At 39.0% G+C, this 72,089-nt stretch overlaps 2 protein-coding genes across 2 annotated transcripts; both read right to left on the minus strand.

Annotated features, from left to right (window-relative positions):
- Positions 1–3,586: 3,586 nt before the first annotated feature.
- Positions 3,587–5,201, minus strand: LOC138879971 (uncharacterized). Its single transcript, XM_070159620.1, has 3 exons — positions 5,040–5,201; positions 4,747–4,908; positions 3,587–4,453 (listed from the first exon to the last, which is right to left on the minus strand). Exons 1-3 carry the CDS (start codon positions 5,199–5,201, stop codon positions 3,587–3,589), a joined length of 1,191 nt encoding a protein of 396 aa, XP_070015721.1.
- A 17,261-nt stretch (positions 5,202–22,462) lies between these two features.
- LOC104237689 (uncharacterized) lies at positions 22,463–23,668 on the minus strand. The gene has a single exon (XM_009791878.2). The coding sequence runs from the start codon at positions 23,666–23,668 to the stop codon at positions 22,463–22,465; it is 1,206 nt and encodes a 401-aa protein (XP_009790180.2).
- Positions 23,669–72,089: the final 48,421 nt, after the last annotated feature.

Raw genomic sequence — 72,089 nt, forward strand, 5'->3', positions numbered from 1 at the left:
ATTTATGGTTAAAAATATATAGTCTAAAAAGGATATCAAAGAAAGCCTAATTTTATTCTAAAAATAGTGTTGTCTAGAATTTCGCCTTGATAGACATTTGGAGCAAGTTCTAGCAGAATTTTATTGATTCTACCTATTGAGATCATAATGCTTCTCAATTCCAACACTTTCTCAAATTTGGAGATACTCGTTCTTGCCTTCACAAAAATAAAATCACAAACTTGGAAGTTATATGGCATAAATGAAAAAAATTATGTTTGAAAATATGTAAACTTTTACTTTAAACTTAATATTGTACAAGAACAACAACTAAGAATAAAATAAAAGATGGATATATATATATATATATATATATATATATATATATATATATATATATATATATATATATATATATATATAGAGAGAGAGAGAGAGAGAGAGAGAGAGAGAGGGAGGGAGAGAGAACAAAAAACTCAAAAGAGTGTGTGACAACACATGTTTTTATATGTAATAGCCTGACTAATTTAAGACCTTATCAGTCATTTGGTCCTGGTTTAAATATAAACCAACAAATTTACATGTGCCAACATTTTGAATTGATTCATTAAATGATTAATCAACCAGTTACTTAGGCATACCGATCACCATAGAGTTACTCCTGCACAAGTGACTCTGTTTTTGTAGAGGCCTTCATGAGATGTTCTGGTTGTACAATAACCTGGATATTGACCAGATCAATTGATTAAGCATTTAATTATCCAAATCTATGTTGGGCTTATGAGGCTCCACTACTTCTCCCTCAATGGCTACGGGTTTTGTATCGTAGTTCTGAGTTTAACGTCGCCAGCTCGACATATTAATTGCAGAATTCATCAGTCTATCAAAGTAACCGATGGATGTTGTTCAAAATGTCTTCCATAGTACAATTTTAGTCTGTGACCATTTACCTTAAACTTGTATACTCCATTTTTCTGAATTTCAATTGCCCCGTACGGAGTAACACCTATAATATTGTAAGGACCCGTCCACCTGGATTTTAATTTTCCTGGGAATAACCTGAGTCGGCTATTGTAAATAAGTACCTGGTCTCCAATTTTGAAACTCTTTGGTCGGATCAACTTGTCATGCCATATTTTTGTTGTTTCTTTAAAAATTTTAGCATTTTCATAGGTTCCCAATCTCAGTTCTTCCAATTCATTAACCTGAATAAATCGCTCTTTACCAGCGGAGGTTAAATCAAAGTTCAGTGTTTTCAATGCCTAAAAAGCTTTATGTTCTAATTCTACGGGCAAATGACAAGTTTTTCCAAAGACTAATCTATATGGAGATGTTTTAATTGGCGTTTTGAAAGCCGTTCGGTACGCCCATAATGCATCATCTAATTTCAAAGCCCAGTCTTTTCTTGAGACTCCAACCGTTTTTTCAAGAATTCTTATTAACTCGCAGTTGGAAACCTCAAATTTCCCTTGAGTTTGAGAATGATATGGTATTCCTACTTTGTGAATCACATTATATTTTGACAGTAAAGTAGAAAATTGCCTATTGATGAAATGAGTTCCTTGGTCACTAATGATGACTCACAATGTGCCAAATCTGGTAAAAATATTTTTTCTAAGAAAATTACACACTGTACGAGCATCATTCTTTTTTGTAGGGATGGCTTCAACCCATCTTGACACGTAATCCACAACCACAAGGATATATTCAAAAGAGTGAGAAGAAGGAATAGGACCCATAAAATCTATTCCCCAAACATCAAATATTTCACATATTTGTATTGATTGCAGTGGCATCTCATCTCTCTTGGTGATATTACATGTTCTCTGACACCTGTCACATTGTGCTACATATGCTTGGGCATCTTTAAAGAGTGTGGTCCAGAAGAATCCGGCTTCTAGAACTTTAAAAGTTGTTCGATTTGCTGCATAATGTCCTCCAATTGCTCTATCATGACAATGATATAGAATTTTATTCATCTCTTCTTCAGGTACACACCTTCTAATGATATTATCTGCACAATTTTTGAATAAGTAAAGTTCATCCCACAGATAATACTTTGCATCAAATATAAGCTTTTTTCTTTGCTGGTAAGAGTAATCTTGTGGTATCCACTTTCCAACCAAGTAATTCGTGATATCTGCAAACCAGGGTGGTTGAGTCACAATTGTGTCAACTGAAAAATATGTTCATCAGAAAATTCTTCTTTTATCTCATTAAACTCAAGGGGAGGATTTTCTAATCTAGACAAATAGTCAGCTACTTGGTTCTCTGTCCCTTTTTTGTCCTTTATCTCAAGGTCAAATTCTTGCATAAGTAGAATCCATCTTAATAATCTAGGTTGAGCATCTTTCTTAGCTAAGAGGTATTTTAAAGCTGCATGATCAGTAAAAACAGTGACTTTGGTCCCTATCAAATAGGAGTGAAGCTTATCAAAAGCAAACACTACTGCTATAACTCTTTTTCTGTCGTGACATAATTCACTTGTGTCTCACTCAATGTCCTACTAGCATAGTATATGGGACGAAAAATCTTATCCCTTCTTTGGCCTAAAACAGCTCCAACTGTTGTATCACTAGCATCACACATTACCTCAAAAGGTTGGTTCCAATCAGGGGACACAACTACAATGCAGTTGATAAATTTTCCTTAAGGGTTTCAAATGCTTTCACACAGTCACCTGAAAAATCAAACTTAGTATCTTTCATCAAGAGGTTAGTCAGCGGTTGTGAAATCTTTGAGAAGTCTTTTATGAATCGTCTGTAAAAACCTGCATGACCTAGAAAACTTCTAATTCCTTTCACAATTGTGGGAGGGGGGTAATTCTTCTATAAGATTAAATTTTGCCTTATCAACTTCTATCCCTTTAGCAGTGATTTTATGTCCTAAAATAATTCCTTCTGTAACCATAAAATGTCATTTTCCCAATTAAGAACTATGTTTGTTTCTTCACATCTTTTAAGAACTAAGGTCAAATGGTTAAGACAATCCTTATATGTTTTGCCAAATAGTATAAAATCAGCCATAAAAATTTCAAGAAATTTGTCAGTCATGTCAGCAAAAATTGCTGACATGCAATACTGAAATGTAGCAGGGGCATTGCACAGACCAAATGACATTCTCCTATAGACATATGTTCCATGAGGGAATGTGAAGGTTGTCTTATCTTGATCTTCTGGTGCAATTGGTATCTGATTATATCCTGAATAGCCATCAAGAAAATAGTAAAAACCATATCCGGCAATTCTTTCCAACATTTGATCAATAAATGGCAAAGGAAAAGGATCTTTTCTAGTGACATCATTGAGACGTCTGTAATCAATACAGACTCTCCATCCTGTAATAGTCCTGGTAGGTATGAGCTCATTATTTTCATTTTTTATAACTATCATTCCTCCTTTCTTTGGTAATACCTGAATGGGACTTACCCACGGGCTGCCAGAAATGGGGTATATAATACCTGCTGCCAACAGTTTTACGATCTCTTTTTTTACTACTTCCTGCATTGTTGGATTCAATCTTCTTTGCGACTGGACTATTAGCTTGTAGGTATCCTCCATGAGGATTCTGTGTGTAAAAATAGCCGGACTAATCCCTTTAATATCTTCTACAGTCCACCCCATTTGTGTGCTTTCAATACTTTAATCAAACTATTTTCTTGTTCTGCAGTAAGAGAAGATGAAATAATTATTGGAAATAATTCTTGCTCAAGATAAACATATTTCAAATAAGAAGGGAGAGTTTTGAGTTCAATTTTTGATTGAACTTGTTCAGATTTCATCTCTTCTTCTTCTGAATCTTTGTCCAATATTTCAGCTTCTCTTCTGATGGTGGGATCATCATCATGTGTGGTGCCTAATTTGATCAAGCATATTTCCATCGAATCTGGAATTAATTGATCATCTTTGAATTCATCTGTAAGATAACTAAACATGTCAATTGAAAAACATGAAGATGATGTTTCATCGCCTGAATATCTTAGTATTTTTTTCATATCAAATATGACTCTTTCTTCATCAAATCTTAAAATTAATTGTCCTTGATGAACATCTATAGTTGCTCTTCTTGTAGCAAGAAATGGTCTACCTAAAATTATTGGTTCATTAGGACATTCTTTCATTTTAAGTACTATAAAATCTACAGGGAAAACAAACTTATCTACTCTTACGAGTACATTTTCAATTATTCCCTTAGGTTTCTTAGTACTTTGATCTACAAACTGAAGAGAAACACTTGTGTCTTTTATTTCACCAAGATCTAATTTTTTAAAGATAGAAAATGGCATTAAATTTATTGAAGCTCCAGAATCACAAAGTGTCTTTTCAAAATATACTCCTCCCAAGGTGCATGGAATTGTAAAACCGCCTGGATTACCAAGTTTTTGTGGTAGCTTATTTTGAAGTATAGCACTGCATTTTTCCGTAAGTATTACCCCGGAAACTTCTTCTAATTTTCTTTTACTTGACAAAATTTCCTTTAAAAATTTGGCATATGAAGGCATTTATAACAAAGCATCAGTAAAAGGAATATTGATGTGAATTTATTTTAAAATCTCCAAAAATTTTGCAAATTGGTTGTCAAGCTTTTCTTTTTTCATTTTTTGTGGAAAGGGAATAGTCACAGGGAGAGGAGTCAATTTTTCAATATTGTTTTCTTCTTTTTTCGTGACTTCTTTCTCTTATGATGGTTCAGAGTGTGTTTCAACATTCTTACCATTGTTTACCTGTTGTTCTGACTGGTCTGCATAGGGTTCATCAAGGTCCTTACCTGACCATAAGGTGATGGACTTAAGGTGCTCTTTGGGTTTTTCTCTGTATTTCTTGGTAAGGGACCTTGAATCTTTTCAAAAACAAGAGCTGCCAATTGGCTCAACTGTATTTCCAGATTTTTGAGGGATGAATTTTGGCTCTCCATATTTTCATCAGTGACCTTAATATATTTATACAGAAGATCATCAAGACTTGAATGAGCTTGTTGAGGCCTTTGCTGATAGGGCCCTGCTTGTTGATAAGGTCTAAAGTTTGATTGACCATGGTTTGGATTCTGGTATCCAGGTGTACCCTGTATTTGTTGCTTCTGGAAGCTTTGAGAGTTCTCTGCACCATTTGGATTGTTCTATTGAAATCCTGGATGTTTCTGTGCCATTGGACTTCCAAAAGGATATTTCTTGTAACCGATGACATTGACATGTTCATCATTGTGATTGGTTGCTTGACATTCATGGCTCTGATGATTTCCTCCACACATGTCACAAGCCGCAGATTGGCTTGGTTGTTGTGTATTCACCTAAAAAGTTTCAAACTTTTGTGCAAAAGAAACAATTTGTTGTGTTAGTGTATTTAAAGCATCAACCTGATTTATTGTAGCGGCCTTGTTGATAATTATACGCTCAGATGGTCATTGGATGGCATTCTCAGAAATTTCATTAAACAATTGCAATGCTTTCTCTGTTGTTTTTCCCATTACTAAACCTGTTGCAGCTGCATCTATCACATTTCTAGAAGAGGGTTTTAGCCCGTGATAAAAAATATACAATTGCATATGTTCAGGAATATCGTGGTGTGAACATTTTCTTAACATTGCTTTTAACCTTTCCCAAGCTTGATAAACTGACTCTGTGTCAGTCTGCAAGAAATTAGATATGTCTTGTCTTAACTTTATGGTTTTAGCAGGGGAAAAATATTTGTTTAAAAATTTCTGAGTCATTTGATCCCATGTGGTAATGGAACCTTGTGGCAAACTTCGCAACCAAGTCTTGGCATCTCCTTTTAAAGAGAAAGGAAATAGCCTTAAATTGATAGCTTCAGGAGGTACTCCATTATACTTAGTTGTTTCAACAAGTTCCAAAAAGTCAATTAAATGACTGTGTGGATCTTCACTTGTATCTCCAGTGAAGATGCAAGACTGTTGAATTGTTTGAATCAGGTCAGTCCTGATTTCAAAGTTGTTGGCTGCCACTGGAAGTTTTCTGACACTTGATTCATAGTTGAAGCGGTCAGGTCTAGCATAATCTCTTAGGATTCTATTTGTTGGCCTTGGCGCCACTTCATCAAATTGATCCTCTATTTGGACTGGTGGTGGTACCTCGCGTGGGTTGATATTTTCTACTTCCTGATTCTCCATACCTTCACAAGCTATGCTTTGGGAAGATAATGCTTGTCCTTTCCTGCGCAATCGAAGAGATCTTTCAATTTCAGGATCGTAATTGACCAACTCTTTTATAAAAGAGCAGGTCATAAACTACTCAAAATTCTAAAAAAAAACTGAACTTAACTCCTAAAGTGGTAGTAGTAGTAGTACTTAGAAGAAAATAATTAAAATATAGTGATGAATAACAAGGACAACAAAGATTACAAAGATGACAAAAATAATAAGCGATCAAATAAAAATAATAGTATGATAATGTTGTTGTTGTTGTTGTTGTTGTTGTTGTTGTAGTAGTAGTAGTAGTAGTAGTAGTAGTAGTAGTAGAAAATAATAATATAATACTAATATAGAATATAGTTACAAGTAGTACTAGTATTAATAATAGTAACTGCTATGCTATAATGATGATAAGAAGGATAAATGATAATAACACTTGTATAAGATTTTAGTACTTGTAATAGTAAAGTAATAGTAGTAATATTTAGTAAATATTGATAGCAAAGATAACAATACTAATAGTAAGTTCCCAAATTAGTAACAGAATATTTAGTCTGAAGTAGACTTGTGCCAATCCCCAGCAACGACGCCAAAAATTTGACGAGGCCAATACGTATAAGATTTTGCTACTCGTATTTTGTCAAATTCTAGTATAGTTTATGATATCGTCCCACAGAGATTGGAGAATCTAGGTACAAACTTATAATATTCTTACTACTATTTGAGAGAATCAGATTGATGAAGTTTTGTTTGTTGAAAATTTAAATTGCTTAAGTTGAAACAAAATAACTTTCGGAAGATTTATATTTAAAAAGAGTTGGGAATCATTGAATTCAGTCGATAGCGTGATAATAATAAAATCTTAGCTTCTACATGTACTTCTCTTAGGAATAATTGTTTATTGCTAATTCAATTATATTTTGCTCACTAAGAAATAATCAATTAATAATACTCCGCGAGGTTATGTAAATCAATTGATATATGACTCGTGACGATTAAACTGAAATAATTTTCTTGCCTGAATTATGCTAAAAGATAGCAAAAACCTCTTGCAATTAATTTTTACTAAAAATCAATATTCTTCCCAAGTAAAACTCCTCCGTGAGAATTAGAATGGAAGTAAGCAAGATTACAGACTTTGAATGATAGCTTAAAAAGAATTACTCTCACTCTATTATTTTACCCAATAGTTATCGTATATTAATTTTGCTTCGTAAGAATTACAAAATTGACATACAAGTAACTTTGGAGAATAAATAGATAGAAGTGATAATAATTAATTAAAACTAATATTCCAGCACAATATCGAAATATAATTAGAACGTTTTAGGTCAAGCATGTAGTAAAATTGAGATTAATATTATAACGATCTCGAGCTTCATCAACTATCCCAACAAAAGAGATTACTCCATTATGGAGTCTTTAAATCTCACAAAGAAAGATATTCTTAAAATATTATCAACACTCTTTAGAAAATTCAATAACTACAAGAGGAAAGTGCAAGAGATTAAGAAAGAAGTAAATACAAAAGCTAGAGAAAAGTTGCTAATTAGGCATGTATGATCTTCATCCTTTCAACACAAATATCCTATTTATAGAAATCAAATCTCATCGATGACTCGTGGTTCTTTTGCCATGATGTGTCGTGTTTCTATTGCCATGATGCGTCGTGCTTCTATTGCCACGATGCCTCGTGGTTCTTTTGCCATGATGCCTCGTGCTTCTCTTTTTATTCCTTTATTTGCTTTATCATGATATTTTTATTTCCTGCAAAATACTATTAGAAAATACAGATAATTGACATATTATATATATATTATTTAAAATAATTTATTTCTAAGTATATAATATATGAATATTTTATAGTCATCACACTTTGCTTCTTTTAAACCACATAGCCCTTTTTGACATCTAATTACCCACATAGAACCACCTTTACGTACTTCTATAATTTTCTCAAGACTCTGTATTTATAAATATAAACATATTTATTTTTTTTATATAGCTTTTTTCTTTTGGAGCTTGAGTAATTTCATAAGAACACATTGAGGTATATGTTTCTACACTCAATGTACATCCTTACCAATTTTCAACTTGACACTAACACCCCCAACTTAGGCTTTTAGACTCATTCTTAATATTCAAGGAGGGACGGGTTCAAAAAAGGGAATTATTTTACAAAAGGGATAAAGGTTTGTGATGAGGCAGCCAAAGAAAAGGTTAAAGGCTCAAATGGGGGAACTAGTGATTATATTTGTGCAATGGTAGGCTTGAAAGGCTAAAGATGCTTTTACAAAGATCACAAAGAATGCCTAAGGTCATCCCTCCAACCAAACATAATCAACATTAGCATTGAAAGACCAACCAAGCAAGTTATAGAGTACAAATAATCCAAAAGAACTTCACAATAAGTATCACCACACATGACACATGAAAACTCAAGTGTAATGCAAATCCAAAATCCAATTCAAACCGATGAATCTCAAGGAATTTATGTATAGCCTAAGAAGTTATTTAGTGAATCAAAGAGCCAAAAATTGAGTCTAAACGTCATGATAATGATCTATACTTCAATCATTTTTCTTTTTCAAGGATCAAAAATTCATATGTCGAGGTTTAAATCGTGTTGGTACCAATCAAGCCACAATTTGGCCAAAGGGCCCATACCTCACTCAAACCACTTATTCTTCCTAAATTAACAAAATATATATATCTAAGTTACAAGACTAATTCCCTTAAAAAGTCGCCTAGCTATCGCGCCCTCTTTTTTCCTTCGTGGAGAGAGGTCTAGGTTTCGACATTCATGGGGGGTAATAACTTATATCCTTTTAGGAATTGAGTATTTGAAGAGTCGCCACCTAATGGATTATGGTGCATTAGGGCACCTAGAGCAATTAACTCTTAGACTAGTTTGCATTACTAGAGATTAGGGTAAGGGCTCAAAATGACCTCGAGGAAAAGGTGTTAGGCATCCCTCTTGGTCCACAACTGTGGGTCCCGGATGAACTTATATTCACAAATTAGTCCATTACAAATAAACAGTTGAATCAAATATATTGCAAGTAAAGCACCTTGGATAACTCAAATAATAAGATAAAGATTTTGAACAAGTTGTGTAAAACAAAGTTTTAAACAAAAAGGAAGTTTTGGGAAAGGGGGAAGTCCTAGGTTGGTTAGCCTATAGGATCACCCCACACAATGTCCGGTAAACACTCCTCAACGAGGGGCTACATGTGACATTAGTGCGTAGTCATCATATCTCATATCTACCCTTCACATCCCCTTAGGGGTCATTTAAGGCGAGTGTTGGTCAGCGATCTCTATTGCGTGCTGTTACCCGTCCTTTCTTAATGGTCCTGAAGGGATTGAGGACCTCTACCTATAGGTGGTTCTAGACAGACCCCCTAAGGTTTTAAAGGTAACACTACTAAGGCGACAGGCAAAAACAATTAGGACTTTATCACATAAGATAAAAGAGAGCAACTAGAGGCTCAAGTTTACCTCCTCAAACAATACACATAAGCAGCACGACTCAAGCACAAATAAGGGCCTTTTGTTAAACAGTATCCTAAGGCATGATGTCTAAGTGAATATACAGAAGACATAAAGTTTATTTTATAAACTCAGTAGTAATGACCCTAACAGTTGCCTACTAATTTTTAAAAGCCGGTTAAACCAGAACAACACTAAGTCACAGAAACAGCTTCAGAGTTGCAAGATTTGAAAAACGTCATATAGGCTTGCCTATACACGGAATACTGATGACTACATTTGATATGGTGAAATAAGGCAGGTTTTGAAAACGGACTCTTTAATCCCTATAGGCATGCTGTCTAATGATAGATTAAGGTAGCTTTGAAAGAACTCATTTCAGGGAAAATAAACCATTAATTAACCAGTTTCGAAGTGAGCTAATCATTAACAGGATTGATTTATCTAAAACTAAACCAGTGTAGATCTATAGGCAGAATTTCTAATGTTGTTCCCTATAGGCATGATATCTAGTTGTTTAATACTGATTTTAGAGACTTGCATACATGATGACAAATGAAAACACATATAAACACTTGTTATAACAGAAGCTAGATTTGGATTACATCCTGTAGGCATGGCATCTACTTGTTAAATTGATTTTAAGACCAATAACATGATTTCTATTATGGAATCACTTGAGACCTATAGGCATGATGTCTAACATGATAAGGCAAACATAGCAAAAAATGTAAAGTCCTATAGGCATGATTTCTACCTGTATTACCCCACAAATATGTAACTACCCACCCTTTTCACTAGTTGCCCCAATATTCGTTTACAAATTATTACAGACCATGTAAATGAATTACATAAGTAGATAAGAAAATAAGAAGTTATTCTATAGGGAGCCTACAGATAGGCCCAGATTTCCAAAGTCTCCAATAGCCTCAAATGCTTAAATTCCAAACAATGTCATAGTCTAGGTACATCAAAGTTCTCTATGGATCTCAAGGATCCCGGGTAGTGCTTACACCTAGACTTGGTAACTAAATTGAGTAAGTGCAGTGTGGAAGGGCCAACCTCAGTATGCCAGAGTTCAGAGGGTTCTCAAGGGGATCCTAAGGCAGTACACATACTGGAGGGGCAGAACCTATTGACTTAGGAGTAGAGTGAGAGTGCTTGACACAATTTGGAAGGTTTTGGTGGGAAAACTGTATTAAAAGAGACTTGCTGGAAATAGTTTGTGGAATAAAAGAGGGAGTCATGCAGTAAAACAACTTTGAAAAGAGAGAGAGTTACATGATTAGAAAATAGTAAATGAAACATGGACTCCAAAACCACATCAACAATACTAACAGGACCAAAACAGAAGGAACAAACCTACATACATGGGTGATGGGGATTGGGGATACATAGAGTACATGATTGCAAACACATAACAAGAAAAGGTCTTAGGAATTGGTACAAACATGCTCAAACACAATTGATCAGACATAGTCACAAAATCAGCAATGCTTAAGGGGGTTTAGTATAGGATCCACATGGTTTAAGATCAATCCCAGAACCATACAAGTTTAGGAGTGCGGACTGCATAGAGGGGGCGGGGTAACATGTTTATACTTATCCTAAGGAAGAGGAGTACATAACATGCTAATCATGTAATCATATTAACTACAAGTTCCACAGCAAAACCATAAGTAAAAGCAAACTAGAAACAGGATAAACTGAAGCAATAAAAGAACCATATTGTTGTTGGAACTTGAATTGAAATTAGAACATACCAGTAAAGAAGACAGTAAACAAAAGTGAAGGAGCAGGAGAACACAATAGTTAGCCTTGGCTTGCAGCCGACTAACTCAAAATAATAGCAAGTAGCACAAAAGAGAGAGCATAAAGTTTAAGTGTGTGTGTGTGTGTGAGAGAGAGAGAGAGAGAGCTTTTGAACCAAAATGTTCGTGTCTTTGTGTTAATGAGAGAGTGTGTATATATAGTAGTTCAAAATTAGGTAAAATTATATGGCAAGAATCATAGTAGCATAGTAATTATGGAACCAAATACTAATCAAAATCAAATCAATGCGAGTACCCCTTTAATTAAGGGGGTAATCAACCAATGGTAATAGGCAGAAATGATAAAGGAAAGAAATCAAGTAGAGTATAAGGTATAAAATAGATAATTAGGGGTAAGTACATAGGGGTTTAATTAAGGAAACAGCTAATGAAGAATCAGTAAAGTACTCGATTAACCAAATAAGGTAGTAAAACAAAATAAAATTGCAAAATATGGAAATAATCAAAAATCAACACATAGTAAATCGGGGAATCAGGGATTCAAAATCACTGATTTAAGGAGAGTAACAAGTAAACAAGTTAACAGGAGAATCGAGAGTTTACAGGGAAGTTTTCAAATCAGGCCAAGAAACAAGAAGTTTAGAGTCAATCAAAGAGATAGTTTTAGCATATAAAAGGAGTGGAATAGGAGTAACCAAACATATCAAGCAAAGAGGCAAGTATTGACCAGTCAAGATGAACACAAACATACAGAGGCGATATAATTTAGGCATAAGAAAACTCAGTAGAATTTATTCGAGGCAAGATAATCATAGAAACTTAAACAAGAATCGAGTAGTCATGCTAACACACAGAACCAAACAAAGAAATCTTAGAAATTTAGGGCTTTCAACATAGGCGAGTCAAAAAGGTAGTAAAATCATAGAATCAGTCAAAATATGCAAGAGATAGAAGTTTAAACATAAAGAATCATTTTAAACAAGGTTTTAGAAGATGTTCCGAAAACCCTAATTTTAGAAGAAGGTGAAAACACTTTGAAATCGATGATTCTTGTAAAAGAGTTCCAATAACAATGTAAAATACTAAAGAAACTAACTCGAATCGTCCTAGATCTATACATATCTAAGAGATGTAGGCAGAAATTAGGGTTTCAGAAGAAACCCAAGTAGAGATGAAAGAACCTGTCCAGAATCCCAAGGATCGTAACAAGTACAACGTGATTTTGCTCGAAATCACATTGATGTAGCCAAGAACAGTCAAATGACAAACCTTAGATGCAATTCGGCATGGCCCAGGGTCGTTGAAGGCCTTAGAGAAGGCAAGCATAGCATTAGAGAAGCCATTTGAGGCTTAGGAGTTAAAGGGAGATCACCGGAGAAGACCGGAGAAAGGGAGGTCGGCGGTTAAAGGAGCTAGGGTTAGGTTGAGTGGTTGATAGAGGAGAGGAGATGAGAGAATATAGAGTCAGTGGTCTCTGAATAATGAGCTAGGGTTAGGGGTCGTTTGGAATTAAAATGGTAAGGGCTAATATGGGTCGTTGATCTAAGAGATCAACGGCCATGATTCAATTGACTTTGGGTTGGGTAGGCGGGTTTAGGGTTTGGGTCGGGTAGCTTAGCCTTAAATTGGACTGGGTATTGGATTTAATTTAGGCTATGATTGAAATGCAAATCTGGCTATATTTTTAATAGCCAATTTTCCTATATAATTTATAATAAATGATAAACAATTTCTAAAAAAATAATAATTTTAGGTACTAAAATGATTTAAAATAGATTTTTAACATTTAAAAAATATAGAAGGTCGATTTTATGCATATAAATGTAATTATACATTAATGGGGCTAATATTGCATTATATGCAATTTAGTTTTAAAAATACAAAATGCAATTGAAAAAATGTACAAAAACATAACCATATTTTGGCATAAATATAGAAATTAAATAACTAAATCATTACAACAATAATTTGAGGAATAATTATTGGGGATTTTATGAGTAAAAAAGAAAGAAATAAATCAATTTAAACTCTTTAAATTATGAAAAAATTATAAAAACCTTGTGAGTGCTTATATATGCATGTATATATGTTATTTTGGAAGTATTTATGCATATTAAAAATATATAGGGAAATATTGAGTATCAACAGCTGCCCCTCTTTACCCGGGAAGGATGAAAGAGTTTTTGGGTAAAGAAATGATGACCAATTTTGACCGGGCGGGATGTTTTGAAAGACAGAGGCCAGACTCTGGCCTTCGAGTTGCCTACATATTCCTGGTCTTACAGGAATCATGCCATGTGTAGTTCTGAATTCATCTGCGGAGTATGGCGATGAAATTACTACAAGAACGGACACGCGATGCAGAAGCGGCTATGGTGAGCGGTTAAAGCTTGGGATGGTCGGAGGGAACTGGAGCGAGATTGCTCCTGCTAGGATAGAGGTTTCTTATAAAGGATGCTACAAACGTGTATTTGTGAAAAAATTAAACATGATGCAAATTCCCTTTGGACCATGAATGTTGTCTTCAGACGGTAAAAGATGACGTCCTGGGCCATGAATTATTTAGTGAGGGATTTGTAGGCCATGAAATGATGTTCTCGGGATATAAAGATGGTGCCTCCGAACCATGCTGCCTTTGAATAATGATATGCATGTTTGAGAGATCCTCAGGCCATGGCATAGTGTCTTCAGGCTATGAGGATGATGCTTTCAGACTATGACGCCTCCGGATAGATTGGCGATATTTTAGCCCATGATAAGCAACAATATGATGTTAACAAGACAAAACTTAGTCTTGTGAAATGGAGGGCAGATCTTAGCCCGATTGAAAACAAATAGATAGTAAAATAGAGAAATATTTATGCAAAAAGGGACAGTTCCTAGTCCCCATGCGGATATAGAGGCAAGGATTAGCCTCATGCAGGTATGGAGGTAAGGATTAGCCTCATGCGAATTGGGAGGCAGGGATTAGCCTCATGCAGGTATGGAGGAAAGGATTAGCCTCATGCAAACTGTGAGGCGGGGATTAGCCTCATGCAGGTATGGAGGCGAAGATTAGCCTCATGCGAATTGGCAGGGAAGGATTAAACTCATGCAAATGGGGAGGCAAGGATTAGCCTCATGCAAGTATAGAGGCAAGCATTTGCCTCATGCAAATATAGGGAGTCAAGGATTAGACTCATGCAAACATGGAGTCAGGGATTAGACTCCTTGAACACTACTCACAATTTTCCATTTTTTTTTACTTTGCTTCTTTTCAAACCCTCATAGCCTCATTTGCGTCTAGTTTCCAATATAGAACCACCATACATACCTCTTTTAATTTTATTCAAGGCTCCATACTTTATATACATACACATATTTTCTTTTCTTTTTTTGTACACAAATTTTTCTCTTGTTTTTTTTCTCTCTTTTGGAGCTTGAATAATCTAAAACAAACACTTTTGAGGCATGTGGTCCTAACTCAACGTACGACCTTACCAACCTCCACTGCGACACCACCCCCAACTTAGGCTTTTAGCCTCGTTCTCAATGTTCAAGTAGGGACGGGTTCAAGATAGGGGAATATTTTACAAAAAAAGGGAGAGGTTTGTAATGAGTTGGCCAAAGAAAAGGCTTAAAGGCTCAAATTGGGTACTAGTGATATTATTTATGTATAGGTCGGCTTGAAAGGCTACAGAGGTCTAGCAAATAAGACAAAGAATGCCTAAGATCATCCCTCCAACCAAACATACTATCATTAGCATTGAAAGACCAACCTGGCAAGTTCTAGATGATAGAAGTAAACACGAGAGTTATATACACACAGAGAACTCACACACACATGGTACACGAACTATTTCATTCACATAATTTGACATTTTCGAGTCAACACTTGGCAACTCAAGGCTTTCATCATAGACACATGTATAACTCTAGGTCGCCATAGAGTCACAGAGCGAGCCTCAAGTTCACAAAGTTGATCACAAAGACTAATTCCCTTAAGAAAGTTGTCAATCTATCCATCATCGAGAAAAGTCGACAAAAAACAATATTTTTTTTATATGTGGAAGGGTATATGCTATGTACAAACATACATGTTTGATACTAGGCAATTACACCAAACCGGTAAAAATGATTCATTCTATGATACTGGTTGTACTATTACACTCTTGGAAAAGAACCGGGAGAAGAAAAACCAAGAGGAATTGATTCCTAATCACTATCTACTTGTTTTTGTTGTTTTTCTTTTATATGGACAACGGTATCATATTTACACAACGCTATTATGAACACAAAACAAACACTAATATTAACATCATCACGAATTTCATAACACAACTCATGTACCGAAGTCATACTAATATATACAGAACACAAAATACACATAAGTACAAGAGTCTGATTGTAACATAAAGATATGCATATGTACAACAGTTTCCAATATCACAAAAATATCTACAATGCTACCCTCCACCCCCAACTAAAAGCATGCATTGTCCCCAATGCATAAAAACAGAGAGATGAGTTTGAGGGGGGCTCCCTGAGGCACACTAAGTGCTATGGGAGTCAGTAGCTGGCTGAGTACTGGAGGGGTCACCCTCGGATGTGGAAGCTGAGACCGATGAGAGCTCGGTCTGAGTAGTGACCTCTCCTGATGGAGTAATGCTCTCAGGCTGGTCCAAAGCAGGAGTTGTAGTTGGAGCTGGAGCTGGTGCTGGAGCCTGTGAGTTGCTACTCTCGCCCACTGATGGTGGGGTGACTGATGGAGCTATAGGGCTGGCCATGTCTACTAGAGACCGCTAGATCGTTGTCTGCATATCTACTTGTTCCACTTCTGCAATAGCAGCCTCCTCAATAATAGCATCCTCGACAGAGGCATCCGCAATCTGCTTTCCTTTATCCTGAGGGCCATCATCGCTTGAATATCCAGAACTTCCCTCATCCTCACTCCCATCTTCCTCCTCATCTTCTGATTTACCAGAACCTCGGTACTCCTCCCCAGAATGGATCATAATATGGGTTGGGCAGGCTTTAGGCTGGGAAGCTCCGGCAGTAGAAGGGGCAGTATCAGTCATCAATGCAGTAAAGTCAAGACTTAAGTCCGAAGCTGCTGTGCCTGTCACCTGATCACTATCTGTGGGAAGGAGGGATGATAGATCGAACTCCAAGTTCTGCATCTTTTGGAGCTCGGTCTTCATAGAAGCAACCTCCTTCTTGAGTCTAGTCAACCCACTAACTTCACCTCGCTCTATCTTCTCCACCCTCAACTCAAGTTGCTGTAGACGATCCTCGTATTTTGGTTGTTGTTGTTGGAGGGCCGTCACTGAGGATTGCATGGGCGTCAGGGCTTGTTTGATTAGATTTGGCAATGTCTTCAAAAGCTGATCTACTTTGGCATTGGCATGCTGAGCCAGTAGACCAAGCTTCGAGACGGCAGGAATGGTGATGGCAGGCTGGACAGTGGTGGACTGAGAAGCAGGCTCGGAAGTGGAAGTGGGGGCCACTGTAACCTGAGGAGTCACTGGTGTCTCGGAGTCACTGTGCTCTAGATCAATCGGATCTTGGACCTGAACCTGTGATGGGGCAGCAGCAATAGTGATACGAGAGATATCCATGATACGTGTGATATCAATATCCCTCGTTTCCTTTCCAGTTTTATCAGTTGGCAGGATGGGAACTTTCACAGCTTTACACAGAACTGTGATCAGGCAAGGGAAAGGAAGTGAAGTTGCATGCTGCATTGCTCGGATCCCTATTTCTTGGAAGATCAATGCTCCCACATCTATCTTGATACCAGTCATGATGCAAGCAATCAGAAGGGCCTTCTCAATGGCTATTTCAGTTTCATTTTGAGTCGCTTACTGGTGGAAGCCCGCTTTGATGAGCGTCTCTTTTGACCCATATCTGCACAATGGTGAAGAGTGAGTGACATCATTAACAATACGGAGAAGATACAAACGAATCAAAAGCAAGAAAGAAAATGCGATCTGGTTTGCGATCGCAAAACCATAATGCGGACCGCAGACTTGTCGCAGATCTTGTAGTCTCAACTGGTGGTCTCATTTTACGGTGAGTTATGCGGTCGCATAACAACTATGCGGACTGCATAACCATCACAGAATTGACATGGCTATATGGTTCAAAACTGAAATCTCTATATCACTCTGCGGTGAATTTGCGGTCCGCATGTCAAATATGTGATTGCAAAGACACCGCATTTCATCGTCTTCTTCAGAAGCTTTAGGGTTTAGTTGTGCGGCCAAAATGCAGACCGCATTTTCACAATGGGGACCGCATTTTCACAATGCGGGCCGCAGATTCCTTCTTCTACACAGGTCACCCAAGCTTTCAACAATGGCGGTCCTATTTCATTCTACCCCGTACCCCAAATTATTTTCAACCCAAAAGCATTTACACTACAGAGAAACAACTACACAAGCATCTAAACACATTTTTGCAGAGGATTAAACAAAAAATCTCTAAACCTACAGTGGAAATCAAAGATAAAACGAGGGAGAAACGGGTACATACCAGCAGAGTTCGATGATTGGGACAATGAGTGTGACAAATTGAGTCCTTTGGTTGCACACAATTTGAGCTTGATTTGGTTCGAAGTCCGTTCGTGTTCTTCCCCCCTTTTTTCGTTTTTTTGTTTTGTTTTAAGTGAGTGAGAGATGAGAGGGTTATGCGGACTTACCTTGTTGATTCTGCGATGGATAGGACACCGCATAACACACAGTGCGACCGCATATGTGTTATGCGATGAGGTTAAGGACCAAGCTGAAGGGAGGCAAATGCGGTGCAAAATGCGGTCGCATAAATTAAATGCGAACCGCATAATGCACCACCTCACAGCATTTTCAACCACAATTTTAACCCAAATCTCTGCTTAGGTTTCCGGTCAGAGTGTGGTCCACATAGCTAAAATGCAACCGCATTTGTGCAGCAGAATTCACCTAGTGGTTTTTCTTCCACTTTTTATGCATTCGTACCAATTGTTGTGATCTTTTGAACCCCCTGCACTCTGACACACACTTTAAATCGCTCAAATAAATCTATCTATCAAAAACTAAAAATTTATAGAACAAAAGAGTGTTACCACACATGGGTTGCCTCCCATAAAGCGCTTGATTTAACGTCGCGGCACGACGAAGTTGATGTTCCTTTGGTTTCACTCAATGGTCGGGCATGGACCATCTTTAAGAGCCAGCTGCTCCACCAAATTTTTTTCTCCATCAGTGCCCAAGTAGTGCTTGATGCGTTGGCCATTTACCATGAATGTCCGGGACCCATCTGTTGATTCTAATTCCACAGCTCCATAAGGAGAGGCATTGACCACTTTGAATGGACCGGACCATTTTGATTTAAGCTTTCCCGGAAACAATTTGAGCCTTGAGTTAAAGAGCAAGACCAAATCATCCGTCTTGAACTCTCTTTTCAAGATCTTCTTGTCATGGACAAACTTCATCCGTTCTTTGTACACAGCTGCACTTTCATAAGCATGGAACCGGAATTCCTCCATTTCATTGAGTTGTGTTAACCTCAAATTTGCAGCTTCAGCCCAATCTAAGTTCAGCCTTTTCAATGCCCACATAGCTTTGTGTTCCAATTCCACGGGTAGATGACATGCTTTACCAAATACTAGCCGATAAGGAGAAGTACCAATAGGGGTTTTGTAGGCCGTGCGGTATGCCCACAATGCATCATCCAGCTTCCTTGACCAGTCGGTCCTATTTGCGTTCACAGTTTTTGCTAGAATGCTCTTGATCTCCCGGTTGGAAACCTCAACTTGACCACTTGACTGCGGACGATAAGGTATGGCCACCTTGTGCTTTACACCATACTTTTCAAGCAGCCCCGAGAATGCCTTGTTACAAAAATGAGATCCACCATCACTAAGGATGGCTCTAGGAGTGCCAAACCGAGTGAATATGTTTTTCTTCAAGAAGGCGGTCACACTCCTTGCCTCATTATTTGGTAAGGCAACTGCTTCAACCCATTTGGACACGTAGTCCACAACAACCAAGATGTATTTCATCCCGCAAGAACTTACAAAGGGTCTCATGAAGTCGATTCCCCACACGTCAAAGATCTCTATCTCCGTCACAAAGTGCATTGGCATTTCATGCCTCTTGGAGATTGAACCTTGTCGTTGACATTGGTTGCAAGCCTTGACCATTTGATTGGCATCATGGTAGATGGAAGGCCAATAATACCCACATTCAAGAACTTTAGACTCCGTCCGATTTCCTCCATAATGACCCCCAACCGGTGAGTCATGGCATGCCTTGAGAATTGGCATCACCTCTTCTTCGGTAACACACCTTCTGATAATATTGTCAGCACAAACACGGAACAAGTATGGTTCCTCCCAATTGTATTACCGGCAGTCTCTCAAAAACTTCTTTCTTTGATAAGATACCAATCCGTCCGGGATAAGGTCACTAATCAAGTAGTTAGCAATATCGGCATACCAAGGAGCAAAAGTGCTAGATAATGCCAATATGTGCTCATCAGGGAATGCATCGTTGATTTCAAGATCTCCCTGTGGTCTCCCTGCTTCCTCAAGCCTTGACAAATGATCCGCCACTTGATTTTGAGTTCCCTTGTGATCTTTGACTTCGAAGTCAAATTCTTGCAACAACAAGACCCATCAAATTAATCGAGGCTTTGCATCCTTCTTTGCCATGAGATATCGAAGAGCCGCATGATCAGTGTATACCACCACTTTGGACCCCAACAAATAAGCCCGGAATTTTTCAAAAGCATACACAATAGCAAGAAGCTCTTGCTCAGTTACCGTGTAGTTCATTTGTGTCCCCAGCAACGGCGCCAAAATTTGATATGCTCAAATTACACTTTAATGAATAGTGTAAGGCGGTCGGTGTCAAATATAATAACCCAACAAGGTTGGGGTCGAATCCCACAGGGAATATGTATGAAAAGGTTACTCTTATAGTGTGTTGCTTGACTAAAGTCGTATCTCTATTCGGTTAACAGTAACAAGAGAATGATTTTATAGTAACAAGAGTATGAATTGAGTTTGTTTGGAAGTATCAACGAATTGGAATATTTATAGAGTAATTAATTGGATTAAAGAAACCAAGGTTGTGTCCCCTTTGAGAGTTTTACTTGCATAGTACACCGGGTGTAGAACTTTGTTGTGACGTTGGCCAAGCATTGCCCCAATGGCTACACCACTGGCGTCACACATGAGCTCGAAAGGAAGTGACCAATCGGGCGTGACAATAATTGGTGCCGTGGTGAGCCTTTGCTTTAATTCTTCAAAAGCTTTAAGACAGTTCTAATCAAACACAAACTTGGCATCCTTTTCGAGGAGTTTGCACATGGGGTTAGCAATCTTGGAGAAGTCCTTGATGAAGCGCCTGTAAAACCCGGCATGCCCTAGAAAACTTCTAACACCTTTCACGGAGGTCGGTGGAGGAATCTTAGAAATAATCTCAATCTTTGCCCGGTCGACTTCAATACCATGCCTTGAAATTTTGTGCCCAAGCACAATGCCTTCGTCAACCATGAAGTGACATTTCTCCCAATTTAGCACAAGGTTGGTCTCTTCGCATCACTTAAGCACTTGTCTAAGATTGTTAAGACAATGCTCAAACGAATCACCAACCACCGAGAAATCATCCATGAAGACTTCAAGAAAGTCCTCAACCATGTCGGAGAAGATGGACATCATACACCTTTGGAAAGTGGCCGGAGCATTGCACAAGCCAAATGGCATCCGGCTAAAAGAAAAAGTGCCATACGGGCAAGTGAACGTAGTTTTCTCTTGATCTTCCAAAGCAATGTTGATTTGATTGTAGCCGGAGTAACCATCAAGGAAACAATAAAATGACCTCCCCGCTAGCCGATCAAGCATTTGATCAATAAAAGGCATAGGGAAGTGGTCCTTGCAAGTAGCACTGTTAAGTTTCCGATAGTCCATACAAACTCGTCATCCAGTCACAATTCGCGTTGGAATGAGATCATTCTTCTCATTTTCGATCACGGTCATGCCACCCTTTTTTGGCACACATTGTACTGGGCTCACCCACGAACTGTCGGCAATGGGGTAAACTACCCCGGCATCCAACCACTTGAAAATCTCCTTCTTTACTACCTCTTGCATTGACGGGTTCAACCGCCTTTGATGTTCCACACTTGGCTTTGTTTCGCTCTCCAATTGGATTTTATGTTCACAATTTCCCGCGGGGATTCCACAAATGTCCGCAATAGTCCATCCAATGTCTTACCTATGTTCTTTCAAGACTTCCAACAATTGGTTTACCTACACATCATTTAGCAAAGACGAAACGATTACGGGTAAAGTATCATTAGAGCCAAGAAAATTATACCTTAAGTGTGGTGGGAGAGGCTTGAGCTCTAGTTGTGGTGGCTCAATGATTGATGGCTTGGCGGGAGGTGTGGCCCTATTCTCCAAGTCAAGAGAAAGTTTTGTCGGAGTGTAAGTATAGGATCTAAGACCCTCCAATGCATTTACCGACTCGATGTACCCATCCATGTCCTCACCATCAAAGTTTACCAAGATAGCCGCCAATGCCTCACCAAGGCATTGTTCTTCCATTTTCAATTCGACGGCATCTTCAACCTCATCAACCACATCTATCACTAAAATGCTTTCATACTCATGGGGTAATTTCATACCCTTGCTCGCTTGAAATGTGACTTCTTCATCATTCACCCGGAACTTAATTTCATTTCGCTCCGAATCCATGAGTACTCTTCCTGTGTCTAGGAATGGTTTCCCCAAGATGATAGGGATCTCTTTATCAACAGCACAATCAAGAGTTACAAAGTCGGTGGGCAAATGGAATTTTCCAACTTTCATAATCACATCATCAACAATTCCTACCGGTCGCTTAATAGATCGATCGGCCATTTGTAACCTCATGCTTGTTGGCCTCGGCATCCCTAATCCCGCTTGCTTGTATATAGCAAGTGGCATCAAGTTGATGATAGCCCCATTGTCACAAAGGGATTTTGCAAAGTCATGTTCCCCGATAGTGCATGGAATAGTAAATGCTCCCGGGTCCTCTTTCTTTTGGACAGGACTTGTCGCAATAATAGAGCTAACCCCACATGTTTACCACCTCATTCTTTGTGGTCCTCTTTTTGGTGATCAAATCCTTCAAATATTTGGCAAACCCCGGCATTTCTTGAAAAGCCTCCAAGAATGGAATGTTCACCGACAATTGCTTTAGAATATCATAGAATTTCTCAAGCTTGCTATCATCAACCCTTCTAATAAGTCTTTGAGGAAAAGGCGAAGGAGGTCTAGGAATAGGAGGTGGAGCTTTTGATGTCTCCTTCTCCTTTTCCTTCACCCCTTCTTGGTTCACTTCTTTCATCTTCTCTTTTTCCGGCACCGTTTCAACTTCAACAACCCCTTGCTCTTCTGCTTTAACTTCTTGTTCGGCTTCTTCCCCAACAACCTCTTGCTCAATGTCACCTTGTAAAACCTTCCCACTTCTAGTAGTTATTGCCATGACATGAGAAGTTGAGCCACTTACACCACTCTTCGGGTTCGCAATGGTATCACTAGGAAGTTGCCCTTTTTGCTTTGGGTTTTGTTCTCTTGAAAGGTCTCTCATTTGCATCTCTAATTTTTGGATAGATGCGGTGTGAGAGCCAACAACTTCGGTCATGTTTCTCATGGACGCGTCAGACTTTTCATGGTTTTTCAATACTCTTTCAAGCATGCTTTCTAACTTTGACTCACTTGACGACCCTTGATTTGCATAATGACCTTTTGGGAGAACATACGGGTTGGAGCTCCAGTTTGCAAAGTTGTTGTTGTTGTTCCAATTTCCTTGATGCGAGTTACCTTGATCATTTCTCCATTGTTGGTTGCCTTGCCCTTGCGGGTTTGGCCTCCACTGGCTTTGTTGCCCTTGACCATGGTAGGGTTGCCTTTGATACCCTCCTTGAGGGTTGTTGATATAATTTGCTTCCTCAAAATTTTCATCTAAGATGGGTTGGACATCTTCCAATGCATTCACTTTCTTTGTCTGATTCTCGGTAAACATCATTGTCAGCACATTTACATTTTTTGCAAGCCCGGAAATCACTTGATCCCTCTCTTGATTTTCCTTGATTAAGTTGCTCAAGGAAGGAGAGCCATATGAGATTCCTCCAGTAGTATCCTCTGAATGCCATGCTTGGTTGTGCTTTGCCATTTTGTCCAGGATTTGTGTCACTCTTGCAAATGATTTGTCCATGAAAGATCCGTCAACTGCATTCTTGCCGATGGCTTGGTTCATGGTATCCAAACCCATATAAAAATTTTCCAACAACATGGAATCCGGCAAACCATGGTTTGGAGACCTCACCAAGTATAATTTGAAGCGATCCCATGCCTTATGCAACTACTCTCCCTGTATCTGCTTGAAGAAGAAAATCTTATCCCGCAACTCAGACTTTTTGCTCTGCGGGAACCACTTGGACAAAAATGCCCGGACAAGTTCGGGCCAAGAATGGATAGAGTTGGGTGGCAGATTCTGGAGCCATTTCCTCACATCCCCAGCTAGAGAATACTTGAAGCATCTCAAGCTCAGTGCATCGTCAGAGACATTGTTTTGTTTGTGGATTGCACACACACCCAAGAAATTCCTAAGGTGTTGTGTTGGATCATCATCTGTGGAGTTTCTGAAAAATCCTTTTTGCCTTGAGCATCAGAATTAGACCATGTTCCACTTTAAATGTTGCAGCTCCAACAGCTGGCGGTACAATGGCGTTAGTATCCTCAATGTACTCCTCGATGTCTGCAAAAGGATTCTCTCCTATTTCTATCTCTGCATCATCACCATATTCAGACATGTTTTCCTATCAACACCAAGCAAAGTGTGATGGAATAGAAATAGACGTTAAGTAAAGTACACACTAAATAGTAATTTCAAAATCGTATTCCCCGGCAACGGCGCCAAAATTTGATACGCTCAAATTACACTTTAATGAATAGTGTAAGGCGGTCGGTGTCAAATATAATAACCCAACAAGGTTGGGGTCGAATCCCACAGGGAATAGGTGTGAAAAGGTTACTCTTATAGTGTGTTGCTCGACTAAAGTCGTATCTCTATTCGGTTAACAGTAACAAGAGAATGGTTTTATAGTAACAAGAGTATAAATTGAGTTTGTTTGGAAGTATCAACTAATTGGAATGTTTATAGAGTAATTAATTGGATTAAATAAACCAAGGTTGTGTCCCCTTTAATGGAGGGTAATGCTTATCGGTGTTAATATGATATATTTCTAATGGAAGGTTCTTTTGATATGCAAATGATGTCTAAGTGACTACCCAATATTTCCCAATAGTTGAGTAGTATTTCCTCTTTATAATTTTCCCAAATATAAAAGAGTTGCAATTTAGAACCATCAATATATGCCAAGTAAAACCCACTTATTCCTAAGCAATTCTATTAAACAAGGTTTAAAGCTTTGAGTCATTGATATTTACTTCTACCAAAGTCTAACCCACTTTTCCAAGCAAAGCAAGAATTTAATGGCACTTGTTAATGTTTGCAACCACCAACAATAAATGAATAATGAGAAGTAAATAAATATCAACCAACCATTATATATATATTCAATGTTAAACACTCATTTAGGTCCACAACCTTAGTATTTAAAGTTAGCTACTCATACTACAATACAAAAACCAAAGAGTATTTAATGTTATAAAACCTTACAAAGTAGAGAATCTTCACCCAAAAGCTTCCAAAAGTGAGGAATATTAATGTCTTGGAATGTGGTTCAAATACTAGACAAGATGAGCCCACAAAGACATCATAAAACTATTTATAGTGGACTCAAAATCGGGATAGAAAATGGACAAAAATGCCCTTTCAGATCTGATATGCGATCGCATTCTTGTCGCAGAGACGTATGCTGTCCGCATCTTGAACATCCTCATCATAGAATGGAACCCTAGTTTACAGGTCTTATTCGCATTCAAATTATGCGGATCGCATTGCAGAAATGCGATCGCATTTTGCATCGCATCTTCGTCCTTCAGTGACCTTCATGGTTTGTTTGTGGTTCACTCTGCGGTTCGCATGTTGGTTCTGCGGTCGCATAATGGACCGCATTCTTGACTTGAGATTTAACCCAGATCTCTGCTTTTGTCTGCGATTTGACGTGCATTCTGTGGCTCGCATGTCTGATCTGCGATCGCATAGTGTATCGCAGACCAGCATTTTTGCTACATTTTGCTCTTTTCTTGTCTTTTTGCTTCCATTTCCATGTTCTTGGGTTCTCAGTACTTATGTACTGTAGAAACAACAAAACTACATAAGTAACGGAGATAATTGCATTAAAACAAGCTAAAATCTAAGCAATTAGTATTGAAATATGCCGAAATTCTCCAGCACATCAGCTGACAACATTATCAGAAGGTGTGTTTCAGAAGAAGAGATTATGCCAATTCAAAAGGCATGCCACGACTCACCGGTTAGGGGTCCTCATGGGGGAAATCGAACGGCCTCTAAGGTGCTTGAATGTGGTTAATTGACCGTCAATCTATCGTTATGACAATCAAATGGTCAAAGCTTGTGACCAATGCCAAAGGCAAGGATCAATCTCCAAGAGGCATGAAATACCAATGCACTTGATGGAAATAGAAATCTTCGACGTATGGGGAATTGATTTTATGGGTCCCTTTGTAAGCTCTTGTGGGATGAAATATATCTTGGTAGCTGTGGACTATGTGTCTAAATGGGTTGAAGCAATTTCCTTACCAAACAACGAGGCAAAAAGTGTGACCACATTCTTGAAGAAAAACATATTCACTCGGTTTGACACTCCTAGAGCCATTCTTAGTGATAGTGGGTCTCATTTCTGTAACAAGGCTTTCACGGGGATACTAGAGAAATATGGCGTCAAGCATAAGGTGGCCACACCTTATCACCCCCAATCAAGTGGTCAAGTTGAGGTTTCCAACTGGGAGATAAAGAGCATTCTAGCAAAGACTGTTAATGCAAACAGGACCGATTGGTCAAGGAATCTAGATGGCGCATTGTGGGCGTATCGCACGGTGTACAAAACTCCTATTGGCACTTCTTCTTATCGGTTAGTCTTCGGCAAAGCTTGTGATCTACTCATAGAACTGGACACAAAGCCATGTGGGCTCTGAAGATGTTGAACTTGGACTGGGCTGAAGCTGCAAATTTGAGGTTAACACAACTCAATAAAATGGAGGAATTCTGTTTCCATGCATATTAAAGTGCAGTTGTGTATAAAGAAAGGATGAAGTTCGTCCATAACAAAAAGATCTTGAAGAGGGAGTTTAAGTCGGGTGACTTGGTTTTGCTCTTTAACTCAAGGCTCAAATTGTTTCAGGGCAAGCTCAAATCAAAATGGTTCGGTCCGTTCAAGGTGGTCAATGTCACTCCTTTTGGAGCTGTGGAACTAGAATCGGAGGATGGACTCCGAACCTTCAAAGTGAGTGGCCAACGAGTCAAGCACTACTTGGGCACATATGGAGAAAAACATTTGGTGAAGCAGTTGGCTCTCAAAGATGGTCTGTGCCCAACCAATGAGTGAATCCAAAGGAACGCCAACTTCGTCATGCCGCGACGTTAAATTAAGCACTTCATGGGAGGTAACCCATGTGTGGTAGCATCCTTTTTGTCCTTTAAATTTTTAATTTTTTTAGATAGATTTACTTGAGTAATTTAAAGTGTGTGTTAGAGTGTAGGGGTTTCAAACGATCGTTACACTGGGTAAGATTGCATGTGAAAGGTAAGAAAAATCACCTTGGGAAGCTTGCTACACAAATGCGGTCGCATTTTCACTATGCAGACCGCATTGTGGTCGCAAACCAGGGCAGTGTGTTTGGCAAAAATTGGTGACAAGAATGAGGCAAGGATGTGCACTTTATGGACCGCATTCTCAGTATGCGATCACATAGTGCACCGCATTTCCACCCTCAGGCAATTCAACTTAAATCCACTGCATAACACTTATGCGGTCGCATAGTGTGTTATGCAGTGGCTTACCCATCGCAATTCTACCAGGTAAGTCCCTCGCATCCCTTTAGTGTTCACGCGTTACAAAAAGAATTTTTTTATTAGAACCAAAAAAAACAGAAAGAGGGATAACGAGAAAAGGCAAAGCGGATCGTGAACCAATAACACAAGGCAACATCTATGAAACCATCTCCTACGTGTGCTCATTAATCTATCACTAGTACATTGTCCTTGTCCCGATTTCATCCTTGCAAGCTTTAATTTCAATTTTGTTTTTGTTTCTATTTCCTGTTTTCTTTTGGATCCCTGTTCGTAATGTGATGGGGTTTTTGGTTAGATAGTATGTTTGGGGTAATGGGTAGAAAAATCTAGGTCCTCCATTGTTGAGGGTTGAATGTCAAGGTTAAGAACGATGGGTTTTGCGGATCGCATAATCAAATTGCGGTCCGCATTTCTGCCGCAAAAAGTAAACCCTAGCTGGCTGAAGAAGATGACACAATGCGGTAAATTTAAGATCGCATAATTGATATGCGGACCGCAAAGTCACCGCATACCCAGACAATTGCCTGATTTCATAACATGCTATTTGCGTCCACTATGCGATTGCATATCCATCTTTGCGGTGGATTATGCGATCGCATTTTGGTGATTCTGTTTTCTGAGCAATCAAGTATGCGATGGTTATGTGAACAGCATAATGGTTATACGATCGCATAACCCATCGCATACTTAGATCATTTGAATAGTAAGTGAGTTTGCCATTTGAATAGTAAGCGAGTTTGCGACAAGTCTGTGGTCCGTATAGTGGTTATGCGACCGCATAACCTGTCGCATACTTAAAATTTTCTTTAGTTTTTCTGTTTTCTTTTCAGTGTTGCCTACCATATTTCTCACATTTCATTTCTATGTGGATATGGGTCCCAGGAAACATACATCCTATGCCCAAAAAATGGCGTCCACCAGTCGCCAAACTCAACAAGCAAAACGTTCACGACCGGACCCAACTGTTGCACTTGACTCCTAGTTTGACGAGGAGGATACCTTGCCCTCAGTTGACCTACAAGCTGAGGCAAGAAAGAAAAGAGGAGATGACTTCCAGCTTAGGTTTGTGGTTGAAGAGTCCAAGGAGCTGTATAAAGAAGGGTTGACAAAACGCAAACTGGCCGAAAAGCAATTAAGTCTGAATGGGCTCAAAGAGCAGTACCCCCACATCTGGGAGAACATCAAATCCAGAAAATGGGAGTGTTTCACTGAGCTACCTGATGACTATAATGAAACCCTTGTCCGTAAGTTTTATACCTCATATGGAGCCTCCAGGACTGCTCACCACAAGCGCAATAGGGTTTTCTGTGACACTATATTAGTTCGGGGGATGAGCGCCTTCTATAGAAGTGAGACCATCAATGAGTTTTAATTCCTTGATTAGAGCCCGGGCGCAGCTGAGTATGCTGCCAAATGGGCAAACTGAGATAATGAGTGTAGTTGGATAGCTTCTATGATAGCCAAGGGGACCCTTGCTTGGATCAACCCTGTGCACAAAATATACAAGGAGGATCTCACACGAGAGGGCAAATTTTGGCTTAGCTCATCACCTCTCGACTAATACCGTCCAGAAATGATACTAACATAAGCATTGAGAAAGCTCTTCTCATTGCATGTATTATGGCGGGAATCAAGATTGATGTGGGTGACTTCGTTTTCCGAGAGCTAGGGATCCGGGCAAAGCAGACAGCCACTTCACTTCCATTCCCCTGCTTGATCACAACCCTCTGTAAGGCTGTGAAAGTCCCTACCATGCCACACACTAACAAGACAGGGAAGGCGCTGAAGGATATTGATATCACGCGCATTTGTGATGCTGTTGTTCCCCTGAGGTTCAGACTCAGACTCATGTTAATATAGAGCCCGCAGATTCCCAGACTCCTGTGTCTCATCAGGCTACAGTAGCATCCACTTCCACTTCACATCCTACCTCTCAGTCCACCATTGCTCAGCCTTCTACTGCATTGCTAGCTGTCTCCAGGCTAGGTCTCTTAGCATAATATGCCAATGCTAAGGTGGGCCAACTTCTGAAGAACCTCCCTACCCTCATCAAGCAAACCCTAACTCTTATACAGTCCTCAGTGATGGCTCTCCAGCAATATCAGACATCTTATGGGTATTGTTTGACACAACTTGAGATGCGTGTTGAGAATATAGAGCAGGGTGAGGTTAGTGACTTGCCAAAGCTCCAGGAGGAAGTTGCCACTATGAAGACTGAACTCCACAAGATGCAGTCTCTGGAGTTCGATCTATCATCCTTCCTGCCAAAGGAAGGTGAGTAGGGAGCAGACACAGCAGTACCAGGCCTGGATCTTGACTTCTCCACACTGATGACAGACATTGCTCCTTCGACTGTCGGGGCTTCCCAGCCTCCAGCTTCCCCTGCACGCATTGATATTCCTTCTTATAAGGATTCCAGACACTCTATAGAGTCCGAAGGTGGGGAGGCAGACGAGGGAAAGACTGAAGATGATTCATGGTCCGAGGAGGATGATGGCCCTCAAAAGAAGGGCAAGCAGATTGTTGCCTCTATAGTTGAGGATGAAGAACTAGCAGCAATTCAGGTGGCGATATCACATTCGCTAGCAGACATGGTCGCCCCTAAAGATCCAGGGCGAGGCTAGCAGCTCACAGGCCTCAGCTCTAGTATTGAGTCAGCCAGAGATCCCTTCTCCATCAGTGGGGGTCACTCCTTAGGCTGAGATCTCATCGATCCCAGCTTCAGCATCAGAGGGTGACCCCACCATCATTCAGTCGACTTCCGACTCCCATAGCGCGTAGTGCGCCTCAGGGAGCCCCTATACTCTGTTTTACATTCTTATGCATTGGGGACAATGCATGCTTTTTAGTTGGGGGTGGTATCCTTTGTATATATTTTTGTGAAATTGGCAACTGTTGTACATGTTTTGGTGGTTTTCGTGCTATATAAGCCAACTACTGTATTTATTTGAGTTTTGTGATTTTGTATATATTGGTGTTTTTGGTTTTAGTACATAAGTTATCTTTGTATAAAAAACAAAAACAAACAAGTATATAGTTGCATTAGCAATGAATTCCCCATAGTTTTTCTTCGTCGGGGTTCTTTTCCAAGGGTGTAATAGTAGAACCAAGGCGGTAGAATGAAACATTTTCACCGGTTTGGTATAGTTGTCTAGTGTCAAGCATATGTGTCTGTATATAGCCCATACCCTTCCATTAATATATTAAAAAAAAGATATCAATTGTGTCAACTTGAGGCTCGCTTTCTGACTCTATTTCTACCCAGAGTTATACATGTATATATGATGTAAGCTTTGAGTTGCCAAGTGTTGATTTGAGGGGTAAAAACTATGTTGAGCCAAAACAGTTCATGTGCCATGTGTGTGAGTCCTTGTGTAAATAATTCTTGCCTTTACTTCTGCCATATAGAACTTGCCCGGTTGGTTTTTCGATGCTTATAATAATTAAATTTGGTTGGAGAAATGACCTTAGGTCGTCTTTGTGATTTTTGAAGACCAGTTAGTTTTTCGAGCCACTTAATGTACAGATAGTATCACTAGTCACCCCACTTGAGCTTTTAACCTTTTCTTTGGCTACCTCAGTACAAGCCTTTCCCTTTTTTGTAAAATAATTCCCTCTTTTGAACTCGTCCCTCCATGAACATTGAGAATGAGGCCAAAAGCCTATGTTGGGGGTGCGGTGTCAAGCCAAAAATTGGCAAGGTTGTGCAGTGAGTGTAGGAAAGTGTACCTCAGGTGTGAAACTACTCAAGCTCCAAAAGCAAAATATAATTAAAAAAATGGAGTCTTGAAGAGAATTTAAGAAGTAGTTAAGGGGGCTCAATGTGGAAAAGTAGAAGCTAATGAGGGCTATGTGGTTTGAAAAGAAGCAAAGAGTAACAAGAAAGAAAAATGTGAGTAGTGTTCAAGGAGGGTGTAGTCACGTGTACCCAAATGCTTATCTGACCCTTCCCTAAACCTACATTACAAGTTTAAAAAGTCCTTATGCGATCTCCAACCGAATATTCTTATAATAAAGCGATGAATTAAAATAAGGGCAAGCTTATGGTATGGTATGTTGTAACACTTGAAACTCTTTTTGAGAGTGAGTGTATTTGTGAATTTGTCCCTTTTTGTTGTCATTATAAATGTTGTGAGTTTGGGACTTTCTTTCTAGTGAGGGCACACGAATTGTGAGGTTGGACAGAAGTTGAGTTTTTGAGTCAAATGCAAGTGCACTCAGCTGATGGTAACATTTTGTCAAATTGGTCGAGGATCAAAGTTTCACAAGTTGATTAGTTTTATTGTAAATATTGATGGTTCAGGAAGGGTAAACAATCGAAAATGCATGTTTGTAGTGCTGACAACGAACACCGTCCACGGTCACTATTGTTTCATATCTTTTAGATGGAGTCTAGAATAGGATAGTGTCGTTTAATTGCTTGAGGACAAGCAAGAGTTTAAGTTGGGGGTGTTGATGTGCCATAGAATTTCGGCACATTTAATACAATTTGCTTAGATTTTAGCTTGTTTTAAATGCAATTATCCTTTATACTTAGGTAATTTTAGTGTTTTCGTAGTGTATGAGGTTTAAGGACTTAAGAGAATGGAAATGAAATGAAAAAGCCACAAAAAGACAAGAAAAGAGAAAGGCATCGCAAATGTGGAAATGCGGATCGCAAATCTAACATGCGGGTCGCATAATGAACAAGGAAATCGCAAACCACAATAGTTTGTTGGAGAAAGTCCAGTGCAAGAAATGTGGTCCAGTGTGCAATCGCATAACAGGTTTGCGGGCCGCATAATGGACTGCAAACTCGTTATGAAAGTTGCTGATGGTGAAAAATGCGACGCAAAATGCGATTGCATATCTACAATGTGGACCGCAGAACGTTAACGCGGTGACGGCCTGGAAAGTAGGGTTTGAATATGCGATGACCATGTCAAGAATGCGGACCGCATGTTTGTTATGCGATAGATATGTGGTCGCATATTTAACCGGAGATGGTATTTTTGTCCGACTTTTGTCCTGAGTTTTGACCCACTATAAATAGATTTATTGAGATTTTGTGGGGGAGCTTGTCAGATTTTGGGAGCTGTATTCCAAGGCTTTATTACTCCTCTCTTTTGGAAGCTTTTGAGGGAAAAATCTTACACTTTGTAAGCTTTATGGCCTTAAATATTCTCATCCTTTTGTATTTTAGTATGATTAGCTAACTTTAAATACTAAGGTTGTGAACCCTAAATGGGTGTTATGTTATTGGGTGTTTAACATTGAAATATGTATAATGGTTGGTTGATATTTATTTACTTCTCATTCTTCATTAATTGTTGGTGGTTGCAAACATTAACAAGTGCCATTAAATTCTTATTTTGCTTGGGAAAGTGGGTTAGAATTTGGTAGAAGTAAATATCAAAGACTCAAGGCTTTAAACCTTGTTTAGTAGAATCACTTAGGAATAAGTGGGTTTTATTTGGTATATATTGATTGTTCTTAATTGCAACTCTTTTATATTTGAAAAAATCATAAAGAGTACATACTATCCAACTATTGAAAAATATTGGGTAGTCATTTAGAAATCATTTGCATATCAAAAGAACCTTCCATTAGAAATATATCATATTAACACCGATATCATTAAACTTCATTGAAGGGGACACAACCTTGGTTTCTTTAATCAAATTATTTACATTCTCAACATTACAATTAGCTATTTCTTCAAACCAAAATCATTTCATACTCTTGTTACTGTTAACTGAATAGAATTACGACTTTAGTCAAGTAACACACAATTTGAGTAACCCTTTCACACCTATTCTCTGTGGGATTCGATCCCAGCCTTGTTGGGTTATTATATTTTACACCGACCACCTTACACTATTTAATTAGAGTGTAATTTGAGCGTCTCACCTGTGCAGTTATATCATATACAGCCAAAATTAAAACAAAAATATACAATTAAGGATGGGAGGGGGCATGTTGCGGGGGAATATCATTTACCAATAGGAACTCAGGAGAAAAGCATAAAGAACAATCTAAAATTTGCGGCAGAAAGAGTAAGGAAAGTCGTAATCAATCAACAACCACTTTTATAATTTATTGTTGCGACGCGCAATCCGATCCAAATCATAAAAAAAAAGGAAAATTTCACATAAGAACAACTAGGCTCCCTACTTTTCAACTTTATAGCTCATATTTCAATTTATAATCAACTAGCCCAAAAATAATAGGTTAATACCCAACATTCAACTCCAACGTATTCTCGAAATTACTATTTAATTTTTAAAAAAGATTGCTCAAGCTTTTAAGTTAATTTTTGAATCAGTAACTGTGACTCAAATGTTAGTTCAACAAACCAAATCTATTTGGGTGGTGAAAATTAGATTTTTAACAAGCTAAAATGTGTGGGTTTAAATTTCGAATTTGATTTTGTAAGAAATTTAGAGTGGGTGTTATTTAGACTTGTTAGAAATAGTATAAGGAGGTTGTATATAAAATTTGAAGTCATTTAATGGAGATTTGGATTGGTTTTGAACAAGAATTTTAACTGAAAATCGTGGAAGAAGTTAGTCTACAAACGCTTGTATAAAGTTGTATAAAAGTGTATAATAGTGTATAAGATGTGTTTATACACTCATATACACTATTATACAAAATTATACAAAAAAGTGACTTCGTCTTCTACCTTGCGTTTTCTCTTAAATTTAACTCAAATCTTGCTCAAATCTACTCCAAATCACTTCAAATTTAAAATTTGAACTCCTTTTGATATTTTCAATCAATTGGAACAACGCTCAATCCAAACAACTAACAAACTCAAAAAATCCTATTTTCAAAAGCAAAGCTTTGAATGGCCTCCAATGATGGACTTCTACTCTTCAATTTTCTGACATTGCAAACAAGGGGAGAAGCAGAAAATACACTGCCCCTTGAAGCATATGTAGAAGATGTAAGAAGAAGAGAGAGTGAAAGAAAAGGTTGTGAGATTTAACTCTATAGCTTGTAGAAGCAATGGTTATAAGAACACATATTTTGAATTTGCTAATCCTTTCATGTACAATATGGACTAGGTAGGGTAAAACTTAAAAACATGGGTCATTTTTTGTTATGGTGTGAAGTCATGTGTATTTTCTTGTAATTCTTTCAAAAAAAAATATTGTTGCGGTGTGCAACCCGATCCATATCATTTATCACTGTTGCAGTGTGCAACCCGATCCAATTATAATGTTGTTGCGGCGTGTAACCTGATCCAATTATAATATTATTGTGGCGTGCAACCCGATCCAAATATAATATTGTTGCGGTGTGCAACCCAATCCAAATATAATGTTGCGGCGTGCAACCCGATCCCAATATACAATTTAACACCAATCATAAGAAAAGAGTCCCGGCAAGGGAACAATAAGGAAACAGCACTATCCCGACAAGGGAATCGACAATATAAGTAAATACGTCCTGGCAAGGGAACAATAAGGAAACAACACTATCCCGACAAGGGAATCGACAATATAAGTAAATACGTCCCGGCAAGGGAGTCAGCTATAACCAAACTTGTTCCAACATTTAACTTTACAACAAATAAGAACCTCAACTAGCACCAATACTCAACCATAAACAACTTCCACGAGAATAATCATGATTCTTGCCCAACACAGAAAATCAATAACTTAAGCATTCGTAGTACTTATTAAGACACAACGATTTCAATTCAATACTCACAGGCATGCTTGATACCAACGTATAGATACTCGTCACCATGCCTATACGTCGTACTCAACAAACAACACATAGCAAATATGACATAACTCCTAATCCCTCAAGCTAAGGTTATACCAAACACTTACCTCCATGCCACGAACATAATTCAAGTCTCAACTATCACTTTACCTCTTGATTCCACCACTAATTCACTCGTATCTAGACACAACTTACTTAATTACATCAATAAATGCTAATTGAATCAATTCTAATGCATGGAAATAAGTTTCCTAAAGTTTTTCCTAAAAAGTCAAAAATCACCCTCGGGCCCACATGGTCAAAACTCGAGGTTCAAACCAAAACATGATTACCCATTCCCCCACGAACCAAAATATATAAATTGTTTTGAAATCGGACCTCAAATCGAGGTCCAAATCCCCAAATTTTGAAAAACCGAGGTTCTACCCAAAACACCCAATTTCCCCATGAAACCCTTTGATTTTGAGTTGAAATCATATGAAAAGATGTTAAAGATTGAAGAAAACGAGTTAGAAATGACTTACAATCGATTAGGAGAGAAGTTGTTTTTTAAAAATCGCCCAAGAGTGTTTTGGTTATAAAAGAGTGTGAAAAATGGTTGAAATGCGTCTTAAGTTATGAATTTACAGGTTGCAGGTCGCAATTGCGAACCCAGAAGTCTGCTATTCTCGCATTTGCGACAAATTTGTCGCATTTGCGACGACTAGCTACAATAGGAGGCATCGCATTTGCAATGAGTATCTCACATTTGCGGGGTAATGCTGGCCTGGGCTCTTTTGCATTTGCGACATAGCTTTCGCATTTGCGAGCTCGCATTTGCAAGCCAGGCTTCGCAAATGCAAAGCCTGTAGGCCTGCAATATACCAGTTAAAATCTGCAACATCCTAAGTCCAAATTTCAGTCCGTGGCCTAACCAAAACTCACCCGAGCCCTCGGGGCTCCAAACCAAACATGCACCAACCTAAAAACATTAAATGGACTTGCTCGTGCATTCAAATCACCATAATAAGATCAACAACTATGAATTTAGCATCAAAATCATGAAATCACTTGAGAACATCAAAATTTTCAATTTTCTCAAATAAGGTCTGATTCACGTCATTTCAAATCCGTTTCTTACCAAACTTCACAAACTCAACTTAAATCACATGTAAGAACTGTACCGGGCTTCGGAACAAGAATATGAGCCCGATACCATCAAATTTCAAACACATTTCATTTCCAAAAACTTATAAATATTCCAAAAAATAATTTTCTTTAAAAATTTATTTCTCGGGCTTGGAACCTCGGTATTCGATTCCAGGCATACGCCTAAGTCCCATATTTTTCTACAAATCCTCCAGGACCGTCAAATCATAGGTCCGGATCCGTTTACCCAAAATGTTGACCAAAGTCAACTTAAATTCATTTAAAGGCAAAGTTTTATCATTTTTCACATAATAGCTTTCTAGCTATGCGCCCGGACTGTGCACGCAAATAGAGGTGATGCGGAAAGAGGGTTTTAAGGCCTCGGAACACAGATTTTATTTCTAAAACAAGTGATGAACTTTTGTGTATTCACATAATCGTTCATATTATTCCAGAAAACACAACAATAGCAACTATCAGTCGTCAATACCATACTCTAATAAAATTACTGTAGTAGAAAGGAAATGCTAACAAACCACAATGTTCTATAAGTAGCATATTGCGACGTCCCTCCTTCGAGAATCCTCTAGTCGAAAACCAGTGTCGCAAAATGAAGAAAACGTCCTTCCTCAACTGGTTAAGAGCTGAGGATTGCGTTACATGTTGGTCCCCTATAAGAAATGTTGATTTTGTTGGTGCGAAACATCATATTCCTGAACACTTCAGCAATAACACAAGTCCAATTTTCGATCTGTTAAGCATCCGAAATCAATCCGAGTCCCGGGACCTCAACCAAACATACCAACAAGTCGTAAAATGCCATACGAACTTAGTCGAGCCCTAAAATTGCATCAAACAATACTAAAGTCATGAATCACCTTCCAATTCAAACTTAATGAACTTGAAACTTCAAATTTTTACAACCGATGGTGAAACCTATCAAACCACGTTCGATTGACACCAAATTTTGCACACAAGTCATATTCAACCTTATGGACCTACTTCAACTTCCCGCATTGGAATTCGACCCCGGTATCAAAAAGTCCACTACCGGTCAAAATCTCCAAAAATTCGACTTTTGCTATTTCAAGCTTAAATAAGCTACATACCTTCAAAACATAATCCGGACACGCCCCTAAGTCCAAAATCACCCAATGGAGCTACGGAACTAATGGAACTCCATTCTGGAGTCGTCTTCAAACAGTTCTGACTACTACCAAAATCCTAAGCCTTAAGATTCCGTTTTAGGGACTAAGTGTCCCAAAGCATTTCGAAACCAAAACTAAAACCTCCCGGCAAGTCATATAAGCAGAAACAGATACGGGAAAAGTAGTAGATAGGGGATTGGGGCTATAACTCTCAAAACAACCGGCCGGATCATTACAGGAATTAACCCCATAGGTGAATTGATTTAATATGTGCTTCTATTTGTGGGGGCTACGTATGCATGAGGTGATGAGTGTCCGTGCGTAGCTACTATAATGCTTAATGTTCGGGTAGTCTAGGACCCAAATCATGTTATAATTGCGATGTTTGAAACCTACTTGTTAATTTAATTGTTTAAAACATATTGAAACTTGGTAAAGGAATTGAAAAAAAAATTAAAACTTTATTTACTTGATCGTTAATGAGAATTGACATTTCTTAGAATAATCTTAATGAATCTTAAATTGGTTGTTTTAAATGTATTTTTCTCTTTTGTGGAGCGGGCCGAGTGCCTCGTTAGCAGATAAATACATCTATGGTTCATATCGTTCGACCCTCGGCAGTGCACAGTTTAAATACTTATGTTGGATCGGGCCGTACGACCTCTGCATGATTTGCACATGATTGAATTGGTTGAATTTAAATTATAATAATTGATATTGATTCATTGATGTGAGATACAAAATGATAAATGATGAAAAATAAATTTAGAAATTTCTAATTAACAAAAGAATTGTTTACTTACTTCATGATATTGAGCTTATAGTCGTTTTATGTAATCCATGCTTAATTATATCATCGGCATTTTATTTATAGCCTATAGTAAGTGTCGGAGTTGACCCCTCGTTATTACTTCTTCGAGGTTAGACTGGATACTTATTGGGTACACGTTGATTAATGTGCTCATACTACACTTGCTGCACATTTTTGTGCATGCACATATATGTTTAATGGCCTTGTGGATGCAGAGGCGTGGTTAATGCAGAGACATAGGTGAGCTACATTCTATGTTACGATCTGCAGCCAACGGAGTCTCCTTTAGAGTTATTTATATCTCTCTTGTTTAATTTGTTGTAACGACCCGACCGGTCGTTTCATGAGTTACCGCTCTGTTTCCTCCATTTCTGCTTCTTATTGTCTTGTTCAGTCGTATTATGTGTTATCGGGTTGGTTGGCTCGGGTTCGGAGAGGTTTTGGTAAGATTTGAGACACTCAGTCTTTTTTGAGAAAGCTTAAGTTGGAAAAGTCAACCAGATGTTGGATTATGTGATAAAGGGATAGGATATGAGTTTCGATGGTTTGGATAGCTTCGGGAGGTGATTTGGGAATTAGGAGCATGATCAGAATGTGTTTTGGAGGTACGGAGTAGATTCAGGCTTGAATTGGCGAAATTGGAATTTTGGTGTTTTCCGGTTGGTAGGTGAGATTTTGATATAGGGGTCAGAATGGAATTCCAGGAGTCTCAATAGGTTCGTTGTTCCATTTGGGATGTGTATGCAAAATTTCAAGTCATTCGAACGTGATTTGATAGATTTTTGATCGAAAGCGGAATTTGGATGTTTTTAGAATTCATAGGCTTGAATCCGATGCAAATTTGGTGTTTTGATGTTGTTTTGAGTGTCCCGAAGGTTGGAACAAGTTTGAATGATGTTATGGGATATGTTGACATGTTTGGTTGAGGTCCCGAGGGCCTCGGGTGAGTTTCGGGTGGTTAAACGGACCATTTCTAGTTGAAAAGATTGCAGAAAATCTGCTGTGAGTGTTGCAAATTTTTTGGCCTTCGCGTTCGCGAAGGGTTAGGATGAGAGGCTGGATGTTTGGCCTTTGAGTTCGCGATGGAGGTCTCGCGTTCGCAAAGGGTTAGAGTCAATAAGCTTCGCGTTCGCGAGAGGGCAGACGCGTTTGTGATGGTTTGTGAGGCTAAGTCTTCGCGTTCGTGTGAAGGGCGTCGCATTCGCTATGAAGGAAAAATGGTCAACTCAAATTTGTGCTTTACGAATGCAAGGCATTGACCGCATTCACGATGAAGGACTTTTAAGTGCTAGGCAGAATGTTTTGAAAGACCAATTCCGCAATTTAGGATCTAAGTTCCTCCATTTTTGGGCGATTTTAGAGCTTTTTGAAGAGGATTGAAGATGGAATCAAGGGGGAACACTTGGAGGTAAGATTTATTGACTCAATACTCAAGCCTAATGTGTTTTATACCTAATTAATCATGATATTTATAAAATTTAAACTTAAATATTGAAGAACTAGGGCTTGTAATTAGATACATAAAATTAGGGATTTGAGGGGTCAATTGTGGTTGGATTTTTGTACTTTTATGAATGAAATCGAGGAGTGATAAGGAGTCTATTGATGTAATTTTTATTGGATTTCGAGACGTGGGTTGGGGGTCGGGTTTAGCCAATTTCAGGATTTGTGTTGTAATTTGATTACTTTTGAGTGGGCTTTGTTCCCTTAGCATATTTTGATGGTTTTGCACTGATTTTGGTTAGATTTGGAGCATCCGGAGGCCGATTTGAGAGGCAAAGGCATCGCGGGCTAGAGTTTGGGCCGGATAGAGGTGAGTAATGATTGTAAATGTTGCCCTGAGGGTATGAAACTCCGGATTTCACATCGTTGTGTTATTTTAAGGTGACGCACACGCTAGATGACAAGCGTGTGGTCGTTCACTTTTGGGGATTGTGACTTAGATCGTCCCGAATGACTGTTTTACTGCATATTTGATTGAAAACTATTTGCTATCATCATGTTTTGGGCTGAATGCCATATTTGGGCCTCATGCTGACTGTTTTGGACCTTTAGGGATTTTTACTACTATTCCTCACTGTTTTGACTTTATACTTGTACTCAGTCATGCTATATTTTACTGCTTTTATAACTCAGCCACGTTTACTCTGTTTTGACATCTTAATTGATATTTTGAGCTGAACATCATATTTTACTGTGCCTGAGTGGATTTTAGAGATTTCTGACTGAGTAGGGTCGAGGGCCTATGTTGTGAGGTTATTATGGGATCGAGTTGCACGCTAGAGCAGTGTTGTACTGATTTATGATTACGAGGCTGAGGGTCAGAGTTGGTATGCCACGAGGTGGCTTGATATGAGGCCGAGAGCCTATTGATTATGCCACAAGATGACTTGATATTGCGCTTGGGCCACAAGGGGCCCCTCCCGGAGTCTGTACAGCCCCAATAAGCGCGGGTACCCACTGTGATATGTGATATAGCCCGAGGGGCTGATGTTGTTCCATGTTATTTCTCTCAAGGCTGATTTTTGTTGATATTCTTGCCCGAGGGGCTGCTTTATGTATTTATCTCTTCTCCGTGCTTTCATTTACTCGTTTGAACTATTAAAAGATGTTTTAAAAGAGGTTTCTGCTGAACTAAGGTGTTTTATAAGTTTTCACTGTTTTATTGCATTGTATTGACTTTGTACAGCCTATTTGTAGCATTTAGCTGTGTTCTACGTGTTTTCTTATTGCTCAGCTGCTTTTACTTTTATTACTCACTGAGTTGGCGTACTCACATTACTCCCTGCACCCTGTGTGCAAATTCAGGAGCCTCGGGTCCTGCTAGCGAAGGTTGATTGCTTCCAACAGCCTGTCCAGAGCTCACTAGGTAGTTGCTCGGCGTTCGCAGCCCAGTGCTTCTCCTTCCTATCTTTATTTTCATTTGTACTGAATTTGTAGTATACTATGTATACTCTTTATACTCTTAGACAGATGTTTAGATGCTCATGACTGGTGACACCCCGATGTCAGGCTGTATCTATTTCTACACATGTTCTATTTCACTATATTTTGGGATTTAATACTTATTAATGACTTAAATTGCAGTATTATATCTGTTTAAATGGATTGAGGATTTGTGTCAGCTGTCCTTGTTTCACAATAGGCGCCATCATGACCGGATCCGAGTTTAGGATCGTGACAAGTTGGTATTAGAGCCTAGGTTACATAGGTCTCACAAGTCATGAGCAGGTTTAGTAGAGTCTCGTGGATCGGTACGAAGACGTCTGTATTTATCCTCGAGAGGTTGCAGAACCTTTAGGAAAAACTTCATATTATTGAATTCTTGTCGTCTGAATCTGTTGATCCGAATACTAAACTTCTATTATTCTATTCTCTTATAGATGGTGATGACACGAGCGACCGGTCAGGATGGACGACCACCAGTACCACCAGCTGTGGCCACTAGAGGCTGAGGATATGATCGAGGTCGCGGTAGGGGTAGGGGTGTAGCCCGCACAGCAACTAGGGCAGCACCTGCAGATCCACCAGTATTCAGGAGGCCCTGCCTCAGATTCTATCAATATGCACTAGCCTAGCTCAGACGGGCTCAGTTACTACAGCCACAACTACTTCTCAAACCGGGGAAGGCATTCAGACTCCTGCCGCTAGCACACCTGAGTAGGTCGTGTAGGGACTTCAGACACCGGGGGCACATCCCACCCAACCGGTTGTGGTTGCTTAGGACTATGTAGCTCCTGCTATGCTAGAGGACGAGTAGCGTAAGTTGGAGAGGTTTGGTAGACTTTAGCCTCCGACTTTCAGTGGACCAAAGGGTGAGGATGCCCATGGTTTCTTGGTCAAGTGTCAGAGGATTCTTCATACAGTGGGTATTCTGGAGACCAGTGGAGTCACTTTCACTACTTTTCAGTTTTCTGGAGCTGCCTTCACTTGGTGGGAGACTTATGAGAGGTGTAGGCCTGTTGGTGTAGCACCCCTTACCTGGCAGCAGTTCTCCGTCCTCTTTTTGGAGAAGTATGTGCCACAGTCTCGTAGAGAGGAGCTGCATAGGCAGTTCCAGTGGTTACATCACGAAGATTTGACTGTGACGCAGTATGAGATGAGGTTCTCAGGGTTAGCTCGTCATGCTGTTTGGTTGGTCCAACAGATAGAGAGAGGATCAGGAGGTTCGTTGATGGCCTCACTTATCAGCTTCGTATTCTCATGACCAGGGAGAGGGTGTCTGGTGCTACTTTTGAGGAGGTTGTATACATTGCTCATGAGATTGAGTCTGTTCGTCGATAGAAGCGAGATGAGAGGGAGGCTAAGGGGCCTCAGGGATCTGGTAGTTGTGTTAGTGCTCTTTCGAGGGGTCAGTTTTAGCACAGCAGAGGCTATCTATTTAGGCATGCTCAGCCAGCTCGCCCAGGTTATCGTGGGACGTCATCGGGTCATGGTTCTCATAGTTCTCATCTGGGCCAGTCATTACTTAGTGCCCTTCTAGTTCAGAGTTTGTCCCGTGCTCAATCAGTTCAGGGCTCTTCTATGCTAGGTGTATCTGCTAGTCATTCTGGGGCTAGGGGTTCCCTTCAGTCCCCGTCTCCAGCACTTGGGAGTTGATATGAGTGTGGAGAGATAATCATATGTGGAGGTAATGTCCTCATCGTCTTGGTGGTTCATCTCATCAGAGGAGTCAGCCATCGGCTTCAGCGCCAATTACTTCACCACCACCCACCCAACCACCTAGGGGTGGAGGTCAGTCAGCTAGGGGTCGCCCTAGAGAGGGAGGTCGATCTGCTAGCGATCAAGCATGTTTCTATGCACTCCCAGCTAGACCCGATGCTATTGCTTCAGATGCCATGATCACATGTATTGTCTTAGTCTGTCGCAGAGATTCCTCTATATTATTTGATCCCGGTTCCACTTATTCTTATGTGTCATCATATTTTGCTCGCTATTTGGATACACCCCATGCATTTCTTGTTTCCTCTGTTCGTGTATCTACCCAGTGGGCAATACTGTTGTTGTAGACCATGTATATCGGTTATGTGTGGTGACTATTGGGGGTCTGTAGACCCGAGCGGATCTTTTGTTATTATGTATAGTAGACTTCGATGTTATATTGGGCAAGGATTGGCTATCTTCGTGTCAAACTTTTTTGGACTGTCATGCTAAGACAGTGACATTGGCTATGCCGGGTGTGCCATAGATTGAGTGACGAGGTTCGATTGATTATGTTCCTAGTAGGGTAATTTCCTTCATGAAGGCCCAGCGTGTGGTTGGGTTGTCTTTAATATTTAGCCTTTGTGAGGGATGTCGGCGCAGAGACTCCTTGTATTGATTATGTTCCTGTTGTGAGGGATTTTCCTGATGTGTTTCTTGCAAACTTGTCGGGCATGCCACTGGACAGGGATATTGATTTTGGTATTGATCTGGTGTCGGGCACTCGGCCCATTTCTATTCTACCATATCATATGGCACCAGCGGAGTTGAAGGAGCAGCTTCAGGAACTCCTTGATAAGGGGTTTATTCGGCCTAGCGTGTCACCTTGGGGTGCGCATGTTCTATTTGTGAAAAAGAAGGATGGCTCGATGAGGATATGCATTGATTAAAGGCAATTGAACAAGGTTACATTCATGAACAAGTATCCTTTGCCTCACATTGATGATTTGTTTGACCATCTTCAGGGAGCGAGGGTGTTCTCCAAGATTGATCTCCGTTCAGGTTATCACCAGTTGAAGATCAGGGACTCGGATATTCATAAAACGGTTTTCAGGACCCGATATGGTCATTATGAGTTCCTAGTGATGTCTTTTGGGCTGACCAATGCCCCAACATCGTTCATGCATTTGATAAACAATGTGTTTCGGCCCTATCTCGACTCGTTTGTCATAGTTTTCATTGATGATATTCTGGTGTATTCGCTTAGTTAGAAGGAGCACGCGGAGCATTTGAGAGTTGTGTTGCAGAGATTGAGGGAGGAGAAGCTTTATGCAAAGTTCTCAAAGTGAGAGTTTTGGCTCAGTTCGGTGTCTTTCTTGCGGCATGTGGTGTCCAGCGAGGGTATTCAGGTTGATCCAAAGAAGATAGAGGCGGTTCAGAGTTGGCCCAGATCGTCTTCAGCCATAGAGATTCGCAATGTTCTTGGTTTGGCGGGTTATTACCTCCGGTTTGTTCAGGGATTCTCATCTATCGCATCTCCCTTGACCAAGTTGACTCAAAAGGGTACTCCTTTCATGTGGTCGGATGAGTGTGAGGAGAGCTTTCAGAAGCTCAAAACTGTCTTGATTACAACTCTAGTGTTAGTTTTGCCATCAACTTCAGGTTCATATACCGCGTATTGTGTTCTTTCAAGAGTCGGTATTGGGTGTGTATTGATGCATGATGGTAGAGTTATTGCTTATGCTTCTCGTCAGTTGAAGCCCCATGAGAAGAAATACCTTATTCATGATTTGGAGCTGGCTACCATTGTTCACACGTTAAAGATTTGGAGGCATTATTTGTATGGTATGTCTTGTTAGGTGTTTATTAATCATCGTAGCCTCCAACACTTGTTCAATTAGAAGTATCTCAATTTAAAGCAGCGGAGATGGTTTGAGTTACTAAAGGATTATGCTATTACTATCTTGCACCATCCAGGGAAGGTCAATATTGTGGTCGATGCCTTGTGTAGGAAGGCGGTGAGTATGGGGAGTTTGGCAAATATTCCTGTTGGGGAGAGACCTCTTGCAGAAGATGTTCAGGCCTTGGTCAATCAGTTCGTGAGGTTAGATATTTCGCAGCCTAGTCAGGTATTGACTTGTGTGATTTCTCGGTCTTCATCATTTGATCGCATAAGAGAGCGCTAGTATGATGATCCTCATTTGCTTGTCTTTAAGGACAGAGTTCAGCACGATGATGCCATAGATGTGACTATTGGTGATGATGGGGTGTTGAGAATGCAGGGCCAGATATGTGCGCCCAATGTAGATGGGCTTCGGGAGTTGATTTTGGAGGAGGCCTATAGCTCGCGATAATCCATTCATCCAGGGGCCGCGTAGATGTATTAAGATCTGTGATAGCATTATTGGTAGAGGAGAATGAAGAAGGACATTGTGGGATTTGTAGTTTGGTGTCTCAATTGTTAGCATGTGAAATATGAGCATCAAAGACCTGGTGACTTGCTTCAGCAGATGGATATTCCAGAGTGGAAGTGGTATCGGATCACCATGGACTTTGTAGTTAGGCTCCCATGGACTTTGAAGAAGTTTGATGCTATTTGGGTGATTGTGGATCGGCTGACCAAGTCCATGCACTTCATTCTTGTGTATACTACCTATTCTTCAGAGCGGTTAGCAAATATCTATATCTGGGAGATCGTTCGTTTGCATGGTGTCCCAGTTTCCATCCTTTCAGATAGGGATACTCAGTTTACTTCGCAGTTTTGGAGGTCTGTGCAGCGAAAGTTGGGTACTCAGGTTGAGTTGAGCATAGTTTTTCACCCTCAAACGGACGGGCAGTCCGAGCGCACTATTCAAATATTGGAGGATATGTTGCGTGCTTGTGTCATTTGTTTCGGAGGTTCATGGGATCAGTTCCTACCGCTCGTAGAGTTTGCTTATAACAACAACTACCAGTCGAGTATTTAGATAGTCCACATGAGGCTTTGTATGGGAGGCGGTGTAGATCTCTGGTTGGTTGGTTTGAGCCGGGTGAGTCTAGGCTATTGGGTACAAACTTGGTATAGGATGCTTAAGACAAGGTGAATATGATTCAGGAGAGACTTCATACAGCGCAGTCGAGACAAAAGAGTTATGCTGACAAGAAGGTTCGGGATGTGTCCTATATGGTTAGTGAGAAGGTTCTATTGAAGGTTTCACCAATGAAGGGTGTTATGAGATTTGGGAAGAAGGGTAAATTGAGTCCTTAGTTCTTTGGGCCTTTTGAGGTGCTTCAGAGGATTAGGGAGGTGGCTTATGCGCTTGCTTTGTCACCCATATTATCGAGTGTGCATCCGATATTTCATGTTTCTATGCTCCAGAAGTATATTGGCTATCCGTCTCATATTTTGGATTTTAGCACGGTTTAGTTAGATGATGATTTGACTTATGATGTGGAGCCAATAGCTATTTTGGAGAGTCTAGTTCGAAAGTTGAGCTCAAAGAATATAGCTTCAGTGAAAGTGTAGTAGAGAGGTCGTCCCGTGGAGGAGTCTACCTGGGAGACCGAGCGGGAGATGCGGAGCAGATATCCTTACCTATTTTAGGCTTCAGGTATGTTTCTTTACCCATTCGAGGATGAACGTTTGTTTAAGAGGGGAAGGATGTAATGACCCGACCAGTCATTTCATGAGTTACCGCTCTGTTTCCCCCATTTCTTCTTCTTATTGTCTTATTCAGCCGTATTATGTGTTATCGGGTTTGTTGGCTCGGGTTTGGAGAGGTTTTGGTAAGGTTTGAGATACTTAGTCTCTTTTGAGTAAGATTAAGTGGGAAAAGTCAATAAGACGTTGACTTATGTGATAAAGGGCTTGGATGTGAGTTCTGATGGTTCGGATAGCTTCGGGAGGTGACTTGGGGCTTTTGAGCGTGATCGAAATGTGTTTTGGAGGTACGAAGTAGATTTAGGCTTTAATTGGTGAAATTGGAATTTTGGCATTTTCTAGTTTGTAGGTGAGATTTTGATATAGGGGTTGGAATGGAATTCCGGGAGTTTCAGTAGTCCGTTGTGTCATTTGGGATATGTGTGCAAAATGTTAGGTCGTTCAGACATGGTTTGATAGACTTTTTGATCGAAAATGGAATTTGAAAGTTTTTGGAATTCTTAGACTTGGATCCGATGCAAATTTGGTGTTTTGATGTTGTTTGGAGCGTTCCGAAGGTTGGAACAAGTTTGAATGATGTGATGGGATATGTTGGCATGTTTGGTTAAGGCCCCGAGGGCCTCAGATGAGTTTCGGGTGGTTAAACGGATCATATCTAGTTGAAAAAGATTGCAGAAAATCTGTTGTGAGTGTTGCAGACTTTTGGGCTTCACATTTGCTAGTGGGCCCTCGCGATTGCGAAGGGTTAGTATGAGAGGCTAGAGGTTTGTCCTTCGTGTTCGCTATGGAGGTCCCGCATTCGTGAATTGTTGGAGTCAGTGAGCTTCGCATTCGCGAGAGGGCAGATGCGTTCACGATGGTTTGTGAGGCTAAGTCTTCACGTTCGCGATGAAGGAAAAGTGGTTAACTCAAATTTTTGCTTCGCGAACGCGAGGCATTGACCGCGTTCGCAATGAAGGATTTTTAAGTGCTAGGCAGAATGTTTTAAAAGACCAATTCCGCGATTTTGGGACTAACTTCCTCCATTTTTGGGCGATTTTAGAGCTTTTTGAAAAGGATTGAAGAGGGAATCAAGGGGGAACACTTTGAGGTAAGATTTATGGACTCAATACTCAATCCTAATGTGTTTTCTACCTAAATAATCATGGAATTTATAGAATTTAAGCCTAAATATTGAAGAACTAGGGCTTGTAATTGGTGACCTAAAATTAGGGATAGTCATTTGTGGTTGAATTTTGGTACTTTTGATATGAATGAATTCGGGGAGTGATAAGGAGTCTATTGATGTAATTTTTATCGGATTCTGAGACATGGGCCCGGGGGTCGGTTTGGCCAATTTCGATATTTGTGTTGTAATTTGATTACCTTCAAGCGGGCTTTGTTCCCTTAGCATATTTTGATGGTTTTGAACTTTTTTGGATTAGATTTGGAGCATCCGGAGGCCGATTAGAGTGGCAAAGGCATCGCGTGCTAGAATTTGGACCGGATAGAGGTGAGTAATGATTGTAAATGTTGTTCTGAGGGTATGAAACACCGGATTTCACATTGTTGTGCTATGTTTAGGTGACGCACACGCTAGATGATGTGTGTGGGTCGTGCACTGTTGGGGATTGTGACTTAGTCTGTCCCGACTGACTGTTTTACTACGTATTTGATTAAAAATTGTTTGCTATCATCATATTTTGGGCAAAATGCCATATTTGGGCCTCGAGCCAACTGTTTTGGACCCTTAGGGGATTTTTACTACTATTCCTCACTGTTTTGACTTTATACTTGTACTCAGTCATGCTATATTCTACTACTTTTATAACTCACCTATGTTTACTCTGTTTTGACATCATAAATGATATTGTGAGCTGAGCATTATATTTTACTGTGCACGGGTGGCTTTTAGAGATTTCTGACTAGGTAGGGCCGAGGGCCTATGTTGGGAGGTTATTATGGGATCGGGCTGCACGCCGCAACAGTCTTGTATTGATTTATGATTACGAGGCCGAGGGCTTGAGTTGTTATGCCACGAGGTGGCTTGATATGAGGCCGAGAGCCTATTGATTATACCACGAGATGACTTGATATTGTGCTTGGGTCGTAAGGGGCCCCTCCCGGAGTGTGCACACCCCCAGTGAGTGCAGGTACCTAGTGTGATATGTGATATAGCCCGATAGGCTGATGTTGTTCGATGTTATTGCCCGAGGGGCTGATTTCTATTGATATTCTTGCTCGAGGGGTTGCTTTATGTATCTATCTCTTCTCCCTACTTTCATTTACACGTTTGAACTATTAAAAAATGTTTTAAAAGTGGTTTCTGCTGAACTAAGGTGTTTTATAAGTTTTCACTGTTTTATTGCATTGTATTGACTTTTTACTGCCTCTTTGTAGCATTTTGTTGTGTTCTAAGTGTTTTCTTATCGCTCAGCTACTTTTACTTTTATTACTCACTGAGTTGGCGTACTCAACTTACTCCCTGCACCCTGTGTGCAGATTTAGGAGCCTCTGGTCCTGCTAGCGAGGATTGATTGCTTCCAGCAGCCTGTACAGAGTTCACTAGGTAGTTGCTCGGCGTTCGCAGCCCAGTGCTTTGATAAGTTGGTATTTTACCAACTTATCTTGTCTTTAAACCGATACTTTTGCTATATTTGAGTGATAAAATCGTGTGTTTAATGTCATGTAATTCTATTTTACAGGTAGTATGTGATTTAGAAGTAATGGTGAAGAAACCAAGTGAAAACAAGTCAAAAAGGAGCTAAAATGGACAATGAGAACCTGCCTAGTGATTTACTCTTTGCAAATGCGAAGGCCCATCGCGAACACGAAGGTCCATCACGAACGCGAAGTACCTACCGCGAACACGAAGCATCAGGATTCAAACCTTCGCGAACTCGAAGGATCAAGCACGAACGTGAAGCTCAAGGAAAGAAAACCTTCGCGAACGCGAAGAAGAAAATGGGCGAAAACTGGGCAGTTCTGGAAATTCACATTTTCACCCCAAACCTTTTAATACCCAAACCAGCTCTTTTTGAAAAGATCTTTTGGAATATTTTCAGTTCCAGACACTAGAGAGAACAAGGTTGGAAGCTAGGGTTTGCACACACACTTGGGTATTGAAGATTTAAAGATTGTGGTTAAGAATTTCTTACTCATTTGTATTTATTTCTTCATTTCCTTGCTTTGTATTGATTATCTAAGTGTGTAGTATTGTATCCAACACTTGAATCTTGTTTATGAAAACATTCATATTTAAAGTGTGGATTAAATAACTTGTTGTGCTTATGTATTGAATGATTTTTATCCTTTTATGAAGTGAGTTACTGTTACTTTAATTATTCTTGTTCTTTAATGTTTCCAAAGGGATTAGCTAACCCTAGGACTCACCCATTAACTCCAAATTAATTTTGGAAAAGATTATTTGTGGTTGGGAAAGATTAATTAACAAGAACTTGAGGCTTTAACCCTCATTTCATAGATTCTACCTAGGGATAGGATTGAACTACTTGTAGTTATAACCGGGTGTGCTTAATCTCTTAATTGTTTTAGAGATATTTCAGTTAGGAATTCTTGTTAGTCTTTGGAAGAAGATAATATAGAATTATTACTCGTGGCTAATTAACATAAACTCGCTCATATTTGTAAAATTGTGAAATACATTGGATTGTTACTTGAGTGTATTTGCCGATGCATCCATACTTGTAGCCATTGATCATTTTACTTGCTTTCTAGGTTAGTTTATACTTCCATATTTAGGTATAGTTATTTTCTCTAATCAATTCTAAGTATTTGGCATTGCATAACAAGTGATAATTGTCTTACATTCCTAATCGCCTACATATTGTTCTCTATGGGATTCGACCCCGACTCATAATTGGGTATATTATATTGCATGCAACCGTGTCCATTTACTTTTTAGTAGTGGATTTGGACGTCATCAAAATTGGCGCCGTTGCCGGGGAATAATTTGACGTAATTTAGGTTGTTTGAGAAATAAACGTAAGTGCTCTGGTCCAAACTTGTGAATATTTGTGTAATTATTTTTCTTACTTTGGTTTATGTTTTTCTTAGATTTGAAAAATGGCATCATTTAATGAAAATTGGTCGGATGATAGTTGTTCATACTTTGATGACCCTTATCCTTATTGTGGAGGACCACACTCGTGGCAAAATTGTTTAAATTCTCCCGGGGTAGATTGTGTGCACAATCCCAAACACATGAGTGGAGTATTTGTGATAAGTGTGGTCGTCAAAATAGTCATTGAGAGTATTGTGCTTATTTTTCCTTCCCTTCCCCAAGCCCCCGCTATGATGATTCTGCTTTTTGTGATGAAAATAATAGGGCTATGGAAATGGAAGAAGTTGAGCATGGTCAAAATAGAGTTCAAGCTCATGTTAGAATGCCTAATCGAAGGAGGAAACAAAAAACAAAGTGTCTTGGAGGAGCTTTTGGATAATAGTCTCCAAAATGACTTGGCACTTGAAAGGTTGATCTTGCAAATGGGAGAAATGCTTGAAGCTTTAGAGGTCCAAAAACACTCGGAAGTTAATGATAGCCAAAAAAATTCCTCGGAGGTTGAAGCCGAAAAGTCCTTCCTTGGCACTTGATCAAAACCAAGAAGAACTCTCAAATGCTCAAATTAAGAAGATGATGCTCATGTTGGAGACCATTCTTGAAAATGAGGAGAAACACAACTTTGCACTCGAAGACCTGAAATAAGGCTTGGCTCACAATGATGAACATATCCGCACTTTGGAAGAGCAAATGAAAATATTGGTTGAGGCTCGCTATGCCCACCAACTTGAGAGTGTGGAAGAAGTCAAGAAGGGTCCGATTTCGAGGAAGAAAGTGAGCTCTACTTTGAGGAATCTAGAATTGAACACCCGCCAACCGACTCCATGAGTGTTAATGATGCCGAGAAAAATATGGAATTAGAGTCAACCGGTGTAAATAATAATTTGGTTAAAATCGACTCTACTCCGGGGAAAAAGAAGATGTCAAGATCCGGGAAGAATTGCAATTTGGGGGGTTGATGTCACATTCCAAGCATTTTTCAACATTGGAATTGTGTGGTGAAATGGGAATTGAACTACACAAGTTAATGGGGGATTGCGAGGAGGAAAGACAAAGGCCATACATTTTACAACTTGAGGGAACAAGAAAGCAAAATGACATTCCTCATATGAAAGCCAAGAAATGCAAAATGAAGAAATTGAGGTTTGACTTGATCATCAACTTACCACCTGTTGCGCCCTCTTTCTCTTGCGAAATCGGGTTTATGACATTTGGGAGGACAACTCGTTCCCTTTTGGAAATTGGGTTTGAATAGAAGAGTCGCCACCTAATGATTAAAGTGCATTAGGATACTAAAAAGGGTTTGTTTTGAGTAACCAGAAATAGGGTAAGGGCTTGAAATTATCCCAAGGGGAAGGTGTTAGGCACCCCTCAGGATCCACTAGTATGGTTCCCGGCCAGACAATTATTTTGACTTTAAGCACAAACAACACGTAGGCAAATAAGACTTCAAATAAGAGGGGATTTTACACATGATGGTTACAAGTAAGAAAACTAAAAGAGTTGATTTTGAAGAAACAGTTTAAAAGGTTTAAAAGGAAGAAACAAAGGAAAGGGGGGTCCTAGGTTTATTAATAATATGGATCACCCCACACAACATCCGATAATCACTCCTCAGTGAGGGGCTACGCGTGATGTTACCGCATGGTCATCATATCCATATCTACCCTTCCCGCCCTGTTTAAGATATTAAAGCGCGAAATGGTCTCGTTTACTTATTGCATGCTATTACCCGTCTTGATCCTATCAGTCCCGGAGGTATTTGGGACTACTAATCCTAAAAGGGGGGAGATATTGGGCTTATTTGTGGTTTCAAAAGGATAAAATACTAAGGCGACATACAAAAACATGTATAGCAAATTGGGGAAAGCATACAGCAAGTAGAAAGGCTCAGGTACACCTTCTTTAAACAAAGAAAGCAAGTAAATAGCATGACTTACACATACTGTTTAGGCCTTATTAAACTTAAAGGTTGAAGCAGACTGATTTATCACATAATTCAGATAAGAAACCCGAATCAGGCCTACCCGCTGGTTGTAGTTAATAACAACAGATTCAATTTATAAACTTTTACCCTATGGCTTGCCTAAGTGTTGGACGAAAACCCTATAGGCGTGATATCTACATACTTCAGGAACAAGGATATGAGATGATTACATACTGATTTAAGAGAAGTTGTCAGTTATTAAAGAAGGGCGAGTTTTAGCAAAATATCATAAGTTCTGCAACTGGTAATGCATCATTATTGCCGGTTTTAGACTTATAAGCGAGTGAAATAGTTCAGACTTGATTAATAGCTCCTATAGGCATGCTTTCTATGCGTTGTTGATTTTAAATACTTTCATAAACATAGTAAAATGCAGAAACCCTATAAGCATGATATCTAGGTGCTGAGTTTCGTTTAAGACCTATGAACCGGATATCTAACTGTGGCTGATTATTAAGACCTACAAACATGATTGCCTAATAAAGAATGGATGCAAGGTTCAGAAAGACCTATATGCATATTCTCTATGTGCATATGCAGAATTCAAATTTTTAGGTAATTATAAACATGGTATCTATATGAGAGAATGCATGATTCCTATAGATATGGTATCTATATATGAGAGTGCAGAAATCCAGAAACTCCTATAGGCAGGATATCTACACCTTTTGCATACATGGTTACCCCTCCCTTTTTCACTAGCCATCCCCGAGAGTTTATTACAAAGTTATTACAGCCCAGAAAAGTAAAGTAAAAAAAATACATCGAAAATTAAAAAGTACAACCAAGGAGAGCCTGATTCAGACTTCCTGTCTGAAGTATGAAGTAAACCAACTCCAAGAGGTCATATTTCAAAGCCTTTCTCCCATATGGGGTGTGTCAAAGTTCCCTAAGAGTCTCATATGAACTCCGGGTAGTGCTTACACCCAAATGTATCACTAGATTAGGACATAGTGCAGTGTGGAAGGGCCATCCCTTAGGTGTCCAAGTTCAGAGGGAACTCAAGGTCCCAAGGCAAGGCTCACAAGAGGGGGGCAGAACTTAGGGACTAAGAGAGAGTGCAAGTGCAGGAATAGAATTCTGAGAGGGGAAAGGGAAAGGGAAAACAACTCACATCAATACACATAGGGGTTTAGGGAATGGGGAGGTGGTAAATAGGCAAAGACAGGCTGATGGGCATACGCAGCAATAGGAAGTGCTGGCACACCCATAAGCATGTTAGAACACACTGTTTAGAGGTTAGGATCCCCTAATGGACCAGGTTCAATCCATGGACAATAACTTACATATTGCCATATTTTAAACCATAACTCAAAACACATAAGGGGGTAGGGAGCAGGGATTCATAGCAGAAATAGATAGAAAGAAATCAACATGCTAGTTTAAACATTGAACTCCACAGAAACAATAAACAAACATGGAAAACACATTGTTGTGATGCTGAAGCTTAAATTAGGACATACCATTTTCAAAGAAATAAATAAAGGAAATGCAGTAGGTCTTGTAAACAGGCCATAGTGCAGACAAAAAGAGAATATTATTGAGAGAGTGTGAGTTCAGAAGGATTGTTTTTTTTTTTTTGTGAAGAGAGTCTTGCCTTTTATAGTGTAAAAATCCGGCAGAAATAATGTAAGAAAACAATTAAGGAACTGAATATCAATCACACAAGACTTCCTTTAATTGAGGAATTCAGATTTAAACAGGTAAAACTATTTAAGGAAAGTAATTAAACAAACATTTTTGTGCAAAGTAGGCAATTAGGGGCGAATACATAAAAAGTTATTTAAGGACAGGGTTTTAAAATAGACGGTTGTACAAATAAGGCAAAAAAAATTAATTAACAGCCAGTAAATCAAAAGTTAGGGATCTTGTAATTACTGACCCATGAATGAACCAAGTCGCAAAGGCTGAGAAGGGTCTTACTTAGGTCGAGCCACAGAGAAAATCCGCAAACAATGGAAAGAAATCAATCAGACCATATTCAGAGGGAAGTATGAACTAATCACAAATTTGAAAGCCACTTTAGAGGGAAGTTCATCATATATAAGGAGCATACGAACATGTTAATCATGAAAGAAGATTGTCGTGTCGTTGTAAAATCGGTAGAAAAATCTAGTATAGAAGAGTTTAGCAAAAGGTCAGAATTAAGAAAACAAGGATGTCCAAACTCAGTTCAGAGACCCGAAGCTGGTCTGAAAGAGTTAGGGATTTTGAAATGAACCCTGAGTTCAAGCAAATCACATAACCAAACTTGGAAGAACCCCCAAATTCTAGGGTTTCCACCAATAATCAAGTACAGAGATGAGAAGGCAAGTGATCAAAACAGGCTCAGAGGTCTCAAAGAAGAACTGAAACCTCTTGCATGTTTCTTTCAGCAACAGAAACTCATGAGAAAACAATGATAGCAAGTAATACGCAGAACATAGTAGAAGAATTCAAAGAAAATAGAGTAGAAGAAGCTAATACGAAACATAATGGAAAAAACTGATAAGAACAGTAGAAGAAGCATACTAAAAAGTAGGTGGAACTTAAGAACATAGTAATGAAAACTACAGTAGGAGAAACACACCAGAACACAGTAGATAAGAAATACAGTAGAAAAAGCATATGAGAACACAGTATAGGAAAATACAATAGAAGAAGCATACAAGAACGTGGTAAAAGAAAATACAAGGACACAGTAGATGCAAATACACACAAAAAGGAAAAAGGAAGTCAGAGAAACATATTAAATATTTTTCGAAAAACCCTAGATCGGAAAAGAAAGATTTTGAAAGTAGTTTTTTTTTGAAAGAAAAGTTAGGAAAATCGTTTAAGACCTTAAGGAAAGAATGGATCTGGAACAGATCTAAGAAAATCGGAAAAACCTCGAAGGGTTAGGATTTCAGAGGAACCCTAGTAGTGAGAAAGGCTTTGAAGAGTCACTGATCTAAGTCAGAGAGGTCAAAATCAGGCTCGAACAACCATGGTACGCCGGAATAAGGCCGTAGATGGCCGTGGAACTCGAATCGAACGAAGCCTAGGCCAAACTTCATCGTGGTCAGGCCTTGAACCTTCAAAAACCAGGCATGCAGGAGCAAGATGAGGCGGGTATAGGGCTTCCATAGCCTTGGAAGCCATGGATTCCGGTGGCTTTCAGGGCGGAAGCGGTGGAAGACGGCTAGGGTTTGAGAAGCTTCGAGAGAGTTTGAGAGAATGGGGGGTTTCAGAGGCGGCTAGTAGGTGGAAATGATTAGGGTTAGGTTGTGTTGGTGAATTAAAAAAGGTAAGGTCGAAATGTAGCCGTTGATCATTTCGATCAACGGCCTGGATTAAAAGGGGAGCCGGGCGGGTCATTCAAACGGGCTGTGGGTGGGGTAATTTTAGGAATTGGGCTGGGGTTCAATTGGGTTTAATTGGGGTAGAATTTAGGCTACAATCGAAATGAAATCTAGCTAGATTTTAAATAGCCATTTCCCCTTTTTATTTTTTATAAAAATAGTAAATTAAATCCTGGAAATAAATTGAATGTACTAAAATGATTTATAACACATAATTATCAATTTACAAATACTGGACTTAATTTTATGAGTATAAATGCAATCAAATCATAAAAGAGGCTAATATTGCAATTATGCAATTTTATCCTTAAAAATACCAAATAAATTTGTAAAAAATATATTAGCTATATTTTGGTAAAAATATGAGAATACAATAAATGAATCACCAAGATGATGGTTTTGGGGATAATTATTGGGTTTTTCTTGATAAAACAGAGCAGTAAATTGATTTAAAAATCTTTAAAAAAAAATAAGAAAAATAATGTAGCCTTGGGGTATACTTATATATGAATATACATGGTATTTGAAAGGAATTTTACATATAAAAAATACACGGGGAAAAATTGGGTATCAACACCACCCCCCACCGCTCATGGTCACAAGCTTGATTCCAAGTTTGGCGCCCAATTCATATCGTCCAAGTGATGAGAAAAGTGGTAAAGTTGTTTTGCGTCTTGCCACGACGTTAAATGCGGCGCTTGGTGGGTGGCAACCCATTATTTTTCAAAAGTTTTAGTCATTTTTGAAATTTTCTCTTTAAGAATAGATTAGAATATTATTTGTAACTAATCTACCAAGTTTCAGATTCTTTTTAGTTGATTTGAGCAGGTCGGAGTGGTCCGGAGAGCCAAAACCAGTAGCTGCCAGAACTGTTGAACTGCAGAAAAACCATTCTTCGCATTCGCGGGGACCACTCGCGTTCGCGTAGGTTTATCAAATTTTAAACCTTCGCGTTCGCGATGTCTCACTTGCATTCGCGACACCTTCCCAGTTTTTACCCCTCACGTAGGTGACGGAGCCCTCGCGAACGCGTAAGGTTAGGTAAGTTAAAAGGCAAAAACTTACTGGAAACGTAAAACTCACCCCCTTTGCTCAAACAACAGTTCCCTATACTCTTTAAGCCCCCAAAAATCAAATCATCCATAATCTTCAAGTCTTTTGCAATTTTTCATCTCCATTCTCGAGGTATGTGATTTCCTTTTTTCCCTCTTGAATCTTTCCTCTCTTTCTTGGTGAAGCAATGGAAGAACAACCATGGTTGATTGGTGCTTAGGGTTAAAAAATTTGTAATCTTAAATGTCAAATTTGTGTATGAAATTTGTTATGCTTGCTGGGTGAGGTTGGTTGAGTGTGAGTGTTTGTTGTTGAAGAAAAGTTGGCAAGATTTGTGCTTAAATGGTCTGTAAATTGAACCAAGAAAAGAGGGCACTCCAACTGTTTGAAGAAATGCCTGAAAGAAAACTAGGTCTGGGGGCAGAACTTTTTGACCTTCGCGAACGCGACGGTCTGCTCGCGAACGCAAAGGTCTAATTTTTGGCAAAAAAAAAAATTCTCTTCGCGAACGCGGTGGCCTGCTCGCGAACGTGAAGAGCAACCGCTGGCTGTCCCAAAACTAGCGAAAAGCAGTAGCTTCGCCCAACTCTGCCCATATATTTTTTCGCCCATTTCTTTGTCCTAAATACTTCCTAATATATTGTTTTAAGTGTCTATATGAGTTTTTAAAATTGTTGGTCTATTTTGTAGGTACTTTGACCATAAAATGAGTCTGAAACACAATGAAATTGAGCAAGAATATGTCTTTGGAGCTGAACAAGAGGAACCCTTTGATAATGACCGGTTTCTATCTGCAGCATGTGAGCGAAAATATAATGAACTCTTGTCCAAGACCATCATCCGGGAAAGAGGCATAAACTTGGAAAAGGTCGAAGATAAAATGTCGGGCTTCTACACACAGTTGATAGAAAGTAGGTGGATTTGTTTTGCCAAGCAACCAAATAATGCCAACCATACAATAGTTTTGGAATTCTATGCAAAAGCCTTGAGGACTGACTTCTAAGGTACCTTTGTTACTACTGTGCGGGGCGTGCAAGTACATTTCAGCCCTGAGATAATCAATGGTATTTATGGACTTCACAATGCTGATAATGAGGTCTACAGAGACAGAGCTAAAGTAGGAGGAAACCAGTGGCTAGTGGATAAATTACATGATGTGGTTACCCCGAAGTGGATGACAGTGCACAAGGGAGTTGATTCTTATGATTTCATGGTTGAGGCGAAGACATGGCTCTATATTATCTGTTCAAGAGTGTCGCCCTCTACAAATGACACTGATGTGATACCAGACAAGGCACTAATAATTGTTGCTATCATGGATGGACTACCTGTGAATGTGGTGGAGCACATTATTCGAGAAATTGAGGAAGCCACTCATTGGAGGTCCAAGAGCCTTTTCTTCCCATGCTTGATCACTAGACATTGCTATGATGCTGGGGGTGCCAAAATGCTCAAATGATGTTGAGAAAGGTCCAGGAAAGCCAATGATCCATCCTTTGCTGAAAAGGGGACCCAGTGACAAGCAGAAAAATAGAAGAATTGATGTTACTTCCTCTTCATTTGGGAAGTTCTCTTAGGCCACCACTTATCCCACCGGATCCTTTTCACCTACATCAGGGTCGTTTGACCCCATGAGACCAGTCCGGTCCGGTCCGGTCCTCACACTATACGCCACTTATCCAGTCAGATACATGGAGTAAATGTGCATATTAGGCAGCTTATAGCTGGTCTTCCTACTAGCCCACTTGGGGTGGCACATTTACTGGGGATGTTTCCCCACCATCCATGGAAGATGTGGTCAAATAGCAAAAAAGCAATCACGGGCAAGGTGGAGGCCATTAACACCAGGTTGGAGGACATGAGTCGCCTGCAAAGAAGGATTGAGAAGAGGCAGAGAATGTTCAAGGAGATGAGAAGAAGAAAAGCAAACTTCTGTCCAAGATGATGCAAAAACTGAGTACATTTTGTGGTTCACATGAATCGGAGGATGATGATGATGCAGACTTGGAGCTCAAATTTCCCACCACCTCCAGCTCCGACTGATGCGGCTTCAGGGAGCACCTCCTTCATTTTATCTTGTTTTGATTAGTTGCATTGAGGACAGTGCAACATTTTAGGTTGGGGGCAACTCATTTAGATATGATGGATGTATGCGGAGCATGAACAATCTTTTTTTGTTTTTTTTTTGTGTGATAACTTGCGTAGATTGGTCAATATTTTAGTTTATTAATTGTTATTGTACTTTCATGTGATGTGCTATATTAGTATGTTTACTAGATTCTTGAGCTTTTGTTTTTATATATATTATGTTTTAGTTACTTGATGTTTATTAGCTTCTTACTTTTTTTTATATATAGTATGTTTTATGGCGATATCCTTGGTTTTCTTTGTACCACAATTCTTTTTCCAAGGATGCCAATTTTCTTCTTGAACCGGGTAATTGTTAGTAAATTTTTGTTGACTTTTTCCGATGATGGATAGCTAGGCAACTTTCTTAAGGGAATTAGTCTTGTAGTTTAGATATAACTTATGTAAATTTAGGAAGAATAAATGGTTTGAGTTGGGTTTTGTGCCCATTGACCAAGTTGTGGCTTGCTTGGTACCAATATGACTTAAACCTCGGCATATGAATTTTTGGTTGTTGAAAAAGAAAAATAATTGAAGTAAAGGTGTCATGACTTTTAGACTCAAATTTTGGCTCTTTGATTCACTAAATAGCTTCCTATGCTATATGTAACCTCTTTGAGTCATTGGTTTCAATTGGATTTTGGATTTGTATTTCACTTGAGTGTTCATGTGCCATGTGTGGTGAGATTTATTGTGAGTTCTTTTGCATTACTTGTAGTCTAGAACTTTCCCGGAATGTGCTTCAAGGCGAAATCATGGGCTAACTTGGTTTGAAAAATGATATTAGGCCTTCCTTGGACTGCCATTGTGCCTTAAATTTCCTACCCTTGAATATTTTTCCTAGTCAACCCATTTTGAGCCTTTAACCTTGTTCTTTGGCTACCATGTTACAAGCTTTAATCTTTTGTTCTTTATTGATCTAGCTTTTTGCACCCTACCTCCCTAAGAAAGTGTAAACATAGGCTAAAAGCCTAAGTTTAGGGGTGAAAGTTGGAAAATTGTGATATGTAAGCTGTTTAAAAGGTGAAAGGTAGAAAAAAATGCTAAAACGTGAAACCTTCCTTGATTTTGAAAAGGAAGGAAGCAAAAATAAAAAAATAAAAAAATAAAAAGAAGTCATGAATAAAGGGAAGATTAGGTGTGGAATGAAAAATGAAGAAAAGATGGAAAATATTTTTGAAGGAAGTGGACTTTAATTGTAAATTTTGTAGTGCTTGGGGAGATTTTGAGTCACTCTAACCAAAATTGTGTCATATCTTAACCAAAAGCCTAAACTACAACCCTTTAAGTCCAACTTAATTTTGAACCAAGTGTGTCTACATTAGTAGAGAAATACATGAAGGGCAAGCCTATGGTACTACTTTTGTGCATTTGAACATCTTTGAGAGAGTGAGAGTTAATTCTTTCCATTTGATATCCAGTGTATGTTTAAATTACAATTTATAAGTTGGGATTATCTCTTAAATGTGAGGGCACATGAGATTTGAGTTGTGAATTTAATCCCATTTTCAATTGGAAGGAATGACCAAAGAAAGTTAATTGTGATAAAGAGGAAAATTGTGAAGCTTTAGTGTTATGACTTGATTGCTACTTTAATTTGCATAGTGTTTGAGCACTTGAAATGTAATGAAGTTCATGAGAAGTGTTTGGTAATTCATATGCTTTGGAGTAATTGTTGGTACCAATCGAAGTCATGTGTTTGTGCTTATATTAGACCTTTTTGGCTTGGCATGATATGGATGTACTATTGAGTTAAATACTTGGGAGGAGATTTTGTCGCTTTCATTGCTTGAAGACAAGCAATAGTTTAAGTTTGGGGGTTTGATAAGTTGGTATTTACCAACTTATCTTGTCTTTAAACCTATACTTTTTCTATGATTGAGTGATAAAATCGTGTGTTTAATGTCATTTACTTCTATTTTACAGGTAGTATGTGATTTAAAAGTAATGGTGAAGAAACCAAGTGAAAACAAGTTAAAAAGGAGCTAAAATGGACAGTGAGAACCTACCCAGCGATTTACTCTTCGCGAACGCGAAGAAGTAGGAAGCCAGACCTTCACGAACGTGAACTACCTACTGCGAACGCGAAGCATCAGGATTCAAACCTTCGCGAACGCGAAGGATCAAGCACAAACGCGAAGCTCAAGGAAAGCAAACCTTCGTGAACGTGAGGGTTTATTCGCGAATGCGAAGAAGAAAATGGGCGAAAAAACTGAGCAGTTCTGGAAATTCACATTTTTCACCCCAAACCTTTTAATACCCAAACCGACCCATTTTGAAAAGATCTTTTGGCATATTTTCAGTTCCAAACACTAGAGAGAACAAGGTTGGAAGTTAGGGTTTGCACACACACTTGAGTCTTGAAGATTTAAAGATTGTGGTTAAGAATTTCTTACTCATTTGTATTCATTTCTTCATTTCCTTGCTTTGTATTGATTATCTAAGTGTGTAGTATTGTATCCAACACTTGAATCTTGTTTATAGAATATTCATATTTAAAGTGTGGATTAAATACCTTATTGTGATTATGTATTGAATGATTTTTATTCTTTTATGAAGTGAGTTATTATTACTTTAATTATTCTTGTTCTTTAATATTTCCAAAGGAATTAGCGAATCCTAGGACTTGCCCATTAACTCCGAATTAATTTTGGGAAAGATTATTTGGGGTTGGGAAAGATTAATTAACAAGAACTTGAGGCTTTAACCCTCATTTTATAGATTCTACCAAGGGATCGTATTGAACTACTTGTAGTCATAACTGGGTGGGCTTAATCTCTTAATTGTTTTAGGGATAATTCAATTAGGAAGTCTTGTTAGTCTTTGGAAGAAGCTAAAATAGAATTATTACACGTGGCTATTTAACATAAACTCGCTCATATTTGTGAAATCGTGAAATACATAGGATCGTTACTTGAGTGTAATTCCCGATGCATTCATACTTGTAGGCATTGATCATTTTACTTATTTTCTAGGTTAGTTTATATTTCCGCATTTAGGTATAGATATTTTCTCAAATCAAGCCTAAGTGTTTGGCATTGCATAAGAAGTGATAATTATCTTACATTCCTAATCGCCTACATATTGTTCTCTGCGTGATTCGAACTCGACTCATAGTTGAGTATATTATATTGCATGCGACCATGTCCATTTACTTTTTAGTAGTGGATTTGGACATCATCATGTTTCTCCTTCCTATCTTTATTTTCATTTGTACTGGATTTGTAGTAGACTATATAGACTCTTCCTACTTTTAGACGGATGTTTAGATGCTCATGACTGGTGACACCCCGATGTTGGGCTGTATTTATTTCCGCACTTGTTCTATTTCACTCTATTTTGGGATTTAATACTTATAATGACTTAAATTGAATTATTATATCTGTTTAAATGGATTGGGGATTTGTGTCGGCTAGCCTTGTTTCACGCTAGGCGCCATCACGACCGAGTCCGGGTTTAGGGTCGTGACATTTGTATTCCGGACAAATGCTGTATTTTATTTTATCTTCCTAGTTGATGCTCATGTACTTGTGACACCGGGTTTTGGGGGTACTTATGAGTGTTCATTAGTGTATTTGGGGAAAATATTATCGTTTACTCTGTAATTTTATTTTTTATTATTTAATTGAAGGAAAAAATTATGATTTCAAATTACTAAAATGAGTAATCAAATTAATCAATAATTGTTGGCTTGCTTGACAGCGGTGTTAGGCGCCATTACGACCTTTAATGGATTTTGGAACGTGACAGTTCTCACGACACAATAGTGTAATCTTGGATGATGATCAGAAACAAAATCTGTGAGTTGACACTTGATCGGTATTTTCTACATAAAATGTACATCATGTTATTCTTGAGAGTTTTTCAAATGAAATGATTCCATTTTATTAATTTTTGCACACGTTCTTGAAGAGTTTAGTCATCATACACAAGTAAACTGCTCCTTTACTAACAATATTTTTTGTCACATTGATGTTTGAAATTTTTTCTAAAATATTCTTTTGAAAGTGTAAGAATTCCTTCCTTCATCAGATAAATGGTATCTCCATCAGCTCTTATGAGACCAGACCCTTTTCCTACGGGTCGAAAAGGGTTCGGATAAAAAGGCAAAGAGATTTGCTTACTTACCAACAATTTTAAAGTAGGGATCACCAACTCAAATTGGTACTTCTTTCGTTATAGTGTAAGCTTTCATCTTTGATACTACATTCAATTTCTTTGAGCTAAAGTATGATATGCGATGTTGTATTTGACATGCATAAATATCAAAGATAGACTGAAAAATAGTGATCTTATTGCATTAGGTTGCTATGAATTGTGAAGATAGAAATCCCGTAGAGGCAAAAGTCATCAAATGAAAAATCATAAACAAGGTGCAACAAAATACATTGTTCTAGGTGGCAAATAATATGCGTATGATGGTGAGAGTAGTGCTATGTTTACCACTATTGCACTAGATGATGAGAAAGTTGAGTTTCTTGTTGACTTGGAAGTATACCCTTGCGTAGTTGAGTTTCTTGGTGACTTGAAGTATACCTTTGCGTCTAGGTATGATACTTATGTTTAAAGTAAAACATTTCATTTTTATATATGTATATCAACGACTTCTAACATATTTCATTATTTTAGAAAAGCGGTTGTAGAGATGACTTAGATAGTAAAAGACTAAAGGCACTGGCATCGTCGAAGACATACAAAGTGGTAATAAAGTATGTTGCTAAAATACCAATGCGAGTTATTGCCAACGCATTGGAGAAACCAAAATCTATAGAGTATAAAGAGGCAGTGAGTGCTTGACATATTTCTGAGTCAGCATGCTGCCAAGCAGTATGGATCGGAGTTTCTTATTTTTCAGTCGTAACAATTTATTTATTTTAAGTTTTGCTTTTTTTATTCCATAGCAACTTATTGATTTCCTAAAAATTGTTTTCATACAGGGGCTTCCTTATTGTTCACTCATATTTCCACAAAGTGCGTGAAAACTTTGTTTATCTTAGTGAAAGAGATGTAGGATGCCGGGTTTTCCATTTAATTATCAGGGCCACCGAAGGAGGGCTTTCATTGAACATGGATAAATCAAGAAATGACAGTATTTTTCTCACCCCTTAAATGAGTATCTTACAATTTTTGAATTTGCAGATGCATCAACCCCTTTCATTACGAAGCCCGGGTCAGTTAGATGCTTCCTTCTTGCGAAGATGAATGCTGATGCTCTTGAACAAATTGATTGGGCCAAGGTAATTGACTAACTTCAACTACGAGACTAATTTCCTATTCCTTGCAGCAGTTATTTTATTTTGTGTTGGGGTAAAAATAGAAATGTTAGATGCCCATCCAACAATATCGAACAAATTTTTTTCCTTAAAATTGCTCCTAGTCAAAGGCGTATCAATAAAATTTACAGCCTAAAGCTAAATTTTAATAAGGAGCCTAAATTTTATTTTATTTTGCCTATAGTATAGTTATCTTGCAAAATATAATATTAATATTATGTTGGTTCCTTTTCTTTCTTTCTTTCTTTCTTTCTTTCTTTCTTTTTGTCTATAATATAGTTATCTTATAAAATATAATATTAATAATCACATGGGTAAGAAAACTCAAGTTAATAAGATGTTAGCCACATATTTACAATTTGTTACCTTGGATCTTATTGTAAAAAAATATTATTTATCAATATGAAGATTTGAGTATCTTAATTTAAAGTTCTAGAATATTTCTATTATTAAAAAAATAGATAGTTTTCTTTCCATTTTTATAAGTATTTAATTTTTTTTTTCTATAAATTTTAATATTATCTAAATGAAAATAAGATAGTAAATCTACAACTAAAAATATTGTTGGAGCCCCAAAATTTAGGGGGCCGAAAGCAAAAGGCTTTATTAGCTTCCCCTTGAGCCACCACTGCTCCTAGTTTTTATTATCTTGTGGTAAATATGTATGTATGGGTAAACTAGTAGATGATATTTTGCTTGTCTTCTGTTTTTCTTTCCCTTTTAAAGTTTATGTTTTTGGGTAAAAAATGTTTTCCCGAATTTGCGTAAATTAAAAAGGATTTTCTGTTTTCGATAAAGGGTTTTCTTAGTTTTATCTTGCTCCAACCCCATATTCTGAATTTGCTTACTAAAAATGGAAATGTTAGTTCCAGGAATATCGAACAAATATTTTTTCTAAAAATGGCTCCTAGTTTGTTTTCTTCTTTATCTTGGGGTAAATATGCATGTATGAGTATGCTAGTAGATGATGTTTTGCTTGTGTTCCATTTTTCTTTCCCCTTTAAAGTTTTCTATTTTTGGGGTAAAAATGTTTTTTTCCTAATTTGCATAAATTTGTAACGACCCGGCCAGTTGTTTTGAGCATTTGCACTTCGCTCGCCAGTTCTCGGGCATGACTAGCCTCATATGATGTTTCATGACTTATGTAATGTCACGACCCCAGTTCACCCTCCGTGAACTATCGTGACGGCACCTAGTCTCTACGACTAGGTAAGCCTAACAATTTCGGAAAAAGGAAAAACAACAGATAGAACTAATAAAAACTGCGAAATAAACATAATGAAGGTTTAAAATGCCGCTCGATATACAAATATAACTCTCAAACTGAACAACTTCTCAAAACCTGAAATCTCATGAAATCACAAGCTATGGATACTACATTGTGCTCTAACTCCAGAATGTCTAAATCAAGATAAATACAGAAGGGCTAAAACTATAAGAGGGAATGGAAAGGGACTCCTCGGTCTGCGGACGCGGCAGATATACCTCGAAGTCTCTGGAGAATCGCCTCGCCTCAAAGGTAGTAGAGCTGAGTCGAAGTACCTGGATCTGCACACGAAAAATATATGCAGGAAAGGGCATGAGTACACCACAGCGGTACCCAGTAAGTGCCAAGCCTAACCTCGGTCGAGTAGTGACAAGGAAGGTCAGGTCCCTACTGGTCATATACAATAATATATAAGGAAAAGAAATAGTATTAAAGTAACACAAGGTAATAAGAGTAGTAACAACTACAACAGAGGCAAAAATAATCACAAAAGGAATACAGTTCAACACAGAGATAACAACCGGGGATCTCCCAGGATACTGTCCTCTAGTCCCCAAATGTAAATATCCAGTAGATCTCCTGGGTATCGTCCCATAGTCTAACTCATAGTGTGCGGGGATCTACCGGAATCCCAATTCGTAGTCCCAAATGGAAATACCCAGTACTGGGAGAATCTACCGGGTGCAGTCCCGTAGTTCCAATATAAATGTGCAGGGGGATCTACCGGAATATAAATCCGTAGTCCCTAAGTAAACATGTAGGGGGATCTCTAGGGATACCGTCCCGTAGTCCCAAAGTAAACATACGGCAGCAACACGAAGAATATTCAGTTCAATCCAAATTTCATACCAAGGTAAAACGGGTATTTCTAACCTAGCATGCTGCATAGAATTCAAATAAAGTAGTTTGAGCAAGTAAAGCAATTAAGTCAATTAGACATGCTTCCCTAAGCTAATAGTGGGCTTAAATTGCAAGTAGTATAAACAGGGAAGAAAACACAGTTATAGTTACTTAATTAAAACATGATTTTCAACAATTAGCACATGTACGCATTCGTCACCTAACGTAAAAGGCATTTCATATTTCAACAATACCAAATTCTAAGGAGAGTTTCCCTACACAAGGTTAGGCAAGCCACTTACCTCGAACTGGCTCAAAAATCAAACTGAAACACGCTCTTGTCACGAGTACTCAACTCCAAATGTCCCAAATCTATTTAAATCTATTACATAATATAAATATAACTTCAAGTAACTAATTCCACTAATTAATTCGAAGCTAACACACGAAATTAAGAAAATTGCCCAAAAAGTCCTCGGGCCCACATCTCGAAATCGAGTAAAAGTTACGAATTATGAACCCTCATTCACTCACGAGTCTAACCATACTAAAATTATTCAAATCCGATATTAAATTCCCAATCAAAACTCAAAAATTAGGCCAAAGAACTTTTTCAAATTTTCCCCCAATTTCTCACCCCAAATCCGAAATTAGATGATGAATTCACGTTTAGATTAATGGGTTATAAGCAAAAAGGAGTTAAGAATCATTACCCGCAAACTCCTTCCGAAAATTCTTCCAAAATTTACCTCCTACCGAGCTCCAAATTCAATTTTGTGATATGAACTCAAAACCCTCAATTTTGAACTTTATGTTCTGCCCGGACCCGACCTTAATCGCGATCGCGGAATCTCCCACGCGATCGCGAAGAGAAAATTCGCTGACGCCCAGATTAACCCTACGCGAACGCGATACTCCCTACGCGAATGCGATGCTTGCACTGCTCAGCTCTACGCGATCGCGGTTGACCTCGTGCGATCACGAAGAGAAACTCCCACTCCTACAGCTGCCTCACTTCTTCCTCTTCGCGAACGCGGCGTAACCCATGTGTTCGCGATTCAACTTCCACCAATACTACGCATTCTCACTCCTTTTCCCCCAATAGCGTAGAACAAAAATCCCCTCTGCCTCATCTAAGTCTTCGCGACCGCGATAAAGGAAAGTCTGCAATAAAAACCAGAAAAATATGATCCTTCTCCAAGTCCAAAAATGGTCCGTTGAGCATCCGAAACACACCCGAGGCCCCCGGGACCTCAACCAAACATGCCAACAAATCCAAAAACATCATTAAAACTTTTTCCAACCTTCGGAATGCTCAAAACAACATCAAAACACCTAATTAACATCGGATTCAAGCCTAAGAACTCCAAAAACTCTCAAATTCCACTTTCGATTAAAAAGTCTATCAAACCTCGTCTGAATGACCTGAAGTTTTGCAAGAAAGTCACATTTGAACTACAGAGCTACTCCAACTTCCGAAATTCCATTCTGACCCTGCTATAAAAAATCTAACTACCGAATCGAAAACTTCAAAAATTCAACTTTCAGCATTTCAAGCCTAAATAAGCTACGGACCTCTAAACACAATCTGAACACGCCCCTAAGCCCGAAATCACCCAATGGAGCTAACAAAATCGATGGAATTCCATTCCGAGGACGTCTTCACACTACTCCGACTACAGTCCAAATTCTAAAGCTTAAGCTCTCTTTTAGGGATTAAGTGTCCCAAAAGACTCTGAAACTCAAAACAAATCATCCCGGCAAATCAAAATAGCAGAACTAATACGGAAAAAGCAGTTAAAAGAGGATCGGGCATTAATTCTTAAAACAACCGGCCGGGTCGCTACATGTAAATCGTCGGTTTTGGTTTTCAAGATAATCAGAATAGATTGGAAGAACAATTCTCAGTTTGAAGCTTTAAATTTGAAAGGTTTGACCAAGTTTTGACTTTTTAGTATTCAATATTGAATTTGGATTTTTATGATTTGGTTAGCTCCGTTAGGTGATTTTGGACTTGGGAGCGTGTCCGAAATGTGATTTGGAGGTCAGTGATAGAATTAGGATTGAATTGGCGAAATTAGAAATTTGGTGTTTCTCGGTCGGCAGTGAAAATTTGATATTGGGGTCGGAATGGAATTCTAGAAATTTGAGTAAGTTCGTAGTGTCATTTTTGATATATGTGCAAAATTTTAGGTTATTCGAACGAGTTTTGATAGGTTTCAGCATCGTATGCGCAATTTGAAAGTTTAGAAGTCCATAGGCTTGAATCTGAGGGTGATTTGGTATTTTGATATTGTTTGGAGTGATTAAAAGGCTCGACTATGTTTAAATGATGTTATGGAATGTGTTGGCATGTTTTCTTGAGATCCCGAGGGCCTTGGGTGAGTTTCGGGTGGTTAACGGACCAATTCTTGGTTTTGGAAGTTGGCAGATTTTCTGGTATTTTGTTGTAGAGAATTTTGTCATCGCGTTCGCGAGAGGGCTCTTGCGTTCGCGAAGGGATGTTGAGAGGGGCAGCTAGGGTTGTTCTTCGTGTTCGTGATTTAGTTCTCGCGTTCACGAAGGTTCATGAGTTTAAGGCCACGCGTTCGCTACCAAGGCATCTTTTCGCGTAGAGTCAACGGTCATTTGGAGCTTCAGCAAATTAAGACTACGCGTTCACGAGGTGTGCTCTGTGTTTGCGTTGGGTCAAGAAGAGTGGTCTTTGCGTTCGCGAGTGGGTCCTTGCATTCGCGAAGAAGGGACTTTCGGCCTAAGGCAGCTTGTGCTTCGCGAACACGACGGCATTACCGCGTTCGCGAAGAGGAAGACATCTAGGCAGAATGTTTAAGTTCAAAAACGAGGGTTTGAGTCCAAAATTCCAAAATTCAATAGAGAGCTCGGGAGAAGGCAATTTTGGAGGGGATTTTCAGAGGAATGATTGGGGTAAGTGGTCTTCACTCAAATTTGGTTAAATTCCATGATTGTGTCTTGATTTTTATTACTTAACTTAGGAATTTGGGGTGAAAATTAGGGATAATGGAAGAAAATTTGAAGAGTGGATTTTAGGGATTTGTATTACCATTTGACGTTGGATTTTGGTGAATTTGATATGGGTAGACTCATGAGAAAATGGGCTTTCTAGTTTTGTGATTTATATTGGATTCCGAGATGTGGGCTCGGGGGTCGGGTTTGAGCCAAATTCGGGATTTTTTGTCTAATTTGATAATTTTCATATGGGGTTCATTCCTTTAGCATATATTGATGATAATATACTGATTTTGGTTAGATTCGGAGCATTTGGAGGCCGAATTGAGAGGCAAAGGCATAGCCGGTTAGAGTTTTGACTTGGTTCGAGGTAAGTAACACTTCCAAACTTGGTTCTGAGGGTTCGAAACCCCAAATGATGTGCTATGTGATTAATATTGAGGGGATGCAAATGCCAAGTGATGGACGTGTGGGCGTGCACCATGAAAAATTTGTCCTGTTTTATTCCATGGCACCGCTTAGTGACTCTTTCTTGTTGATATCTGTGTTGTGATTATATGATTAAGGAAATGAACTGTAAATCATGCTAATTATCATGTTAGGGCTTCACGCCAATACTGTTGAGACCTGAGTGGTCGTTTCTTGCTATCATCTTATTAGTTTCATTGATATTCGGTACTCAATCTTGTTCATGCATATCATATCATGTCTCAGTCTCGGTTTTTGTTATTTTGGAACATCATATCATTGTTTTGGGTTAGTTTCATGGCATTTTGAGCCCATGTGTCAGAGACTGGAGAGTGATGACCAAGTAAGGCTGAGAGCCTGAATATAAGTGACAGCTATGGGATCGAGCTGCACGCCACAACAGATTATTGATTATGCCTTTGTTGGCTTGTGATAGCGCTTGGGCTGAAAGGTAGTGAGCGCAGATGACATTTTGAGGGATGGATTTCCCTGGACATGGATTTGTCCGAAGTATTGATATCTGTAGATGGATTTCTCCTCGAGGTTGGATTACCCTTGTTTTCTCGGTACCGAGTGACTTATAGTCAGTGATGAGTATGTCCCGGGATGGATTTTCCTGGGTTGGATGGCCATACGCGGTACCGAGTGGTTGAGTGTGTTCATATATATGTATATACCTGGAGATGGATTTCTCCTCAAGGTTGGATTACCTTGTTTCCTCGGTACTGGTTGACTTTCAGTCAATGTTGTATATGTTGCGAGATGGATTTTCATGGACCAGAAGGCCATATGCAGTACCGAGCGATTGAGCACTTGAGAGTGGAAGCATATGGTGCATTTTTGGCATTGACATGTAGAGTTTTGCTGAGCTTTATACTTCACATTGTTCGAATTGGTATTTACTTTATTGTTGAGTTGGATAATTGAATTGCCAGCATGCCTACTTTTCTGTTTAGTTTAATTGTGTTATAATTGCTAAAGTTTAGTTCGTCACTACCTAACAATCCATAGGTTGGACTTGTTACTTACTGAATTGGTGTACCCACGTTACCCCTACACCTTGTGTGCAAATCCAGGTATCTCAGGCCACGGTAGCGGTTGTTCACTATCCAGTCGCGGATTCTCATCGGAGATAGCGAGGTAGTTGCCTAGCGATTGCAGTTTCGCCTTTCTCCTTCTTTATCTTCCTTCTAGTATACTTCGGCTACTTTCAGATTATTTTGGGTCTTATTACGTTTCGGAACAATTATAGTATTGCTCATGACTTAGTGACACCTGAGGTCGGGCTTTTATTTCTACAATTTGGTTTTGACTTTATATCTTTTATTCATTTGAAAAAGGTTATTATTTAAATGTTAATGAAATGTTGAACTACTTTGGGAATGTGTCGGTTGGCCTAGTTCCATGATAGGCACCATCACGACTAGGTTGGTCTTGAGATCGTGATAAGTTGGTATCAGAGCCTAGGTTACATAGGTCTCACGAGTCGTGAGCAGGTTTAGTAGAGTCTCGCGGATCGGTACGGAGATGTCTGTACTTATCTTTGAGAGGCTGAACCTTTAGGAAATCCCACATTCTTGAATTTTTATCGTGAGACATTGATTTAGCTTGAAATGTAACTCTTTAAATTCCTTCCACGCATTCGTGTGCGCACATGAGCGCTCGGTCAGCTGTGCATCGACGACTTATGATTCCCTAAACGAGGGGCGAGATGTGATTTTTGTATGTTGATGTTGGGCCAGTCTGGAGGACTTGAGGCCGGGCTTTACCTGTAGCTTCAGCACCGAGGGGTTGATTGTGTGAGCACGTGCTTTTGGATTTATGTGTTCGGTATTGTCCCTATTAGTGGAAGCGATGGCTGGATGGCTACGTGGTGAGTATGATGTGACTGCGAGATGTGTTCATATGATTTGAATGTAATGAGAAGGGTTTGCTTGAGGATAGAAGGAACTATTTGGTGCTTGATTTCCATCTTGATTTGATGTATAGCCCCGAGTTAGGGATGTGTTGAAGGATCTTTTCATGTTGTTTAGTTGGGGAGTGGGGTAGATTTTATGTTATGATATGAGTTCAGACTTAGGAAGATTAAGTGATTACGTGATGTTTATGACGGTGGAAAGGTATAAAGAGAAGTTAGTTTGAGGCAGAGTAGGCGGGTTATCTCTTGCAGAGTGTTCTGAAGTTAGTTTGAGATATTTATGTTGTTTTTTGGAGGTCCTCTTTTACCAATGAATTATATGTGCTGC

Source organism: Nicotiana sylvestris, chromosome 10 (genome assembly GCF_000393655.2).
Source record: "Nicotiana sylvestris chromosome 10, ASM39365v2, whole genome shotgun sequence".
Taxonomy (NCBI): Eukaryota; Viridiplantae; Streptophyta; class Magnoliopsida; order Solanales; family Solanaceae; genus Nicotiana; species Nicotiana sylvestris.

Excerpts from the sequence above, each read along its gene's own strand:
- LOC104237689 (XM_009791878.2), bottom strand. The coding sequence starts at position 23,668 with ATGGGTTTGGATACCATGAACCAAGCCATCGGCAAGAATGCAGTTGAC.
- LOC138879971 (XM_070159620.1), bottom strand. The coding sequence starts at position 5,201 with ATGAATGTCAAGCAACCAATCACAATGATGAACATGTCAATGTCATCG. Across the intron at positions 4,909-5,039 it reads CCAGAAGCAACAAATACAGG|GTCACTGATGAAAATATGGA; the intron begins GTACACCTGGAT and ends AAATATATTAAG. Across the intron at positions 4,454-4,746 it reads GTCCATCACCTTATGGTCAG|GAAATTTTGTCAAGTAAAAG; the intron begins GTAAGGACCTTG and ends AAATTTTTAAAG.